Source organism: Rattus rattus, chromosome 8 (assembly GCF_011064425.1).
Source record: "Rattus rattus isolate New Zealand chromosome 8, Rrattus_CSIRO_v1, whole genome shotgun sequence".
In the NCBI taxonomy this organism is placed as follows: Eukaryota; Metazoa; Chordata; class Mammalia; order Rodentia; family Muridae; genus Rattus; species Rattus rattus.
In genome coordinates this window covers 38,810,109-38,864,170 of record NC_046161.1, presented here as the reverse complement: position 1 = coordinate 38,864,170, position 54,062 = coordinate 38,810,109, and the positions used below count along the sequence as shown (strand labels likewise).

General features: G+C 49.8%; 3 protein-coding genes across 5 annotated transcripts in view; all 3 read left to right on the top strand.

The window, feature by feature from the left end:
• The first annotated feature begins 765 nt into the window (after nucleotides 1-765).
• Hinfp (histone H4 transcription factor) lies at nucleotides 766-10,379 on the top strand. Its single transcript, XM_032910053.1, is given in 11 exon segments — nucleotides 766-821; nucleotides 3,606-3,932; nucleotides 6,570-6,799; nucleotides 7,053-7,164; nucleotides 7,346-7,498; nucleotides 7,948-8,025; nucleotides 8,110-8,230; nucleotides 8,315-8,453; nucleotides 8,530-8,654; nucleotides 9,482-9,830; nucleotides 9,833-10,379. Coding segments are annotated over 10 exon segments (1,584 nt in total). The 5' UTR covers nucleotides 766-821; nucleotides 3,606-3,763; the 3' UTR covers nucleotides 9,941-10,379.
• Nucleotides 10,380-18,080: 7,701 nt separating this feature from the next.
• Abcg4 (ATP binding cassette subfamily G member 4) lies at nucleotides 18,081-33,545 on the top strand. 3 transcript variants are annotated; one of them, XM_032910014.1, is made up of 15 exons: nucleotides 18,081-18,771; nucleotides 19,333-19,582; nucleotides 24,260-24,377; nucleotides 24,489-24,621; nucleotides 24,737-24,787; nucleotides 24,922-25,067; nucleotides 26,442-26,565; nucleotides 26,679-26,793; nucleotides 26,990-27,132; nucleotides 27,949-28,047; nucleotides 28,285-28,453; nucleotides 28,538-28,638; nucleotides 31,456-31,614; nucleotides 31,730-31,848; nucleotides 32,014-33,545. In XM_032910014.1, exons 2-15 carry the CDS (start codon nucleotides 19,345-19,347, stop codon nucleotides 32,237-32,239), a joined length of 1,941 nt encoding a protein of 646 aa, XP_032765905.1. In that variant the 5' UTR covers nucleotides 18,081-18,771; nucleotides 19,333-19,344; the 3' UTR covers nucleotides 32,240-33,545. The 3 variants fall into 3 exon arrangements, with proteins under 3 accessions (XP_032765905.1, XP_032765906.1, XP_032765907.1); XM_032910015.1 differs by lacking the exon at nucleotides 18,081-18,771 and adding an exon at nucleotides 18,899-19,030; XM_032910016.1 differs by lacking the exon at nucleotides 18,081-18,771 and adding an exon at nucleotides 19,179-19,195.
• A 7,339-nt stretch (nucleotides 33,546-40,884) lies between these two features.
• Nucleotides 40,885-54,062, top strand: part of Nlrx1 (NLR family member X1) — a 13,616-nt gene continuing 438 nt past the window's right edge. Inside the window, exons 1-9 of the mRNA XM_032910411.1 lie at nucleotides 40,885-41,226; nucleotides 41,719-41,782; nucleotides 42,148-42,236; nucleotides 42,972-43,591; nucleotides 44,084-44,905; nucleotides 50,202-50,797; nucleotides 51,598-51,684; nucleotides 52,969-53,220; nucleotides 53,666-54,062. The exon at nucleotides 53,666-54,062 is cut by the window's right edge and continues 438 nt beyond it. Of these exons, the coding sequence (XP_032766302.1) occupies nucleotides 41,157-41,226; nucleotides 41,719-41,782; nucleotides 42,148-42,236; nucleotides 42,972-43,591; nucleotides 44,084-44,905; nucleotides 50,202-50,797; nucleotides 51,598-51,684; nucleotides 52,969-53,220; nucleotides 53,666-53,987 (2,922 nt within the window). The 5' untranslated portion in view covers nucleotides 40,885-41,156 and the 3' untranslated portion in view covers nucleotides 53,988-54,062. The remainder of the gene's footprint in view (nucleotides 41,227-41,718; nucleotides 41,783-42,147; nucleotides 42,237-42,971; nucleotides 43,592-44,083; nucleotides 44,906-50,201; nucleotides 50,798-51,597; nucleotides 51,685-52,968; nucleotides 53,221-53,665) is intronic.

The window sequence follows — 54,062 nt, the reverse complement described above, 5'->3', positions numbered from 1 at the left end:
CCATTTGGTTTGGGGCCATTATACCGAAGGCAACAGAATGCCTCTGGATATTTTACACAGGGTGCTGACTTGATCAGGCCTGTTTTTGCTCAAGATCAGTTTGCTGAGCTCTGTGAAGGATGTCCTGTAAACAAACTGAGCACTGGGACATGTTAAATGACTGTGGAATTCTGAGATGGGCGTCGTTCTCCAATAGAATGGAAGTGATCATGTGTTTAAGAAAGCAGAATCCTGGGCTGGGGTTGTGTGGCTGTTGGTAGAGTGCTCCATTGAATGAATGCCCCACTATCATTTAAACTTGATGAAGGGCCATATTGGGCAGCAAATACAGATGGGTCTCTGTGAGTTCAAGGTCAATCTGGGGTACATAAAACAGAGAAGACCAAGAAAATCAAAGAAGGTGGGATCCCAGTGCGAACAATCCAGCTAACTGCACCACAGATGCTGTGAAGACTGACCCAGCCAATCTAAGCGCATGCCCAGTAGGTGGTTGGCGCGGAGTTTGCGCAGTAGTGGGAATTCAAGCCTCAAAGCTTCCCGCCTGCGCACAGTCAGGAGCAGGCCCAACCCACTTTTGAAGGTGACGCTAACATTATCCACATCCGGTCGAACCTCACTGTACCCCTTGGGACTGGACGCTCTCTCCGGAACGGTTCCCGCCTCTTCCGTGTTTTGGTGCGCATGGTTCTGTCAGACGCAGCGGCCATTGGCTGTCGGTCGACTCGAGAGCAGCGATTGGCTGTCGCTTGTCGTCGCTCAAACGCCTCAGGGTATATGGTGTGAGGTGGGTGGGGCGCTGGGCAGCCCAGCGGCGCTGGCAGGTGAGTAAGGGCTTGCATCTCTGGTACCCTGGTGGTTACAACCGCTCTCTGGAGCCTGCGGAAGACCTGGCTTCCTGGAGCGCTCGGTGTAATGTCCGAGCCGGCTCTTAGCCTCGGCGCCCTCGGTCTGGCGGCCGCTACGGCTGGACTCGGTTGGCGCCACGCTTGACGCTGCTGATTCCGGGAAGCCCTTCGGTCTGGGCTCACGGAGCTGGGCTACTTCCTCCTCCGAGTTTTAGCTATCCTCGGAAGCTTGTCCCGGGCCTCAGAGCCCAGGTAAGCTTGCCCACGGGCCTTTTTGTGTCCTGATCGCCCTCGTCGTGCGCTTTGTTTTGGTTGCCGTGTTCAGCCGTCAGAACCTGCCCTGTGAGTCCTTGTTTAGGACCTGGGCCTTCTGGATTATGGCTAGGAGTTCATTGGTGCCTAGCGATACAGTATACTCTTAATATTTGTTGATGGGATGATTTTTGTACTTTGACTATTGATGAAATGTCAGGTAGGGAGCCTGTGGGTTGGATGCTCCCCAACCCCCGAATTAGCTCTCAGAAACAAGGATACGTGAAGCTAACCCTTATTGAGCCTCAGTAGTGCTCTTAAGCCCACATGGGCTAAGTAATTTAAGATCACAAAACTAAGGAGTTTCATTTTATTTTTCTTCTTCATCCATCTGATCTCTTCAGACAGATACACCTTTACACATAATGTAATGTATGTGATGGCTTTTTTTTTTTTTTTTGAAGGCCATCTTAATTTTGTAGCTCTGGCTGACCTGAAATTCTCAAGAGATCTTGTCTCAAAGGCTGGCATCACCACCCTTACCCCACTTACCCCACCACTCTATTTTAAAAATTAGTGGTGTGAGCATGTGTGAGTGAATGCTGGGGGAGGGGTTCGGGGGAAGGCACATGCACACCAAGGTGTGCAGGTGGAAGGGCTGGTACAACTTTGTAGAGTGGATTCTTTTCCCCTTGATGATTAGATTATATTCTTAAAAATATTAGTGGGGCTGGGGATTTGGCTCAGTGGGGCTGGGGATTTAGCTCAGTGGTAGAGCGCTTACCTAGGAAGCGCAAGGTCCTGGGTTCGGTCCCCAGCTCCGAAAAAAAGAACCAAAAAAAAAAAAATATTAGTAAAGCATAGACATAGAAGATAGAGCATAAACAGGGTTCCTTCAGTCAAATAGAATCTACATTTTAACATGAAAGGTGTAAAGCATTGGGTAGACAAAGACAAATTATGGCATTGAAAGCCTGGTGAGAGACTTAACAACATAATTCAGTAAGGAGTAGAGTGCTTCTGGTCATATGTAGGCTATATGGAGTAAGGATATGGACTTTGGGCTCAGCTTCAGGTTATGAGGTCTAAATGGTGCCTGCCTCAGTTTTACCAATTACACAATGCAAATAAAATGCTTAATATGAGACTAGAGGAGGCTCAGGCAGTAAAGTGCTTGTTTCACAAACATCAGGAGGCCCTCAGTTTGATTGCCAGAGCCCACATTAAAAAAACTCCAATGGCTGGGAGCTGTGACACAGGCATTTAATCCTCTCATCTGGGAAACAGAGATGGGCGGGTCAAGGCCAGCTTGGTCTGCATAGACAAGACAACCAGAGAGACCCTATCTTGTAAAAAGGCCAGGGAGTGCTTGTAATCCTGTTGTTGGGAAGTAGAGACAGGAGGATCCTTGCTGCTCCCTGGTAGGTCAGCTTCAGGGCAAGGAGAAACTACCAAAAGCAAACAAAGCCCTCAGGTGGTTGATTCTTGAGGAACCACAGAGCCCTCCCTACTGACTTCCAAACACACACACACACACACACACACACACACACACACACACACTTCTTGCCATGGCTTAGTGTGTTGGCACAAACCTGTAATCCCGGCTACTTGGGTGTCTGAGGCAGGAGGATTGTAGCACACTACAGTGTGAGTTTAAGACCCACCTGTGCCACTTAGGGAAACCCTGTCCCAGACACTATGTATAGGTTGCTTCCTTAGTACCAAAAATAATATTTTTGTGAGGGCTTTTCAAAAAAACTTGATCATTTTGTTCTTTCCTACGCAATGGTGTTTTTCTTTTGCTTTGTTTTATCTTTTTTTTTTTTTTCTTTTTTTCAGAGCTGGGGATTGAACCCAGGTCCTTGCGCTTGCTAGGCAAGTGCTCTACCACTGAGCTAAATCCCCAACCCCTTGCAATGGTGTTTTTCATGAGAGTATTGGATCCCCTGGAATTGGAATTACAGACAGTTGTAAGCCACCATGTGGTTGCTGGGAATTGAACACAGGTCTTCTGGAAGAGCAGCCAGTGCTCTTAACCACTGAGTCATCTCTCCAGTCCCTTGAGATTTATTTTTACTTTAATGTGCATGGGTGTTTTACCTGCATGAATGTCTGCATCACATGCCTGCAATGCCCTCAGAGCAGAAGAGGGTGTTGCATCCCCTGAAACTGACATTATAGATGGTTGTGAGCAGCCATATGGTTGTTGGGACTTTCACCTAGGTCCCCTGGAACAGTAGTCTGGGCTCCTAACCAGAGTCATGTCTAGCTCCATTCAACAGAATAGTATTGTATCTGACATATTCCAGACAAAAGTTTTGTTATCCCCATTTTGGCCAAGACTGCACATGTAGTAGGTGGTAGGCAGTGGAATCTGGGTTTTGACTTTGTTGCCTCTCTTTGAAACTGAGCATTGTTCTGTCTCCCATGGGAATATGCTCTGAAGCTATATGAGAAAATGTCTGTTAAAGTCCTTAGCTTCTCAGTATTATTCTTTCTTCCCAGGAAACCAGACAGACTCTTGAGAAAGTGCTGGTCCATCTCTACTGAAAAAAGCCATGAGATACTGAAAAGTACCTGCTGGCTCTCAGTGGGCTGCTCGCCTGCACTGGAGCACAGTCTTACAGCTCTGCATTTCTTCCTCTTCTTCTGAGCCAAAGGCCATGTCGCCTCCTGGAAAAGTTCCCCGGAAGGAAAACCTGGGGCTCCAGTGCGAGTGGGGGTCCTGCTCCTTTGTGTGCTCAGCCATGGAGGAGTTCTTCGACCATGTCACTCAGCACCTGCAGCAGCACATACAGGGTTCTAAGGAGGAGGAAGAAGAGGATCCGCTAGGTAAGGGACAGGAAAGGGCTCAAGGCAATGTGTTCTGAAAGAGCAAAAGGACAGTTGAGAAAACTGTCTTTCTCCTCCCCCTCCCCTCCCTCCTCCCCCTTTTTTTTTTTTCAAGACAGGATTTCTCTGCGTAGCTCTAGTTGTCCTGGAATTCATTTTGTAGACCAGGCTAGCCTCTGAGGTCCACTTGCCTCTGCCTCTCAGTGCTAGGATTGAAGGCATGCACACCACACCTGGCTTTTTTTTTTTTTTTTTTTTTTTTTTAACTTAGATGAATACACCGCAGCTGTCTGCAGACACACCAGAAGATGGCATCAGATCTCATTACAGATGGTTGTGAGCCACCATGTGGTTGCTGGGAATTGAACTCAGAATCTCTGGAAGAGCAGTCAGTGCTCTTAACCACTGAGCCATCTCTCCAGCCCAACTAATTTATTTTTTATTTCATGTGCAGTGGCGTTTTGCCTGCATTTATGTCTGTGTAAGGGTGTTAGATCTCCAGGAGCTGGAGTTAACAGAAGGTAGTGAGCTGCTAGGAATGGAACCCAGGTCCGCTGGAAGAGCAGCCATCTTAACCACTCAGCCATCTCTTGCCTTCTGAGGCTTATTTTCTTAATTATACTTTCTTCGTTCATAATATTGTATAGTCATCTCTAGAGAATTCAGTCAACGAGGATGTAAAGAATGATTACCAGGAGAAGGAATTTGATTTTGTGTGTGGGGCGGCACATGCCATGGATCAAGGGTGGCGATCACAGGACCACTTGTGGGACGAGGCTCCATGTCATTGGGCTTGGTACAAGTGCCTTTACCTGCTAAATCATCTTGCTGGACCTCTTCCCTTAAACCTTCTTTATGGGGGTGGGAACACACATCTACATATTTGTGTGTATGGTGTGTGAGCTCACCATAGTGCGTGTGTAGAGGTCAGGACAACTGTGGGAGTCCATCCTTTTCTTCCACTATGTGGGTTCTGGGGATCAAAACTCAGATTATTAGGCTTGGCAGTAAGTGCCTCCCCTTGCTGAGCCATCTCTCTCTCACCCACCTACCCATTTTTATTTCTCTTTTTTGAGACAGGACTCACTTTGAATTCTCAGGTGGCCTAGAGTTCACTCTGTAGAGCATGCTTGCCTTGAATTCATAGAGAACTGAGGGAATTAAAGGTGTCTGCCTGCCTGTGCCTCCAAGTACTGGTAGTAAAGGCTTAAGTCACCAGGCACAGCTGCCCCTTTCCCTTTGTATTAACTTATTTACATTTTTTGTTTAGATTTATTTATTTTTTAGTTTTTTTTTTTTTTTTTTTTTTCCGGAGCTGGGGATCGAACTCAGGGCCTTGTGCTTGCTAGGCAAGCGCCTACCACTGAGCTAAATCCCAACCCCTATTTTTAGTTTTATATTTTGCTTTTTTTTTTTACATGTCTTGTCTGTATGTGCACCATGAATGTCTGGTGCCTACAGAGACCAGGGAAGGATGTTGTATTCCCTTGAACTGGAGTTATGAATTGTTATAAGCCATCATGTGGGAACCAAACTCAGGTCCTCTGCAAGAGCAGTAAGTAGTCAGACAGCTAAGCCGTCTCCTGTCCCCATTTACTTCTGAGGCAGATCTCACTAATCCAGGCTAGCCTCATACCCACCTGAAGTCCTCCTGCTTTAGTCTCCCAAATGCTGGAATTACTAGCATGAGCCAACACATGGTTTGGAGCACATTTATATCATAACTACTCATCCTAGCTAGGAAGATAGTTGAACAGTTTTATTCAGGCTAGTCAGAAGTGCTCCTCTTTCAGTTACTCCTTTCCCTTTCTCTGACAGAGTCTCCTGTAGCCCTGACTGACTTTAAACTTATTATGTAGCTAAGGTTGAACTTAGGCTGGATCCTTCTGAGGATGCTGAGACTATACTTACATACCACACCTGTTCGCAAAGTCAATACACAAAAATGAAATTAAAGAATGGTTTTATTTTCTGAAGTTTTCAGCTTTTTAAAATATGCAAATTCCTGCTCAATGTAGCGTTAGTGTTGGGAGGCCCTGTCTTCCTCATGGACCATGAGAAACTGAGGAGAGGTGTGTTTGCCAAAGATACCCTAACTCCTCCCTGGATCCCTGTCTCAGGCCTTATACACGCTGTTAACCTCAGCTTAGACTACTGCCCTCTTTACATTGACTCCTAACAGAGGGACTCTTTAACTTCAGTCAGCATCAAGTTACTTCTGTTTAACAGTTTGTAGCAGGGTCTTTACTCTGTAGTCCAGGGTGGCCAGGAAATCATGGCAGTTTGCCAGCCTAACCGTCTTGAGTCCTGGTATTATGGCTAAGAGCCAGCATACCTAGCTCTGGGTAATGTTTACCTGGTGCCCCACACCTTACCCCATATTCCTTGCCACTAGCTACTGTTATGTAGATGTGGTTACTTAACCTTCTCTGACTGAAAGCCCTGTGAAGACAAGGGCTGGGACTCCTGCCTCCCCATTATGTCCACAATACCCAACTCAGTTGAAAGTCATTAAATAAGGTCACGTGGTGGATGAACTCCTGGTTCCTCCCCGGTTAGAGTCCTACTTAATGTCTCAAATGGAAAGCTAACTGAGCTTGGAAAGTGTCAGACCATTTCTTCTAAACCTTTCTGCAGAGGAAGAATTCTCCTGCTTGTGGCAGGAGTGTGGCTTTTGCTCTCTGGACAGTTCTGCCGACCTCATCCGCCATGTCTACTTCCACTGCTACCACACCAAGCTGAAACAGTGGGGGCTGCAAGCCTTACAAAGCCAGGCTGACCTCAGCCCCTGCATCCTGGACTTCCAGAGCCGGAACGTCATCCCTGACACCCCTGACCATTTCCTGTGCCTGTGGGAGCATTGCGAGGTCAGCAGACAGTGACAGACATAGGGGTTGGAAGGAAGCTGGGGCTCTTGACTCAAGATACCTTAACTTTCTGGGGTACCTTATATTTCTGAGACTCATGCTAGTATATCCCAGTTATTCTTTTGTAACTGCTTTGTCTTAAAACTTTCCTGTCCCCTCAAGTTAATTTGGGGGAGAACAAGAAGCCCCCCTTTGGACATGGGTGAGAGTCCCTGTAACCACTCAGTCCTCACCCCGAGTTGCCCTGGCACAGAGTGTCTTCGACAATCCTGAGTGGTTCTATCGGCACGTGGATGCGCACAGCCTGTGCTGTGAATACCAAGCTGTCAGCAAGGACAACCATGTGGTGCTGTGTGGCTGGAAAGGTAGGGCCACCCCTCTGCTCTGGCTTCTGCTTAAAACTCTGGAGGTGTAAAGGCCTAGAGGAGCCAGGGATGGGACCAGTTCCTGCAAGACTAAGCAGGCTACTGGCTGGAGAAACTTGGTACCAGAGCCAGGTGGGGAAGGGTGTTTAAGGATGGAACATGATCGGATCTTCCTTCCCAGGCTGTACCTGTACCTTCAAGGACCGGTGTAAGCTTCGAGAACACCTCCGCAGCCACACCCAGGAGAAGGTGGTGGCCTGTCCCACTTGTGGGGGCATGTTTGCCAACAACACCAAGTTCCTAGATCACATCCGTCGGCAGACCTCATTGGATCGTAAGAGGCTGGAGAGGAGAGGGAGAGTGTGGGCTTGAAGTGAGGACGAGGGTATTTTCCCAGGGGAGGTGGCTGCTACTGAGATCTGTACCCTGGCTCTCTTCCTCTTTTGGGATCAGGCACCTCCTAGACTTCACTTAGACAATGTTCAGCACTTACTGTTTTCAGCATCAGTTATCTCAGGAATCCTCACAACAGCCCCATGAGGTAGGCTTCTTATTCCCCTTTTTACAGATGAGGAAACTGAGGCTCAGAGAGCTTAAGTCACTTACCTGAGATCATACAGCTAGTAAGTGGTAAAGCTGGGGCTTTAACTCAGGTCTGGACTCCAGATCCCATCTGTAGCTTCCCTTTGCTCCTTGGGTGGCTCCCTTGTGTTTGGGATGGTCCCCCTCTCCTCTGTCCTTCACTGTTCTCTTCAGTCCCCTTTGTTCTGCCTCCCACCCCAGAGCAGCGTTTCCAGTGCTCCCACTGTTCCAAGAGATTTGCCACAGAGAGGCTCTTGCGTGATCACATGCGGAACCATGGTGAGTAACCTGCGCCCAAGCCTCCTTGCTTTCCTTTCCAGGTCCCATGAGTCCATTGCTCAGAGCCTTTTCTCTGCTTCTCAGTGAATCACTATAAATGCCCTTTGTGTGACATGACCTGCCCACTGCCTTCTTCCCTCCGGAATCACATGCGCTTTCGACACAGTGAAGACCGGCCCTTTAAATGTGACTGTTGTGACTACAGGTAAGGGGATCCTGGGGTACAGAATTCAGGGCTCAAGTTTCAGGGTTTCCTATGCCCCCAACCCCTCCTGATCTCTCTTTGCAGCTGTAAGAATCTGATTGACCTCCGGAAGCACCTGGACACCCACAGCAAGGAGTCAGCCTACAGGTGTGACTTTGAGAACTGCAGTTTCAGTGCCCGATCGCTCAGCTCCGTCAAGTCCCATCACCGCAAAGTGCATGAAGTGAGTGGCTGGTGGGGAAGGGCTGGCAGGAGTATGAGTGAGGAGCTGACCCCATTTCCTCCTCCCTTCTTGTCAGGGAGACTCAGAGCCAAGGTACAAATGTCATGTCTGTGACAAATGCTTCACTCGTGGCAACAACCTCACTGTGCACCTTCGCAAGAAGCACCAGTTCAAGTGGCCCTCAGGACACCCTCGTTTTCGGTGAGTTTAAAAATCGTTCCACACAGATTTCTACACTTCCTTGTTTGTTTATTATTGTATGAATGGTGGTGGCGGGAGGCAGGGGTGCTCCTGTAGCAGTCAGGGCACAGCTTGGTTATCTTTATATGGTTCATATATCGAACTCAGATCATCAGGCAGGCATGGCAAGCATTTTACACCCTGAGCCATCTCACCAGCCAGCCAGACTTTAACAAGGGAGAAAAAAACCACCAAATTTTATGGTATTTTGATACCTACCATCTATGTGTGGTCTCAACCTTAAAAATAGTGTTGGAGCAAAGATTTTTTTTTGGGGGGAGGGGGTTGCTGTTGTTTGGAGACAGCCCTGGCTGGCCTATTTGTTATGTAGACCAGTCTGGCCTTGAACTCACAGAGGTCCACCTGGCTCTCTGTTTCGGATGAGATGAAAGGTGTGCACCTCTGTGTAGTGCACTCTGTGCAGGGCTGAGACCTCCACTGCAAAGCTTAACCTCAGACTCAGCAAGTAGTGCCTGAGTTCCTGAGCTGCAGCCAGCGCTAAAGAGCGAGCGAGGCTCTGCCCTCAGCCCCACGGCATTCTCCTAAACGGTGGACACGGCCTTGTTAGAGAGCTGATCAGTCTCTGTACTGTGTGGGTGTCAGCATTAGTTTTTCCATTTGGAGTCCTCTCCTCTGAACCTTATTCTACAGATTCCATTAGAAACCTTTTCTTAACCTTCAGTTCTATCACACAGAATCCTAAGATTCTTCCCCATAGCATATTCGTATATTCACCTTCAGTCTCCAGGCAGTTTCGTCATCCTCTGCTGGTCTACTGTCTCCTCCAGGTACAAGGAGCATGAGGATGGCTACATGCGGCTACAGCTAGTTCGGTATGAGAGTGTGGAGCTGACACAGCAGTTGCTGCAGCAGCTACAAGAAGGATCAGATCCAGGATTGGCACTGAATGAGAGCAGCCTACAGGGCATTGTTCTAGAAACAGTGCTAGGGGGGCCAGGACCTGAGGAAGAGACAGAAGAAGAAGGTAGGGTTGTTGAGGGGACAGCCCTCTCAGCTTCTCAGGACAACCCCAGTTCTGCCCTCCATATGGTCAGTCAGACAGATGCCCAAGGCCAGCGAGACCTTGTCTACTATGTGCTGTCCGAAGCCCCAGGAGAGCCCCCGCCAGTCTCTGAAGCACCCTCAAGAGAGATGGAAAAGCTTCAAGGGATACCCAAGGAGCCAGACGTCCAGATGGGCTGAGGCTGCAGAGCCTGACCAGTCCTACTCCAGATCTTGGAGTTTGAACCAGGCAGGAAGCAGTGCCCAGTGGGCAGCCTTTGTTCTTGGATGCCTTTAGAAGTGGTGCTGAGAACAGTGTGTTTCCCCTCTGACTCAGGAGACATCATTCTGTAGACTCTGGGGAGTTTGGATTCACTGAGGAAATCCTACATGTATGTTCTCAGGAGCTGTTACCAGGTTTAAGCATACTCCCTTGGCATGCTAGACAGTGAGTAAATATTTAGTCCACATCCATTCCAATCTCCCATCGACCCAGGGATGAGGGACTGTTCCTTATGAGGGCCGTTTCCTCACTGTAAGTTAAGCATTGAGAACCAGGTGCCATTTCTCTCAAGGTTTCCCTTTACATTCCAGGGACACTTGTTATCTTCAGGGACAGGATTGGGATACTGTGTGTGTGTGACAGTTATTTTTTTGGTAATAAAAGAAACACTTGGGGTGTTACTTATTTCTCAAGTTTGATGGCAGTTAACTAAGTAACGGATGTAGCTGCCTAGAAGTAGAGCTGGATAATCAGGCCCCTCCCTTTCATAACCAGAACGGCTTCTTTAACTGTCGTGTGCCCATTTAGAGGAGGAGGTCCCTTCCTCTAGGGCAACTTCCACCTCTGTGGAGGGAAGCTCCATGTATTTGGCCATGAGCGAATGCTGCAGTGTTACAGAATGGATACAAATGGCAGCTGTACTGCACCCTCAGTTCTAATTAGAGCCCTGTGCCTCTAGGGTAGGCTGCATTGGAATCTGGAATGGAGTTGGTTCGGGAAGTCACCCCAGTATGGCAAGTACTCAAGACCAGGAATCAAGCTAGAAAATTGTGTGTCTATACAGTTTCCTGAGTGGATCTATTTTAATAAGATTATATCACATGTATATTCACTTGTTTTTCTGTGTATGTAAGAATACTACAGTCAAGCAGTGTCCATGCAGGTAAAAAGAGGGTGACCAATCTTCTGGAACTGAAGTTACAGACAGGTGGGTGCTAGAAACAGTGTGGATCTTTGCAAGAACAACAAGTGCTCTTAACTGCTTAGTTATCTCACCAGCCCCTTTCATTGTGAGCTTGAAGTTGAAATTACTCAAAAGAAGAACCATACCTTTAATTCTAACACTTAGGAGGCAGAGGCAGGCATTGGATTGCTGAGGTTAAAGCCAGTCTGGTCTACAGAATGAGTTCTAGAACAGCCAGAGCTACATGGAGAAACCCTGTCTCAAAAACTTAAAAAAAGTGTAGTATATGTTTCAGTGTGTCTGTGTCCGCAGGAACGTGGTATGTGCAAACTGGCTGGCCAGGGAGCTTAGGAATTTGCTTTTCTCTGCCCCTGCCCAGCACTAGGTTACTTTGATGTAAGTGTTGGGTGTCTGGACTCAGATCCTTGTGCTTGTAGAGCAAGCACTGACCAAGCCATCCCCATAACCCCTGTTCAGCTATTCCCGAGCACATTCCCTCTCGTTGGCTCTGTCAGTCCGTGAATAAAGGGAATGGGTGCTCTCAGGGACTTTAGATGGCTGCCAGAGAAGGGTTTCTGAACTTCAGCCTCTTCCAGGATGAAGCCTTCCTAAACTATCCAGGTGACTATGTCTAGCTCCATCTATGCTCAGCAGGATCTTCCTGAACTACTCCTTCTGTCTTGTCCTTGGTAAACAAGGCCCTGACTTTCATTCCCAGCTTTGCTAAAACTATTAAAAAAAAAAAAAAAAAAAAAAAAAAAAAGCTTGGATGGTGGTGGTGCAGGCCTTTAATCCCAGCATTTAAAGACTGCTCAAACAAATGGGGCTTTTAAAAGCTGGGTCTCGGGGTTGGGGATTTAGCTCAGTGGTAGAGCATTTGCCTAGGGAAGCGCAAGGCCCTGGGTTCGGTCCCCAGCTCCAAAAAAAAAAACAAAAAAAAAAAAAAAAGCTGGGTCTCTGTGAGTTTGAGGATAGCCTGGTCTATAGAGAGAGTTCCAGGACAGCCAGGACTACACAGAAATCCTGTGTTGGAGTGGGAGTTGGGGATAATGAGGACTATTTTTTTCTTTTAAGTGTTGCTTTGAGAGGCACAGCTTCAGATATTTTGGTTGTCTTCCTGCCCTGCTTCCTGGGTGCTGGGATTACAAGTATGTACTGCCATACTTAGCTCCCGGTTTCTCACTGTGAAAACTGCCTGTTACAGAGATGTAGTCATACACACCTTAATACCAGCATCCAGGAGAGTCTAGCAGATCTCTCTCTCTTTTTTTTTTTTTAAGAATTATTTATTTGGGGTTGGGGATTTAGCTCAGTGGTAGAGCGCTTGCCTAGCAAGCGCAAGGCCCTGGGTTCGGTCCCCAGCTCCGAAAAAAAAGAAAAAAGAAAAAAAAAAGAATTATTTATTTATTTCAGGTATAGGATACATTGTAGCTGTCTTCAGACACAGCAGAAGAGGGGCATGGAACCCCATTATAGATGGTTGTGAGCCACCATGTGGTTGCTGGGAATTGAACTCAGGACCTCTGGAAGAGCAGCCAGTGCTCTTAACCGCTGAGCCATCTCTCCAGCCCTCCAGCAGATCTCTTGAAGTAGTCAAGTAGGTCAGGCTGGTCTAAGTTCCAGGCAGCCAGGGCTATGCAGAGAAAGACTGTCTCAAACAGATAATACAGGTAAAATTAGTAAAAAAAAAAAAAAAAAAAAAAAAAAAAAAGATTTTGCTCTTGCTTCTGATCTGTATGCTCTTCCTCCTCCCTCCTCATTTCCCTCCCCCATCTCTCACATGCTCTCATGGCCAGCCTCAACTCCTCTATTCTCTCTCTCCCTGACTTTTCTTTATCTTTACTCTCAACTCCCCTCCCCATGTCCTGAATAAACTATATTCTAGACTTAAAAAAAAAAAAAAAATCTACCAATTCCTATTGAGTCTTTGCTATAGCTTAGGCAGATTACTAAAAACACAAAGATATGAACTTGGGACTTTGCTGCTGAAGGGCCTTGCAAGCAGGACAAGAGTGACAGAGAGCCAGAGTCAGAAGAGAGGCTTGGGTGGAGCCCAGGAAGATCCTGCTTAGCATGGAAGATGACGGTGGAGATGGTTAGTTAGACATAGTTACATGTAGAAGTTAGGAAAGACGATCCAGGAAGAGGCTTCCTCATAACCAATAACAGAAGACACCTTAGAAGGATTGCAGTGCAGTGCCTTGTTTTCTCATGTGCATAACAAATTGAAAATACTGAGCCTTAACTCATGCAGTGTTTGAAGGGTTTGGTGCGATGGGGATACAGGGACCCAGGAGTTAGGAACTAGCGAGGCTGCTTCTGTGGGACAAGTCCACACCCTCAGAAGAGTGCCTGAATATTAAATGAATGAGTAAACTGCTCAGGACTGTAATAAATGAAGAGCATGATCCTTCCGTGTGTTGTAGCAGGAAGAGGTGGAAAAAAAAAATCATCCCCAGGGCTGGAGAGATGGCCCAGTGGTTAAGAGCACCCGACTGCTCTTCCAGAGGTCCTGAGTTCAATTCCCAGCAACCACATGGTGGCTCACAACCATCTGTAAAGAGATCCGATGCCCTCTTCTGGTGTGTCTGAAGACAGCTACAGTGTACTTATATATAATAACTGAATAAATCTTTAAAAAAAAAAATAAAAAAATCATCCCCAGACCATGCTGGGAATTGAACTCTGGTCCTTTAGAGGCAAAAAGGATGAGCCAGCGGGTGTTACAAGACTTCAAGTTCTACTGAGGGAGGGAGCTAAAGAAACAGCCTTTGGTTAAGGTCATGACCTTGGAGTATTTACCTAGCAATGCATAAATTCAGTTTCCAGTGGTGATAGTTAATTGTCAGAGAGTCTCAGAGGGACTCTGGATCGGGCTGACCCCTTGTGGGCATGTCTGTGGGATTAGCTTGATTATGTTGAGGTAAGAAGACCCACCCACTGTGGGTGGCACCATTTCCTGGGCAGGCAGATCTGTAACGGAGAAACAGCTGAACACTGGTAGGCATGTGTACGTTTGTTCAACTGTGATGTGTGTCACGTTCCTGACCCCTTGACTCCCCTATAGTCTGTAACTTGGAATTATGAGCCTTATAAACCCTTTGTCCCTTAATCCCTTAAAGTACTTTGAGCAGGATATTCGTCACAGCAGTAACATATACATGGACTGGAGCGGTGGCTCAGTGGTTAAGGGCACTTGCTGTTCTTCTAGAGGATTTAGGGGCAATTCTGAGCACCCAGTTCCAGGAGATCTGATGCCCTCTACTGGCCTATGTGAGCATGAAACATGCATGTGGTATGCAGACATACATGCAGGGAAAACACTCATACACATACAAAAAAATCCTAAAAGAAAGACTTTTGTAGAGAACATGACATTCTGCAGTTTTAGAGAACCCCTCACTTCCTATCAAAGGAAGTATCACATAGCAGGAGAGAAAAAGGTGGTGCTTCAGGGGCTATGAGTGTAGCTCAGCGGTAGAATAATGGTTTAAATGCTTGAGTTAAACTTATGTCATACCTGGGTGTGATGGTGCCTTTAATCCTGGTAGAGCTCTGACTGGTCTACACAATAAGTTCCAGGACAGTCAGGGCTACACAGAAATACCCTCTCAAAAAGCTAATGTTGCTATTTTATATTGTATGTTAGTCTCTGTTGCTATAACAAAAAAAAAAAAAAACCAAACCTATGGGTTATACAAGGCAAAACAGATTTGTTTTGGCTCATTTTTTAGGGGTCTCAGGTCATGCCTGCAGTCGTTTCTGGGCCTATGGTGAGAAATCATGGTGCAGAGAGAATGTGGGGGAGGGGACTGCTCAGCTGTGGGGGCCCGGGAGCAGGAAGACAGGGACAGGATACTCTCTTTAAAAGCAAGACTGTCTCTGAAGATCATCATGCCGGAGTTCAAGAAAGGTCACCATTTACATGCCTGTGTTCAGGAGCCAAGGAAGAGAGGATGAACTTTGCTGCTGTACTATGGAAGGGAGGAAGCTCTCCTTTTTGGTCACCTCCTCTCTGTTCTGAACAGCATCTCCCCAATTGTTCAGCAGAGAATCTTATTCTTGACAAATTTAAAATCTTGAATTGAGCCAGCTGGTGGGCAAGAGAGATCACAGTGGACAAAGAATCAGAGTTCTGGAAACAACTGGGCCAGATCCTGAGTCTCCAGTCTAAGTCCTTTCTGGATCCCACAGAACTCCACCACACTCCTTCTCCCCCCCCCCCATAAAGCTTACCAACTGTTCACACAAATCCTTGTCTAGAGCAGCCTGTTGCTTAGATTAACGCTTAGCACTAAGCTGAGATGAGAATTATCAACCACTGCTGTGTCTGGTCATAAAAAATCTGCTTCGATGGGGACAGTGGGAAGGGCTGGGTAAGAATGGGAGGATTCTCTCAGGAAAAAAAGCATACATCTTAGGAAATAGGGAGAATTGGACATTAAGAAAAGTCTCAGGATGGCTTTATTCTAAGGAAGATGGGGTATCTGTATTAAAGTAAAGACCCACTGTAGATACTAAGTCAGAACCTTGGGAGTGCAACCCAGCACGAGTCTTTAACCCTCCGAAGGATTTGGAGTGAACACTAAAGTCTGACAACCACTCTTGGTAAATTATGAGGTCTAAGTGTGCAATAAATGTGACTTCTCCTTTGCCAAGAAGTGGGGTATTGTTATAGAGAAAGAAGATGATCCTGAGTCCTGAATAGCATGCCCCCTTTCCCCTGCAACACATCCCCACCCCTACCCGACCCCCGACCCCCTAGTACTATATGGTTTCTGAGAATCAGAAGGCTATCCTTGAGCTCAGCATCATCCTCACTCAGTGCCAGGACTAGGACACGCGCCTCCATGCCTGGCCAGTTATGCTGTGTTTACCATCTTTATGATCCTGATGAGGTTTAGAGATGAGGAATCTGCTGAGGAGAAGATCCAGTCAATGGGGTGGGGGTGGAGAAAGATGGTCAACAGACACAGTGTGCCTGTAAAAGCTTCTGTATGAAGTGCTGGGGGTTGAGCCACTGAATTGTACCCTCAGCCCTGGGAAAACAATTTCTGATGTGTTGTATAACAGTGGGCTAACTGTGGGTGCCAGTAATTGGATACTTCCAAAAAGCTAGCAGGTTGTATATATCCAACAAAAAGAAGTGGTAAATCTGTAAGGAGATAAGATAATATACCATTATTCCAGTGTGTGGGTTTCAATAAGAATGGCCCCCATAGGTTCATATATTTGAATGCTTAGGAAGTGGCACTGTTTAAGAAAGATTAGGAGGTGTGACCTTGTTGGAAGAAGTGTGTCACTGTGGGTGGGCTTGGAAGTTTCAAAAGGCTCATACCAGGTCCAGAGTGGCTGGCTCCCTCCACCTCTGGTTATGGATCAGGATGTATAACTCAGCTACTTCTCCAACACCATACCTGCCTGCCTCCCCCTGCCCTTCTCCCCCATCCCCACCCCATGCTCTCTGCCATGATGATAATGGCCTAGGCCTCTGAAACTGTAAGGAAGTCCCCAATTAAATGCTTTCTTTTATAAGTGTTGCCTTGGTCATGGTGTCTCTTCACAACAATAGAGGAGTGACTAATAAATCTGGTAATATCAGTATACGTACAAGTGCGTTAGAATACTGGGCTGGTGAGCTGTGTAAGCTTGGTAGCCTGAATATCTGATCCGATCCTTGGAACCACAGTGGAGAAAAGTGACTCCTAAAAATTGTCCTCTGACCTCCACGTGAGCTTCCCAGCACAGGAACATGCTTACACTCCCATAATAAAATTAAAAATTTGAATATGGCAAGTATTATGTATTCACTAAATTTGGGCTTTGTGGAACTCCGAAGTCCATTAGTGAATAAGGTTCTGAAATGAGTTAGCAGAGTGGGTAAAAACTAGGGACTTTGGATTTGCTATGCCTGACCTTTGGCATAGTGTTTAATCTTCCTATTTCTCAGGTTCTTTTCTCCAAAAGAAGGTTCTAAAACTTACACCATAGGCAGATCTCTAGAAGTTTGAGGCCAGCCTGGTCTACTTAATCAAATTCCAGGCCAGCCAAAGCTACATAATGACACACTGTCTCAACAAAGTAAAGCAGAAACCTTGCCTCCTGGAGATATAAGATTAACTGAGAAGGTCAGTTTATAGTAGTTCAGTAAATACTTATGTTAGACAGGCCTGGTGACATATGTCTGTGATCACTGCACCCAAGAGATGGTAGCAGGACTGGGCAGTCAAGTCAGACTCAGCAACAGTCTGAGTGAGTGAGACCCTATCACATACGTGCATGTGTAAGTACGTGAGCACACACACACTGTAATCCTTGGGTATTGTCTGTCATGAGGTATTGGAGATTAACTTGAAGAAGAGAGGGTCTATCTGGAAAATGGGAAGGTTGGTCCTGAGGAATGGCCATCGATGGGACAGGGATGAAGGGAAGTTGGGAAAGATTGGCTCCCAAACCTCCATGAACCTTAGTCTCGGGGTGGGCTGTTGACATACCCTGCAGGGGTCGCTAATTTCCCAGGCTGCAGAGAGGTTTAGGCTAGGGTGGGGGGCTGGCGTTTGATTATTGGCATCTTCTGCACCGCAGTAGAAGCCTCAGTACTGGAAGCAGTACCAGCAATCTAAGTGTACCTCCTGTCTGTGTGACAGGTGGGAAGTGAAAAGCTCAAGTCAAGTGTCTTGGCTGGCTAACTTACTGACCCCTTAAAGAGATAGAGGATAGGTCAGGCAGGGGTCAAGAGTAATTGAGAAAGGGCTAAAGAAAGTGTGTGTGTGTGTGTGTGTGTGTGTGTGTGTGTGTGTGTGTGTGTGTGTGTGTGTGAGAGAGAGAGAGAGAGAGAGAGAGAGAGATGGGGCGGTGTAAGCAGTCTCTGAGGCCTCAGCCCACGCTTGTACATGTCTATGAAAAGATGTCCAAGACAGAATCTGAAGAGCCTTATGTATGTATGTATGTCCTGCAGCCTCCTGGATCAGCCTACACTGGCTTGGAGACCTGTATCTGGCTGGTAAAAAAAAAATAAATAAAGACTTTTATGGCCAAAGCAGGCTGTGACTGGGTCCAGGTTAACTTTGGAGCTGCCTGCAGGCTTTGCCATCTCCTCATAACTAGTGCCTTCTTGAGCCCTTAGAGAGGGGAGATGTGAAGAGGTGTGAGAGGCTGTCTCAAAGTCCCAAGAATTATACCCTCAGAATTATACATACAAGTCCTTTGTACTTTAGGGCTGGGTGGGGCTGCGTTTCGAAGCTGAACTGGAGGAGATAAGCAATGAGTGGTTTGTGTTTGCAGATAGACTGACAGCTTCCCAACCCCCTGGGCACCTAGTGCTCAAGGAGCAGCCTCTCTGAGTAACTTCAAGTCTCCCTCCCTTAGCGATCTCTGGGTTGACCTTTTGCAGCTAGCCTAGGTCCACAAAAGCGCCCCTTCGGGGCCCCCACGCCGCAGGCGTTGCTCTCGACACCTCCATCCTTGCCACTCTCGGAGTGAGGGACTGTACGGGCCCTTTAAGAGCAGCAGGACCAGGGAGCAGAAGCTTGGAAGAGAACACTGCTGCCCGACTAGCTTTAGAGGACAGGCGCTGGGGACCAGACTACGAAAACCCGGCGGGTTCATCCAAGCAGGGTCGCAGCGAGATCTCAACCATCCATCCCTCCACAACCGTGTCATCCTTTCTGACCGGAGCCCTGCCTTCCTCTATTGCCCGCCCTGGCCTAGCCCCGCCCCGGCCCGGGCTACCGGGACAGGGAGCCGGGGCGCCGGTGCCGCAGCCAGAGGCAGGTGAAGAGAGCCGGGAGTGTCCTCCTGCGCCGCAACGCTGAGCATCTGGGTCGAACATCCTGGTTGAGCATCTCTGCTGAGCATCCTTGCGTCGCGGCGGCCGGAGACGCGTCAAGGTGACCAGGCGAGCTGGGGACAAGAGGGTTGGCCTAGAGGGTCTGGGGTCTGCCGCTGTCTTTGGGGGGACAGTCCGGAGGCGCATGGCCATCTAAGCAGGATGGGGAGGCCGGCGGAGGAGCGGTGCCAGTCCGTGCAGAGAGGGGCTCGGAGCCGTGGTCAGAGCCTCCTCTGGCCCACCCTGCGCCTCCTAGTTTCCCCGACCTCCGAGCGGGTGGCTACCCTCGCCCGGGCCCCCAGGGACCGCCGGCCTGTGGGGTAAGGAGATTAAGGCCGCGGCGGGGAGGGAGGAGCGGGCGCGGCTTCGACCAGCCGGGCGAGCAAGGCCAGGCTGGGACTGCCTAGGAACGAGGAGAGGTTGCAACTGAGTGTCACTGCACCGAGAGTGTGCTGCCCGGTGCAGAAGACCCGGCGGGAAAGGGGGTGCGGACAGTTGGGGAGCTGCCCTGAGAAGGAGGCAGGGGTGGGGGGAGTGGAGGCGGGGCAGCATCAGAAAGCCATGGCGCCTTGAGTAAGGGCTGGAGGGTCTTCCCGGAGCTAAGCAGGCTCTCTCCCTGCAGGCCAGCTGCGTGATGGCGGAGAAGGCACTGGAGGCTGTGGGCTGTGGACTGGGCCCTGGGGCTGTGGCCATGGCCGTGGCGCTGGAGGACGGGGCAGAGCCCCCTGTGCTGACCACGCACCTAAAGAAGGTGGAGAACCATATCACAGAAGCACAGCGGTTCTCTCACCTGCCCAAGCGCTCTGCTGTGGACATCGAGTTCGTGGAACTATCCTATTCCGTGCGGGAGGGGCCCTGCTGGCGCAAACGGGGTAGGTGACAGCCCAATGGGGTTCTCACTGAGTTGCCTCTCCAGGAGCATAAGTCCTGGGAGTACCCCACTCTGCGAGCTTTGTAGGCCCTAACCCTCACTGCACAACTGTAGCTGGGATACGAGATCCCTGCTCCCGCATCTGCTAGCACTGACTGTGGGAGTTCAATTGGCTATTGAAGCTTTTTCTCCTAAATAGACCCTATGACCTCTGGTCCTTGAGTTAGTCTCTCAGCTCAGTCTCTCTCTCTCTCTCTCTCTCTCTCTCTCTCTCTCTCTCTCTCTCTCTCTCTCTCTCTCTCTCTCTCTCCCCCTCCTCCTCCCTTTCCCTCCCTCCTCCTTTTTCCTGCCTGTGAAGGTTGGTTGGGGAAGGGGCCCAACCTATCTGTGGAGTCTGGTTTTTTTCAAGGTTCAACAGTTTCCTTACACCTATTTTTAAAGATGTTCTCATTCCAGCCGTCTTACTCCATTCTTGTATTGCCACAGTCCTTGGAACCGGGAGGGGTGGAGATCAGACAGAAGGGATGTCATCCTTGTGCTACCAATGAGGAAACTGAGACTCAGGGAAGTTGAATAACCTGACCAATGTCCCCCTGCTAGTAAGAGGCAGAGCAGAGCCCAAAGCTGGAAACACAGGAGTTCCCCCATCCTCCCCCACTCCCCTCCCGATCAGGACAGGTTTCCTAGAGTCCCAACAGCTGGGCTGGGAACCTAGAGGTTGGGCTGGGTTTGCTTCCCAGAGCTGGGTGTGGGCTAGGGGTGGGGCTGAGACAGTGTCCTCTGTGGCTTAAGAAATAGCTTTGGGGTGCTTCAAAACAAGGCTCAGTATCAGCTGTCCCTACACGTTTTCTCATTCCATAGGCAACCAAAGGGCACGTGTGTGTGTGTGTGTGTGTGTGTGTGTGTGTGTGTGTGTGTGTGTGTGTGTTTGACCCAGTAGACCTGAGGCATCTGGGCTCCTTATCCAATACCCTAGCCCTAAACTGTCTCTTTCAGTTCTCAGAGTAGCTCTGGGCGGAATGATGAGGTTCTCGTTATTTTCTTGGCCTTTGGAACTTTATGCTATAAAGAAGTGTGGCTAGATTAGGCACATCCTTATCAGTTGGTGGGTGCCCTGGCTAGGGACTCCTCCTTTTTGACCTTGCCAGCCTCATCTACCCTCTTTTTCATTTTGCCATCTTCTGACCCTGGCCTTTTTCTGCCCTCTGCCCTCCTCTGCCTGGCTTCTCTGTTCTTTGGCTCCTTCTCCCCTCTGGAGAGGACAGAACAAAGCTAAGGGTGGCAGAGAGGGGAAGTGTAAGGGATCTGTGGGGAGACCTCTGCCTCCCTTGGGTGAGGATCTGTCAGCAGTCTCCTTGAACTGTATATGACACTTATTTTTCCAAACACACTCAATTAATTATTACTGATCCCACTTAATAACATAATAACCCTATTAAGTCGTTGGGAGGGAATAATACTGTCTTTTTTAATGGTGTTGGGGATGGAAGCCAGGACCTCCGCTATGCTAGACAAGCACTCTACCACTGAACTACATCCCAGCCAATTACTCTTTTATCGATGAGGATTCACAGACCCTAATGATTTAGCGACTTGCCAGTCATAATGGCACACACCTGTGATCTCAGCACTGTGAAGGCTGAGGCAGGATGATTTTGAGTTCAAGACCAGCCTGGAGTACATAGAAAGACCTCATCCCATAAAAACCTAAATAAATAAATTAAGAGATTTGGTGATCTGACAAAATGACAGAGCTCGTGACTGAAACAAGACTAGAACATGGGTGTCTTTCTAGAGGGAGGTCTGCAGGTCCCTCACGGGCTGAGTAGCTGTGATACAGGGAGAGTTAAGAGACAAGTGTTTTCAAGCCAAGGGAAGCCATGTAGCCTTTCGCAGACTGAATGCCCTCTTTTGGCCTGACTTTCCTCCTGGGTTTCTTGGGAGCTCAGCTGAGTTGGTACCTTTGAGAAAGGCAAGCAAGTGTAAGGTGATATCTGTGGCAGGCCTGGGGTTTGACTGGCATCATCAGGCTCTGGCATCAGATTGTGATGAAATGAGGGGAAGGTTCATGCTTGCAGTTTCCTTCCTCATACAAGAAGTCACTTGGGTGAGTGCTCTGCAGAGGGAGCACCTTTCTGGATAACCATGAGGAGCTTGGCCAGAGGGCTGAGACCCAAAACTTTCCTCTTTCAGGAAAGACCTGGCTGTGTGGCCTCCAGTGGATTGATGGTGGTGAGCTCCAGTTACCTCATCTCTGCTGGAGGAACAGCTGAGGGTGAATAGTCTCTGAAGGGGCAGTGGGCGTGGTCAGGCCTTGGGCAGCATGGTTAGGGCTGGGGCAGCATGGTTAGGCCTGGAGCAGCGTGGGCAGCAGGTTACATAAAGTAAACTTTCATTGTCTTTATTAAGGGGTGCACTTTGGAGTAGGTGAGGGATGAGGGCCAGAGTCCTCACCAAGGCAGGTCTGTGAGCTCAGCAGGCAAGGCCTTGCCCGGTCCTTGGCTTCATCCTGTCTCTGCCTCCCAGGTCATCAGTTGACTATGCACAGTCTCTGTCCCCTGGGTTATGCTACAGCAGTGTTTTCTTGCCTAAAGCCTGGGACTTCTGTTGTTCCTCGGGAGCTCCAGTGCCACCTCTTCCAGGAAGCCACTCGTGATTTCCACCTTACTGTCCATCCTTAGAGGGCAGTTCCATCTCTACGGTTTACTTTTCTCTCTAACCCTGGCTTTTAGTTTCATTCTCACCATATTTTCTCGACCATTTCCCTTACCTAACCTGCGGCTTTCTGGAACGCAGAAACCGTGTCCCTCCTTAGTTTATTTTCTGTCTAGCGTCTGGTACCTAGCTGAATCCATAGTAGATCTCAATCAGCATTTGTCAAGTAGAATTTTATCATACAATACGCCTTGTGAAGTGCACTGTATGTGCCAAGCACTGAGCCATATGCTTTCCTTGTGTTAGCTCATTGATGCTTGACAACAATCCTGAGAGGCAGACACCATCATCCTTATTTAACAGAGCTCAGAGAGGTTAAGCAACCTGCCCCAGGTCACACAGCTGGTAATGTGGATCCAGAGTTTGAACCAGCTCCACATGACTCTGTACTGGTGTGCTTTATACACTTGCTGCTTCCCACTGAGGGAAAGACAGGTGAAATTTTATTGGCCATGTTTGGGGCTAGGGAGACAAGCTTGGGGGGCAGCCAAGACATAAAGAAGGGATTCTTTTTGGTTTTCCCCAGTACGGAGCAATAAAAGAAAAAAAAGCTCTGAGAAAACATGCTTATGGAGCATCTATTGCATGCCAGGCAGACAAGGAAGATGAGTAAGGCACAGACCCTTCCCACAAGATGTTCCCTGACTAAGAGGCTGGGGGAGGGGCGTGAGCCCAGGCACATGGAGTGACAAATGTGCTGGCATCTGAAAAGTGCTGTGGGAACATAGGACAGGCAGCCAGCTTGGGCTGCTCAGCAGGAGTGTCCTCGGAGTGTGTAAGACAGCAGCTACTCTGACAGAGAGAAGAGAGTCTTGATCTTCTAGGATCTCAGCATCCTCACTACAGCCATTCAGTAAAGGCATCAGCTTCCCCACAGCCTTCAACCCACCCTATCCCACCCTGGCTGGACTCTAACACTAGTGGCGGTCATTTCTAGGGGGTTAGGAGGAGAGGGTGGAAGCTACTGTGTAAGAACTGCTTGCCCATTGTAACTTTACTCTACTCAACCATGGCTAGTTCACCTATGACTAAGCCTCTTCTAAGATTCTCATTCTCTGTCTCTCTCTGTCTCTCTCTGTCTTTCTCTCTCTGTCTTTCTCTCTCTGTCTCTCTCTGTCTCTGTCTCTGTCTCTCTCATACATGCATGTGCACGTGCTTATGCATGAATGTGGGAACCAGAAGTCAACCTCAGATATCATTCCCCAGTAGCCACCTGTCCATGTGTCCATCCGTCCATCCACCTTGCTCTTTGAGATAGGGTCACTGGCTGGCCAGTGAGGTCCCGGGAATCATGCTGCCTTGGCCTTTTCAGCACAACCCCAGCTTCTTTGTATTGTTGTCAGAGATTCTTTTTTTTTTTTTTTTTTTTTTTTTGTTCTTTTTTTGGAGCTGGGGACCGAACCCAGGGCCTTGCGCTTCCTAGGCAAGCGCTCTACCACTGAGCTAAATCCCCAACCCCCAGAGATTCATTTTTATTTAAAAATGTGTGTGTGGTGGGGGTGAGCGGTGCTAATTGGTGAATGCTGGTGCTTGCAGACTCCAGAAGACTGCCTTCAGGTCCTGGGAGCTAGAGTTACAGGTAGTTGTGAGTCCCTGAGAGTGGGTGCTGGATCTTCTACCTGAGTAGCATCCAGCTCTTAACTGCTAGGCCATCTCTCTTGCCCTTTTGGTTTGTTTTGTTTTAGGCGGGGTTTCAGATTCTGTAGCCCAGACTGGCTTGGAACTCAGAGCAATTTCCCTGTTTTAGCTTCCTAAATTGGGATTACAGCCAACTTATACACTGGTTAAGCCGGGCAGTTTAAGTGGGGTCTGGAGGTGGAGACTACAGTTCTTTCTTGTGCTTATATGGTAAGGTTTTACTGACCGACCGAGCCAAGCCATCTCCCCAGGACCCATCTTTAAGAGTTAGGAGATGTCTCTGATCCATTAGCCCTCACCAGTGACTCTCCCGTCCTTGCTGCAGGTTATAAGACCCTCCTCAAGTGCCTGTCTGGTAAGTTCTGCCGCCGAGAGCTGATTGGCATTATGGGCCCCTCTGGGGCTGGCAAATCCACGTTCATGAACATCTTGGCAGGGTACAGGTGAGCATGAAGAATGGGAGAGGGCAGGAGTCAGGAGAGGGGCCTCTTGGGAGAGCGCAGAAGGTGTTCTAATATGGCTTTGGTGCTCACTGCCAACCAATCTCCCTGCAGGGAGTCGGGGATGAAGGGGCAGATCCTGGTTAATGGGAGGCCACGCGATCTGAGGACCTTTCGCAAGATGTCCTGCTACATCATGCAGGATGACATGCTTCTGCCTCACCTCACGGTGCTAGAGGCCATGATGGTGAGGAGAGGGTGGCCTTCTCCTCCAAGCATCCCTTCCATCCCCAGTCCCCAGCTGAAGGGGCTGGGCAGGGCCTGGCACACATGTCTGTTTTACTTGTTTGTCACTTTTTTAGGTCTCTGCCAACCTGAAGCTGAGTGAGAAGCAAGAGGTGAAGAAGGAACTGGTGAGCGGGTCAGGGGTCAGGGGTCAGGGGGTTGGATGGGGAACACAGGCTTAAAGGGCAAGGGTAATGCTGTATGAAATTGTTGTGGTGCTTGGTGACAGAACCTGACTGGGGCTGGGTGGGGGTGCCTGCAGGTGACAGAGATCCTGACAGCCCTGGGACTGATGTCCTGCTCTCACACAAGGACAGCCCTGCTCTCTGGAGGGCAGAGGAAGCGCCTGGCCATTGCTCTGGAACTGGTCAACAACCCGCCTGTCATGTTCTTTGATGAGCCTACCAGGTAGCTCCCTGCTTCTCCTGACCTGGGTTTTCCCCTTTCTCAGCCCTGAGCCAGGGCTGGATGTGGAGTCTGGTGAATGACTCCATGACTGGAGACCAGCTCCTCTGTGTGCAGCCTTCTGGGGACCCCATCCTTGCTAAGCCAGTCAGAGCCAGGTGTCTTTCATCCAGATGTCGATCTGGACACCCCGCTCCACCCTCCTGATTGACATCTCCCTCTCCTCTCCCCCGCAGCCAGCCGTTAGTCATCATCCTCCTTTGGGTAGCTCTCAGATTCGCCCAGTCCCGTCCCTAATGCTTGAGCTCAGGACATCATCAAGACTCACTTCCCTGCCTTCAGTCCCCCAAGCACCTTTCTCCAACCTGTAGCCAGACGGACTTTCTAGGCGACAAGTCTGGCAAGCGCAACTCTCCCACTTCAGATCACACAATGAGTTCCGTTTGCCCTCAAAATAGTCAGTGGCATCTTTTCTGGTCTTTCATATTTTATGCTCTAATAACGCTGAGCTGCTATTCCCATTGAAGTCTATGTTTTAAGCCCCTCAGCTTGACCCCTGCTATGTCCTCTGTGAGGAATACCCTTCATCGCCACACCTTCTGCTGTCTCTTCACCAGCTAACTCACCAGCTAGACTCCACCCCCTTGCTACAGCACAGTATGGCTGACCCTGGCCAGTCTTTCAGTTTGTGTTGCTATTACACTTTTCACATCTCCTCAAGTCAGCCACAAGCTTGTCTGACTCTCTCTAGACCAATCTAGCCCGAGCCCTTTTCACCCCAGTGCTTGGCATATGGTTTTTAAACTGAGCAATGCTCTAGGCTTGCAAACATCTGAACCATACAAGGTGTGCAGGATTTGGGGTCTTGTCTGTTTGCTTTCTATGGCTGTAATGAAGGCCATGGCCAAAAGCGATGTGGGGAGGGAGGAAAAGGTTTATTTGGCTTACACGTTCAGATCACAGTCGGTCCTTAAGCAAAATGAGGGCAGGAACTCAAGCAGGAACGAGGCAGGGACCATGGAGGGATGCTGTTCACCGGCTTGCTCTCTTAGGCTCAGTCAGCTTGCTTTTTATACAGCTCAGAAGCACCTAACAGGGAGTGGCACCACCCACAGTGGGCTATGCCCTCCCACATCAATCATTAATCAGGAAAATGGCCTCCCAGGCTACTCTGATGGAAGCATCTTCTCAATTAATGTCCCCTCTTCCCAGATGACTCTAGTTTGTGTCAAGTTGACAAAGACTAACCAGCTCAGGGGTGGCCAGAGGGGGTGCCTTCCCACTAGTTCCATCCCGTTCACAGAAGCTGCCCCGCCTCACTCACGCCTTCTTAGCCACATCCACCTCACTGGTCCCTGGTGACCTCTCTCTGGACAGCGGTCTAGACAGCGCTTCTTGTTTCCAAGTGGTGTCCCTCATGAAGTCCCTGGCCCATGGGGGCCGCACCGTCATCTGCACCATCCACCAGCCCAGTGCCAAGCTCTTTGAGATGTTTGACAAGGTGAGTATCCCTGGGTCACTAAGAAGGCTGGTCTGTGCGATAGAGAGAGCTGTGTCAGTGGGGTCTCCCAGTCTACAGGTCGTGTTTTCCTCATGTATGCCTTTCTGCCTCAGCTCTACATCCTGAGCCAGGGACAGTGCATCTTCAAGGGCGTGGTTACCAACCTGATTCCCTATTTGAAGGGGCTTGGCTTGCACTGCCCCACCTACCACAACCCCGCTGACTTCAGTAAGTGGGGGCTCCCGGGAGGATTGGAGTGAGAGTAGAGGGCCAAACATTGGTTTTGGATTGTTGAGGTCTCTAGGGGACAGAGAGCTCATTGTCACCTGCCTTCCCCATATACCAAAGAAGGGCTGCCCTGCCCTTGGGAATTGGGGGCGGGGGTGTGAAGCCTAGCTGAGCACTCTGCTCTATGTCCCCCTAGTCATTGAGGTGGCCTCTGGAGAGTACGGAGACCTGAACCCCATGCTGTTCAGGGCTGTGCAGAATGGGCTTTGCACCATGGCCGAGAAGAAGAGCAGCCCCGAGAAGAATGAGGTCCCTGCCCACTGCCCCACTTGCCCTCCGGTGAGTGGGGTGGAGAGGGCAGAGTGGGGAAGGGGAGATGGGACTATAGACAAAGACCCTGCCAAAGAACTGTCCCCAGAGGCATTGCTGCTACTGTGTAGCGGGAAGCCTGGTACTTGGGACAGACCTACTGTTAGCAGCAGTGCGAGCTCCTGCAGTGCGAGCTCCTGGGCTTTGGACTTCTCCTCCACCTGTTCCTCCAGAGCTGCTATAGCCTCTTTGCTGCACTGCCCTCAGTGCCTGCTCAGGGCCCATCTAGAAAGTGGGGCCAGTGCAGTGGAGCCAGAGTGGTCTGCTGTCATCTCTAACCCAGAGGTGACCATGCTAGCTTCTCAAAAGAGGTGGGAAGACTAAGCTGCCAAATCACACAGGCTCTTAGCAGGCCATAGGGGCAGCCAGGATCCACCTAGGGTCAGATCCCTTCCTTTGAGGAGATGCCATCACTCCTGAAAGCCAGAGGCTTGGCTCTTGTCATTATCAGTCATTGTCATCCTTGTTGCTCATTCGTACAATTAGTCAGTGGTAATAAAGTGAAGAAGAAGGGGCAGTCAGATGAGCCAGAAGGGGTCCTGACTCCTCCCTGTCTCCTATCACCCCAGTATCTTTATGTGCTCTCTCTCCCTTTTTCTTTCCCTCCCACCCTCAAGCTCCCTGAAGTTCTTACCCCTAAATCCAGAGCAGCTGAGAGGCAAAGGCTCCTCCTTCTGCAGGCCTGGGTGCTGTCCTGAGAAGAGCTTGGGACTCTCCCATCTACTGAGTTGGATAGACAGTGGGTGGGTTAGGGTACACTCATTTGGTCCCCTTTCTTCTCCCTAGGAACTGGATCCCATTGAAAGTCACACGTTTGCCACCAGCACCCTCACCCAGTTCTGCATCCTCTTCAGGAGGACTTTCTTGTCCATCCTCAGGGACACGGTGAGATGTCAAGCTGAGGGGTAGGAGGGGTAGGCTGGACCTCTTGGGCTACAGACTCTCTGTAGCTGAGATCTCTGTTACTAGGAGCACTATTCTTCCCTGTAATGGCTCTATAAGCCTGCAGGGCATCCCTGACTGACTTCCCATTCTAGCATGGCCTTCCTTGTGTCCCCCACCCCCATTCCCACTCCCTTGGCCTGAAACACATACTTCTTCTTTTGATGATCTGGGCCATAGGTCCTGACCCACTTGCGGTTCATGTCACATGTGTTGATCGGCGTCCTCATTGGTCTCCTCTACCTGCACATCGGTGATGATGCCAGCAAGGTCTTCAACAACACCGGCTTCCTCTTCTTTTCCATGCTCTTCCTCATGTTTGCAGCCCTCATGCCGACTGTGCTCACCTGTGAGCTGATCTGCCTGGCGAATAGGGCTAGGGCGGGGGTGGCCAAGGCTTAGGCTGTGAAGCCTGACCTTCCTGTACCCTCAGTTCCCCTAGAGATGGCGGTCTTCATGAGGGAGCACCTGAACTACTGGTACAGTCTCAAAGCATATTACCTGGCCAAGACGATGGCTGATGTGCCCTTCCAGGTGAGTCTCATGGAATGTGTGGGAAAGCTGACAAAACCCGGGAAGTTGTAATCACAGCCACGTGTAGTGGCTCACCTCATCCCAACACTTGGGGTTGGGGGTGGGAGTGTGCGGGTGTGTGTGTGCTGAGATAGGAGGACTGCCATGAATCCAAGTCCAGCCAGAGCTACAGTGTGACTATCTATCCCAACAAATAAAGAGGTGACCATAATAGCAGAATAACAATGAGAGAGCTCATAGGTCCTAGCGCTTTACTCATTTGCAACCAGTTTGTCTTAGCTTCGGTGTCCCCACATGGAAAATGGAATGGCAACAGCGTCCTTCTCAGAGTTGAGTTAAATGTGAATGCATAGAAAGCTTAGTTTCTAAATTTAATTTCTGATTTTTTTTGAGACGGGGTCTCTGCATAGCCCTGGCTGTCTTGGAACTCTCTCTATAGACCAGGTTTTCCTTGAACTCAACAGAGCATATGGCGATGCTACCTGGCAGTATTTATATGTTTATTTATTTATCTTGTGTGTGTGAATACACATGGATGCCACGTTATATGTGGGGAGGTCAGAGGACAGAATGCAGAATTCGGTTCTCTCCCTCCAGCATGTGAATTCTAAGGTTTGAATGCCTCAGACTTGGCAAGCAAGCACCTTTATTACTATTATTATTATTTATTTATTTTTTTTTTTTGGTTCTTTTTTTCGGAGCTGGGGACCGAACCCAGGGCCTTGCGCTTCCTAGGCAAGCGCTCTACCACTGAGCTAAATCCCCAACCCCTATTTATTTATTTTTTAACCCGCCAAGCCAACTTGCTGGCTCCCTATAGGTTTTAGAAGAGATTTTGTTATAGAAATACCAGCTGGCATTTTGTTCAACACATTACCACCTTGCTAGAAGCTTCGGGCCACCAATAACCCTTTATGCAAAGCACAGAAAAGTGTTCCTTTATCTAGGTGTGGCCTGGCATACCAATAATACCCACACTTGGAAGGTGAAGCAGGATGATTAGAAATTTAAGGTCACCCCTGGCTACCTGGAGAGTTTGAGACCAGAATGGGCTATGAGAGACACCTGGCTCAAGCAAACAGACAAACACCAAAAGGGGGGGAGGGTGCTGCTCTGTTGGGAGCTGTGAGCCTACAGGTGGTCTTCAGTACCACTGTAGTTAGTGAGCCAAGTCCCTGTTTCCCATGAGCTTGTCTCTCTCTCTCTCTCTCTCTCTCTCTCTCTCTCTCTCTCTCTCTCTCTCTCTCTGTCTCTCTCTCTCTCTCTCTCTCTCTCTCTCTCTGTCTCTCTCTCTCTCTCTCTCTGTATTTATTTATTTAGGTTATTTCTGGAACTGTACTGGAACTGGCTAGACCAGGCTGACCTTGAACTTGTAGCAATCCCCCTGCCTCAGCTTCTCAAGTGCTAAGGAATTATCACTTAACATAAATTATAACTTTAATAAGGTTTAAAATTGATGTTAAGGGTTAGTAAGCAAAATGAAGCAAATTAACAACCTGTCATCTTATTTTGTTATAAAAGCATCTAAGATATGCTTATTTAACAAAAAAATACAGATATACTGTGACTTTAGTAATTAGAGTCTCCCTGGTGTGCTTTAGACCTCTAGATTTGCCCAGTCCACATGTCTGCTTCTTTGTGTCCAAAAGGTGGCAGCCTCAAGGGGAAACAGCTCTCTCCTAGGGAGAGTTAATTCTTTAATGGCATATGGAGCCTGGAGAAAAGGCTCATCTATAAAAGATTAAAAATGCTTGCTGCTCTTCCAGAGGACTAGAGTTTAGTGTCCCCCCCCCCCTCCAACACACACACATCAGGTGGCTCACACTGCTTATAACTCCAGCTCCAGGGGATACGACACCCTCTTCTGGGCTTCATGGGCACTTGCACATAGGTGACAGTCACATTCAGAGAGGTGTACACATAAATAAAAACAAGTCTCAAATAAATATACTATATTATGTATATGTGTATGTATATATATATGCTTGGAGAGATGGCTCAGTGGTTAGAAGTGTTTGTTGCTTTTGCAGAAGGCCTGAATTCAGTTATCAGCATCCATATCAGACAGCTTACAAATATCTGTAATTCTACCTCTAGGGGTCCAACATCCTTTTCTGGCTTCTGTGTGCACTTACATAAATGAGCACATACACACATACAGACACACATACATACACACACACAGACACAGTAAACACATAGACACACACACCACATGCACCATACATGCAGACACAGTAAACACACACAGGCATGAATACTACAAATACTGCACACACAGACATACACACCACACACACAGACACACATACACAAACACTGCACACATAGACACACAGACACAGTAAACACACAGACACATTCATACTAAACACACATGCTAGAAATACCACGCACACAGAGACATACACACACCATACCACACACATGCATACCATACACACAGACACACTAAATACACACATACTATAAACACTGCACACACAGAGACACACACACATACACCACACACTCAGACACACTAAAGACACACAGACACACACAGACACTACCTTGGAATGATGAGAAGGCCTCTGTATACTCAGAGATGGGAGGAGTCACCATGCCTCAACCTGTCAGAGCGACAGAACAAAGCTATGCAAGATGTAATCGGGGAGGAGGGGACGTGTGTCAGTCTAAAAGGCAGCGTGAACAAGAGCGGAGGCTGGAGAGGGTGGAGGAGCCCTGGGAACACTCGTTTCCCAGTAAAGTGATAGTGTGACCTAGGTCACCTGCCCTTGACTTGAAGATCCCTGACAGACTCTGGCTGCTCCCCAGGTTGTGTGCCCAGTGGTGTACTGCAGCATTGTGTACTGGATGACTGGCCAGCCGGCTGAGACCAGCCGCTTCCTGCTCTTCTCAGCCTTGTCCATAGCTACCGCCTTAGTTGCCCAGTCTTTGGGACTCTTGATTGGCGCTGCTTCTACCTCCTTGCAGGTGAGAAAGTTGGCACCCAGGTGGGGGCCTCGTGGGAGACATCAAGAGATGCCATGGGGTGGATGGAACTGTGGTCTCCCCTGTGACAGCCAAACTCCATTCTCCTCTCCTTCAGGTGGCCACCTTTGTGGGCCCAGTTACTGCCATCCCTGTCCTCTTGTTCTCTGGCTTCTTTGTCAGTTTCAAGACCATCCCCACTTACCTGCAATGGAGCTCCTACCTTTCCTATGTCAGGTGGGTATGGTTCCCTCCCCCACAGGCAGTCCTACCAGCTTTAAAGGGGCTGTGCCATGTCTGATGCTTGCCCCTGCCCCTGGTGACCTGGCTGGGATCTGGTGATTTTCGGAGGGACAGGGATCTTGTGCCCCATGGTTCACTCCGATGCTCCTGTTTATCTAGGTACGGCTTTGAGGGTCTGATCCTGACCATCTATGGCATGGAGAGAGGACATCTGACCTGCTTAGAGGATCACTGCCCATTCCGGGACCCACAGGTCATCTTGCATGAGCTGGATGTGGAGGAGGCCAAACTCTACATGGACTTCCTGGTCCTGGGCATTTTCTTCCTTGCCCTGCGGCTGCTTGCATACCTTGTGCTCCGGTACCGGGTCAAGTCTGAGAGATAGAGCCTGGCTCCTACCTCTTCTGGGCAGGACGCCCCCAGTTCCAGCCCTTTGGGACTGTTTTAAACTTGTAGACTTGGGTGTCGGTTGCTGGTGCGGCTGCCCTCCTCTCCCTCAGCTGCTTCACAGGCCGGCTGGCTGGCTGTGGGCCGTGGCTCCCAGCCTCAGCCCCAGAGGTAGGGCTCCAGCCCTCCCATCAAGGCCAGGAGTCTTCCCAAGTTGAAGCAGTTTGTAGCTTCCTCCCTACTGTCTCCAACACCTGCATGCAAAGACTGCTGGGAGGCTGCCGCCCTCCTCTGCCGAAAGCACCCTCCTCTGTTGATTACTTGGGAGCTCCATGTTCTCTAAGCCTTGACTTACAAGCAAGCAATCAGATTGACCCCCTCTGGGGTCCCCGCCACACTAGTGTTGGTAAACTGCTATCATGTTGGAGTCCCAGGGCTGGGCCCTGATGGGGTCCCCAGGGAGTCCCATCACGGACATTGGATGGAGTAAGGAGGGACTCTGGAAGCTTCCTCCTCCTCCCCTTTTCTCCCCACACCCACTTTGGCTAATTTGGACCATCTGTTGAGACAGAAGCCGGGCTTTCTGTCTGGCCCACCACTCCCAATCCTGGAGATTGGAGAGAGCATGGGATGTCCCGGCCCCTTCCCTAAGCCTTTGGTCAAGGTAGATCTCAATGTCACCTCTGCAATAATGTCTGTGTCACTCTCCCATCTACCACAGGAACTAGAGAATGCACTTTATTCTGGGGAGGAAGGTGAGCCGGGGAAGCCCCCACCCTCCTTCTTTGCTGCTCCTGAGGCTCAGTTCCACAGGCTCCTTTCCTCTCCAGAGTCACATCACAGGCACACAAAGGCCACCAGGCGATCTCAGCCCTACACAGGCACCACCCCTTATGGCTCAGAGGAAGAGTGACCATGGCAGGGAGCTGATGGTGGTGGCGGGAGGGCAGTCCCAATGTCCTCCTGCAGAATCCCACTTTGGAGGCTAAGAACGAGGCTGGTGTGACCCAGTGTGGCTCCAGGCTCAGCAGGTGTCTATCTCCCAGTCTTCCCTCCCTCTCGAGCCAGGGGTGGCACTGGCCTCCTGGAGGTCAGAACCCAACAAGCACAAGAATGGGCATAGCTGGCTTCAGCCACTGCTCCCCCATGGCCCTCCTTTTGTGCCCCATGCTGACACTCGCTCTCCTGCCCCTTCTCCAGCTGCCTGCTGCTCACTCAAACTTCTGTTCACATATATTCATCTTCCAGTCAGCAGCTGGGTCCTGGACATCAGAGCGGCGGGGCCTGGATGCCAGGAGGCAGACCGGGATCATCCTATAGCTGGTTTCTTCTCCTCCAGGACTCTTCCCCAGTCCCTGTGCTCACTCCTCTGTATCTGCCCCAGGTTATTCTCATTACACAGAGACCAGTTGTATTTGTGGGATTTCACCCATTATTAATAAAACCTATATTTATACAGTATACAGGGCGTGAATGTAGATCTGCCACCTATACCATGAGTTATATGAGGAGGTCTTCAAAGCACTCGGCAAGATGTCTGCCAGCTTTGGGGATCCTGTGGCAGGGACGTTATGTCTTAGGCATCTGTCAAATTCATGAGTGTATATCCTATGAAATATTTGTGTCATACTTCCCGCCTGACCAAAACTTCAGTGCCAAGCCACACTGTCTTGTCATCATCCCCGCTTTTCAGGTGAGAAAGGTGACGTTGGTCCTTAAGTAGTAGAAATGGAACCTTGAGTGCTGGGCCTGTAGCTCAGCTGGCTGAGTGCTTGCTTAGCATGCATGATGGCTAGGTTCAGTCCCCAGCTCTGTGTAACCCAGATGTGGTGGCAATGCACGCGTTATTCCAGAAGTGGGGAGGTGGGCACAGAGGACTGGAAGCTCAAAGTCATCCTTAGTTACGAAGGGAGTTCAAGGCCAGCCTGGGCAACATGAGACCCCACTTAAAGGCTTAAAGACAGGCAAGGTGGGAAATGGAATATAGAGACCAAATCTTCGGCTACCAGACTCTCTTCTCAGCACCAGTCAGGGCTCTTGGTCACTGCTGGGTCTGCAAGCTGTGGATGAGCACTTGTGTCTGATGCATATTACCAAAGTGTCCATGACTCTGTCCGGGGCTCATGGAGCCCTGATAGTGCCTAGAGGGAAGGGAGAGTGCCAGTCGGTGGTTTTCAGAAAGGGCAATGGGAAACAGAAAAGTCTCTAGAGCTATGGTTCTCAGCCTTCCTAACGCTGTGGCCCTTTAATACAGTTCCTCAGGTTGTGCTGACTCCCAACCATAAAGTTATTTCATTGCTACTTCATAACTGCAGTTTCGCTACTGTTGTGAATCGTAATGTAAACACCTGATATTTGACTCCTGTGTGGTCTCGACCCATAGGTTGAGAACCACAGCCGTATCTGTCTCCAGGGTGGGCGTGGCAGGGATCTCATTGGCTTTACTTTAATTTTCTCTTCTCCTTTCCTTTTTTTTTTTTTTTTTCTTCTTTTGGGCCATCTATACCAGGTCTGAACCATCATTAATCAGCACGGCACATTAGAGGTTTGTAGTGGGCAAGTGTTCTGAGGGTCTGAGGGTCAGAGACCTGATGGCAGATGGCCCAAAAAGCTGTGTATTGTCTCATCTTTTCTCTTAGGCCTGAGGGTTGGGGGATTGAAAGAACCTATTGAAACCAGCCCTGTCGGGGTTGGGGATTTAGTTCAGCGGTAGAGCGCTTGCCTAGCGAGCGCAAGGCCCTGGGTTCGGTCCCCAGCTCTGGAAAAAAAAAAAAAAAAAAAAAAGAAACCAGCCCTGTCAGCTGTCTGGGACACCACAGTTGTGCCCTAGGTCAAGGAAGTGTTCTGGATGGGACTAGGGTACTCAACTGTAGACAGATTAACTTCATTTCTTACAAAGACTTGGAGAGAAGGGGAGAAGTTGGGAGAATCCGAATCCTAGGTTGTTTTAGGGGACATTCAGGGTCTTCTTTCTGGAGCGATGGTAATAAAAGGCTCATCAAAAGTTAAAGGTTTCTTCATCACCTACTTTTCCTCCCTCCCTCTCCCTCTTTCCTTCTTTTTTTTTTTTTTTTTTTTCTATTCTTTTTTTTCGGAGCTGGGGACCAAACCCAGGGCCTTGCGCTTGCTAGGCAAGTACTCTACCACTGAGCCAAATCCCCAACCCCCCTTCTTTTTTCTTTTCTTTTTTCTTTTTGCTTGTTTCTTTGTGACAGGGTCTCATTATGTAAACCTGGCTGGCCTGAAGCTCACTATGTAGGCCAGGCTAGCCTGCCTACCTCAGCCACCTGAGTGTTAGGATTAAGGGTCATCACACACAGATGCTTTTATTTTTCTCTAATATTAGTTTTTATTATTTATTTATCTGGGGGGGATCTTATTTATTCTTATACAGGTTCTCATATAGTGCAGGCTGGCCTTAACTTACTGTGTCACCACAGAGCTGTCCTAGCATTTGATTCTCTTTCGTCTACCTACCAAACACTACCCTTTCAGGCAGGTACATCTGGTTTATGCATTGAATTGCAAATTAAACTCAGGGTTTTCTGTATAGAAGGCAAGGACTTTACCAACTGGGCTACATCTCCAGTTGGCTCCTTCCTGACCATGTAGCCCAGGTTTTCCTTGAATTCAAAGCAATCCTGTAAGTGCTGGTATTACAGGAACGAGCAGCCACCATGAACTAGTTTTTCCTTTAGATTATTCGTTTACTGTTTCATTTTGTATTTGCTTGTTTATTTGGCCGAAAGTTGAACTTAAGACCTTGCACATTCCCAGGCCTCTTTAAGTTGTTTCACCCTTTTAGACAAATTGGCTGTCATTGCCTGGGTTGCCTTTGAGCTCCACCTATAACTTAGGCAGGCCTTGGATTTATAACTATCTGTCCTCGGCCTCCTAAACAGGGGGGATTACAGTCCTCGACATTCAGGTCCTTTGGTTGGTTCTCTTTCAAAATGCAAACCCATCTTCAACCCATACTAAACACACTTTACACTGAGCTGCACTCTAAGCCCCAAATGAAATAGGTCTGAAATAATCAAACACCTTTGATTTGAAGTTTCACAGAGACTAGAGAGGCAAACGGCCCTTTTGAAGCCAGGAATCACCTTCAGGCACAGAGAATACTTGGACAACAGCTTACAGATTCACAGAGAGAGCTTTTGATTCCCACAGCAACCCCAAGATGGGGCTAAGAGCAGCGCTACCATCATCTCCTTTCACAGGGAAGGAACCTAAGGTGGGTGGAGGAAGCAAGCGAGCTCTCCAGACATGGCTCTCACCATGGCTTTGCTGCCTCCCCCCACTTCCAGCAACCTGCCCTTCCAGGGATGTTTGGAAATGGATGCTCTCTCTCGTGCCCACCTGTCAGGCTTCAGCCACCATGTTCTCAACCGGCTGCCTCTCTGGGTCAGGGCTTGTGCAAAGTGCTGGAGGGCAGAGCTGATCAAGATGGTTTTCTGTGCCATGACTCTCAGAGCACCTGGTGGCCCACACTGAGGCCAGACAACAGAGGACATGCTCACGGCATGACTCACACAGCCCTTCTGTCTGCAGAGGCTAGTCAAATTATATGTTAATATAATCACCCACACAGTTGTGATACTCACAGGAGGAAGGGAATGGTTTTGCTGTGAACAATGAATAATAATTGTAGCCAGGTGACAGTTGACTTCCCATGGCAAGGTAAGTAGAGAAACTACTGGACTCTACTGTCACCCCTGAGACTACATCCATAGAGATACTCATATCATTCAACTCCTCTTGAAGAACCTTATTTATTTATCCATTCATTCATTCATCCACTTGTTTGTTTGTTTGTTTGTTTGTTTGTTTAAAGACAGGGTTTCTCTGTATATCCTTGGCTATCCTGGAACTTGCTCTGTAGACCAGGCTGACCTTGAACTCAGAGATCCACCTGCCTCTGCCTTTTTTTTTTTTTTTTTTTTTTTTTTTTTTCCAGAGCTGGGGACCAAACCCAGGGCCTTGCGCTTGCTAGGCAAGCACTCTACCACTGAGCTAATTCCCCATCCCCTGCCTCTGCCTTCTTGTGCTGGGATTACAGGCATGTGCCACCTCCTTCCTTTTGTTTTTAATAGTAAAAAACAAAATTATGTGTATGGGTGTTTTCTTGCGTGTTTATTTGTACACCATATACACACAGGGCCTGAAGAGGCCAAGAGAGGGCATCAGATCCACTGAGAATGGAGTTAAAGCTAGTTGTGAGCTGCTGTGTAAATGCTGGGAATGGAACCCAGGTCCTCTGGAAGAGCAGCCAGTGCTTTTTTTTTTTTTTTTTGGTTCTTTTTTTCCGGAGCTGGGGACCGAACCCAGGGCCTTGAGCTTCCTAGGCAAGCGCTCTACCACTGAGCTAAATCCCCAACCCCAGCAGCCAGTGCTCTTAACTGCTGAGCCATCTCTCCAATCTTAGAACATCTTTTAAAATGTAAATATGCCCTTTTCCATGCTGCCCAGTATGCCCTTCTGACTTCTTAACAGCCAGTTCAAATGTCACTGTCTCTGCTAGAAGCAGGCAGTAATTTTCCTAATAGTTTGCCTCAGCCTCTGAAGAAATTCATTGTCAGCATGGTGACTCTGTTTGGCAGCCCAGGGTGAGTGTTCAGTACTGGTCTAACACCACACGTGAACGAATGGATAATCGCCTAGATGAAATTATGACCATTCTTTCCTGTTCCAACGGAGGGGAGACCACAAAAACCTCTTCTCAGCGCTGTCCTGAGGAGCCTGTCTCTTGAGTTCTCTATTTCATGTCTGTTCTCTGCACATTGCACACCCATGTTTGCATGTGGAGGCGTTCCTTGGCTGAAGGTTACTCTGCCAGCTTGGTTACAAGGAACCCTGGGTGTTCCTTGAATGAAAGGGATGAGGGTTGGGGTTTTTAAAACACGGAAGTCCCAAGACTAAACCATGATGGGATGTCAGACAGGAAGAACAGGTTGGAGAAGGACGTGTCTACTAGGACCCATTTTTCTTTCCTCGCAAAGTGATCAGAGGCCCCCCCTAGAGTCTTGGAACTGAATGACACAGAAGAGCTCTGTCTTCTGCCTGGAGGTGAGCTACGGTTGTGACAAGGAAGGAAGGTCAGGATGCCCTGGGGATGAGAAAAGCCTAGAAAAGCTTTTGTTCTGACTTATCTACTTCCAACAGGGAAGGCCTGCGCGAGTCATTTACTCTTCCGTGCTTCCTCGTCTTCATCTGTAAAATGGGCTTTATCAACAAGTCCAGACTTGGAGGTGCATATGAGGTCATAGACTGGGCCTGACGCTTGGGAACCTGCAGGGGGCAGTACGGGAACTTGGGCCCTAGGAGGACCGGGTGGGGCCGGAGTCTCCGCCCCGCGCCAGCACCCACGATCCTCCTTCTGCAGGTCTCCGCTCAGTGCGCTCCGGCGTCCAGGCTGGGCGGGGTGCCAGAGTGGGCCGGACTGCGCGCTAGCTGGCGGGCGGAGGCGGCTTAGACGCGCGCTGCCGAACGAGCCAGGGAAGCTGGGAGCCAGCGGGAGACGCCGGCTTCCTTTCCTCCGGGCCGCGGCGACAAGCACCAGGGCCTAGGCAGCCTGGGTAAAGGCCTAACTGGGTCGATCGCTTCTCCGCCCGCCCTGGCTGGACGGCTGCGCTGGGCCCCGGAAGCAAGGGCCGGATAGCTGGGTCGCGGGAGTGGGCAAGTGGCATTGGGAGTTCTGCTGGAGCTTGGGCGCTGAATACGGGCCTACTGACAGCTTCACTTTGCTCCCCGAAGCCAAGTGGAAGTGGGAAAGCTGTATGGGACCCAGTCTGGTGGGGAGCTCCGCACCTTCTTCTTGGACCCTTTCTTTTGATTAGTGCCATGACAACTGCTTGATTAGCGAATTATCCTAGACCCTGAGGGTCTTATCTTGACTCGGCGAACTTGGAGCTGATTTATGTCAATCCTGCGATTTGCCAGGTTTTCTTGACCTTTCTCCAGCCCCCAGGACTCCTGTTTCCAGCCCACTCAACACCTCTGCCAGGACTCTGGCTAGCTATGCTAAAGCAGGTTCCTCAGTGCAGCCTCTTCCCAAGTTTGCCCTCCCTTCAGCCCCAGCGTCAGTGAGGGAGGCCACACCAGCATAGGGGCACGTCCATGTCAAAGAGCTCAGGGAGCCAGAAGAGACTCCTTGGGAAAGAGTACCTTGAGCAGTACCTTCGAAGAGTGCCTGAGGTTCTGATAAAGGAGATGCTAACCAAAGTATAGGGGCTAGGTTAGGAAGGTGAGAGCAAGGATCCAGTAGCAGTCCTGGAGCATGAGGCGTGGGCTGGGGGCAAACCTGGAAAAATAACTTGTGTGGGCCTGGGTTTCATGGCCGTCAGTAGCTTAGGAGTTCAGGGAACTGATTTCTGCAGGGAATGAGGGAGGGGAACAGGCCCACCGTGGGGGCGCAGAGGACTCGAGGAAATGGGGTTTTGTAGGGTCTGGAAGGATCTCTTAGTTCTGAGATGATGAAAGAGGCTGGCAAAAAGCAGTAGGGAGAGGACTGCCACCGCTGCCTCTAGGGGAAGGATTTGGATAAAGAGCCAGGGAATAGCGTGTGAATCCAGGGCTTGGGGGAGCTCATCTGCAAAGTAACCAGGGGGTGGAGTGGGCTGAAGTGTAAGGCAGAGGCGGCAGAGCATCCTTGTGTCAAGCAGGAATTCATTCACTCCCGCATCCATCTATCACTTGTGCCAGTCTTACATACAAGTCAGAGAGACAGCAAAGTGATACAACCATTAGAACTCCGCTAAGAGGATCTGATGGCTGTGTCGCAAAGGCAGAAGGAAATGAGTAAGGATGAGTGGGGGGAAAACCCAGGCTTAGAGAAGGCCCGCCAGTCAGCACAGGGCTCCTCTCTGAGCTTGCTAGCAGTCGAGCAAAATAAAATCTAAAAGCCGATGATTGGGCTGGAACTCAGGGCTGAGGCAGCTGTGAAACCTCCGTGCCAGGCAGGAGCTGGTAGGAGATGAATCACTTGGAATCATTCGGGTTAGGATTATCCTTGCTGAGGAGAGCTAGAGGTCAGGCCAGGGCTTCAAAGGCTTCTTTTATACATATAAGGAAGGGCTAAGCCTCCCTTGGGAGATGGCCCCTTCTTAGATACTAGGGGTAAGGATGGAGGGAGGGATGGGAGAGAGAGAGAGAGAGAGAGAGAGAGAGAGAGAGAGAGAGAGAGAGAGAGAGGTGTGTGTCTGTGTATGTGTGTGAGAAAGAGATGTGTGTATGTGTTTGTATGTGTGTATATTTGTGTGTATGTGTGTGCTCATGTCTGCCATGTGTATATGTGTGTGTCTATATATATGTGCGTGTGTCTGTGTATGTATGTGTGTGTATATGTGTGTATGTGTGTGCCTGTGTGTGTGTATATGTGTGTATCTGTATGTGTGTGTCTGTGTGTGTATATATGTGCGTGTGTCTGTGTATGCATGTGTGTGTATATGTGTATGTCTGTGTGTGTCTGTGTGTCTGTATGTGTATGTGTGTGTGCATGTGTGTGTATATGTGTGTCTGTCTGTATGTGTATGTGTATGTGTCTGTGTGTGTGTCTGTCTGTATGTGTATGTGTCTGTGTGTGTGTGTGTTTGTGTGTGTGTGTGATGCAGCCATACCTTCACAGCACTTTTTTTTTAAATTTACCTTATTGTTGTTTTGCTTGTTCTTAAGTTTTTCTCATACATATTTATTTATTTGTTTATGGTGGGTGTGGGTTTGGGTGCAACGGCCCAAAGACAACTTTTGGGAGCAGTTTTACTCTGTAGGTTCCTGGAATTTAATTCAGGTCCTCAGGCTTGGTAGCAGGAGTGTTTACTCCTTGAACCATTTGCCAATCCCTTTCACACTTCTCTTTTTGCAGGGCAGCAGGAGAGAACGTGGTTCTAAGTGTTCCAGGCTCCAGTTTTCCGAGGATGAGGTGGGGCTGCCATTTGCCCAGGACCTCTTGGGGCTCTGGCCAGGGAAGAACAGCCCCGCTCCCAGGTAAGCAGGAAGTTGAGGTTTCTCTTCTGACCTCCTTTCTGCTTCAGGGTCCAGATGCTTCTCAAACAGCAGGGATCCAGATGTTCCGGGCACAATAGTTCCAGCTGTGTGGTACCATAGCTGGTGTCCTTCCACATGTCACCTCACCTTCATCTTAGACAAGGGGAGCCGAGCTGGGCCCCTTCTACTGTTTCAATCTAATTCTTATCCAAGACGTTAGCTGCACGTTGGCTCTGTACCAGACTGGGTTAGGTTTTTGGTATATAATTGTGAACAAAACCAGATGTGAGCCCTGCTCTCATGGAGGGGGAAATGGATGATAATCAAATAATCATATGGCTAAATAGAGGATTATGTAATAATTACTATTTAGGATAGCACATGCTACTATAAGAGCAAATAGGAGGGGGATTGATGTGAGTGTCAGGGTGTGCACTGGAGGGGGGAGCTGTGGATGGGTCTGCAGATGCTGTCTCTTCCTTCTCTCCACAGATGAGCTCCGGATCCAGTCGAGCTGGCCCTTTAAAGGGGTGCATCATCCCCTTAGGCCCCCTAGGTGAGACCTGGGAGTGTCACACACAGCTAGACACAGCTCAGGAGATAGGAGGGGTCAGGATCTCCTGGGAGAGAAAGAAGGCTGGGATTCTTGGGGTGGCAAGGCTACAGGGCAACTTCCAAGGATGTAGAGGAAGTTAGCTTAGAGCACGCAGGTACATAATAATGAGGAATGAGATAAATCTGGCAGAGGCCGGTCTGAGTCTCAAGCAGACAGCAATTAGGGTCCGAGGGGCCGGATCTCAGTCCTTGGGAAGGGCAAAAGGCTGGGCCTCATCTTAGAAAGTACAGACTGGACTGGACTGAGCCCACACCAAGGCTCTCCCCAGTTCTAAACCTCAGACCATCCCTTGTCTTTGCTCTCAGGGCCTTTCTCCGTCACCATGGAAACTCGGCAGACAGTGCTCCCCCACCAGGGAGGCATGGGCAGCTGTTCAGGAGCATCTCTGCCACTGGTAAAGGATGGGTGTGGAGGGAAAAGGGCCTAGGAGGATGAGGGCAGGCACAGAGCATCCACCACTGTCAACTCCTGGTGGCCTCTCCCTCCCTCCCTCCCGTCATCTGAGCATCGCTCATGCTGTGCACAGGGACCACATACAAAGCACTGTCAGAGTCGTTCTCTCCCAACCATGAGACTACTTTGGGTCCAGTAGCCAGGTGTCAGGAAGCGCAGTCAGCCCAGGCTCAGCATAATTTGTTCAAAGAATCCATATTGTCTGTCATAGGGCTCTAAACCTTTTGAGTAATCTATTGGTTAAGGAAGTTAGTTCTGTGTGCTCACACTGCACTGGGTTCCTGCTTCTCTGAGTTCTCTTTTTTTTTTTTTTTTAAAGATTTATTTATGGGGTTAGGGATTTAGCTCAGTGGTAGAGCGCTTGCCTAGGAAGCGCAAGGCCCTGGGTTGGTCCCCAGCTCCGAAAAAAAAAAAAAAAAGGAAAAAAAAAAGATTTATTTATTATACATATTACACTGTAGCTGTCTTCAGTCACACCAGAAGAGGGCATCAGATCTCATTACATGATGGTTGTGAGCCACCATGTGATTGATGGGATTTGAACTCAGGACCTCCAGTCCTATCTCTGAGTTCTCTTTGTTGACTCCCTACCCTGACCTATAGCCACCCTCCTAGCCTGAAGAGCCAGCACCTCCAGTTCCTTGCCTAGACCAGTGTCCTTTGCTTTCTCATCCAGAAGCTATCCAAAGGCATCGTCGGAACCTCACTGAGTGGTTTAGCCGGCTGCCCAGAGAGGAGCGCCAGTTTGGACCAACCTTTGCTCTAGACACAGTTCACGTTGACCCCGTGATCCGAGAGAGCACCCCAGATGACCTGCTTCGTCCATCCACGGAGCTGGCCACAGGGCATCAGCGAACCCAGGCAGAGCTCCCCCCACTGGCCCTGTCTCAGCTCTTTGACCCAGATGCCTGTGGGCGCCGCGTGCAGACAGTGGTATTGTATGGGACCGTGGGTACTGGCAAGAGCACATTGGTGCGCAAGATGGTCTTAGACTGGTGTTATGGGAGACTGCCTGCTTTTGAGCTGCTCATCCCCTTCTCCTGTGAGGACCTGTCATCCCTGGGCTCCACCCCAGCTTCCTTGTGCCAACTTGTGACCCAGCGTTACACACCCCTGAAGGAGGTGTTGCCCCTGATGAATGCTGCCGGATCCCGCCTGCTCTTTGTGCTCCATGGCTTGGAACGCCTCAACCTTGACTTCCGGATGGCAGGCACAGGGCTTTGCAGTGACCCAGAGGAACCTGGGGCACCAGCTGCCATCATGGTCAACCTGCTGCGCAAATACATGCTTCCTGAGGTGGGTTGACCCTTGCCGTGTCCTGCCACTTGCTGTCCCTTAACCTGCCCCATAGGGAATTTTTAGCCTACGTGGTTGCTGTGTAGGACAACAGTGCCTGGGTTAGTTCACCTTGGCCCTTCCTAAATGCGTGACCCTGAGCAAGTCACTCTCCCACCCAAACTTGTGTGTCCTCTCCTTGTTCTATACAGGTTACGTGAGATACCACATATCAAGTGCTTAGCTGGGTCTTAGCCCTGGGCCATAGTAGATAATCAGTAATTGATACTGTTAAGTGTTTTGGACAATTTCTCACTGGCCCGGAGCTCACAGAGATCTACCTGTCTCTGCCTCTCAAGAGCTGGGATGCCATCATGCCCAGCATTGTTAGTTATAATGTCAATAACTGTGGCCCTCTTCATTCTTGGACCCTCCATCTTTAGGGGCTTGAGACAATCAGGTTTCTTGAGACACAGATGTTTCTTTCTTAACCCTTAACCATATCCTTCCCAGGCCAGCATTCTGGTAACCACCCGGCCCTCCACCATTGGCCGTATCCCTAGCAAGTACGTGGGCCGCTATGGTGAAATCTGTGGCTTCTCGGATACCAACCTGCAGAAGCTCTACTTCCAGCTCCGCCTTAACCAGCCTGACTGTGGGTATGGTGCTGGGGGTGCAGGTGTCTCAGTTACACCAGCTCAGCGGGACAATCTCATTCAAATGCTGTCCCGAAACCTGGAGGGGCACCACCAGATCGCCGCTGCCTGCTTTCTGCCCTCCTACTGCTGGCTTGTCTGTGCTACCTTGCACTTCCTGCATGCTCCCACACCTGCTGGTCAGACTCTCACAAGCATCTATACCAGCTTTCTACGTCTGAACTTCAATGGGGAAACACTGGACAGCACCGACCCCTCCAACTTATCCCTGATGTCCTATGCAGCCCGGACTATGGGTAAGTTGGCCTATGAGGGGGTGTCATCCCGAAAGACCTACTTCTCTGAAGAGGATGTCCGTGGCTGCCTGGAAGCTGGCATCAAGACAGAGGAGGAGTTTCAGCTGCTCCAGATCTTCCGCCGGGATGCCCTGAGGTTTTTCCTGGCCCCGTGTGTGGAACCAGGGCACCTGGGTACCTTCGTATTCACCGTACCCGCCATGCAGGAGTATCTGGCTGCCCTCTACATCGTGCTTGGTTTGCGCAAGACAGCCCTGCAGCGGGTGGGCAAAGAAGTGTTTGAATTTGTGGGCCGTGTTGGGGAAGATGTCAGCCTGGTATTGGGCATTGTGGCCAAACTGTTGCCCCTGCGGATTCTGCCTCTGCTATTCAACTTGCTTAAGGTAATGATTCCTGCCATCAACACACACACACACACATATACACTCACACATACACACACACACACACATACACACACTCACACATGTACCTGATACTACCCAACACTATCCAACATACACACACACACACATATACACACACACACACACACACACATACACACACTCACACACACACACATGTACCTGATACTACCCAACACTATCCAACACACACACACACACACACACACACACACACACACACACACACACACACCTTGCTATTTCTCCCAAGATCCCATGAGTCTGTGTGCACTCCTTGCTCTTCTCCCAATTGGTGGAGGCTGCCTCTTGCATAGATGAAAACCTTCTGGGAATTTGGCTTTTAGTGTGATGGAGGCCTAAGGAATAGGGAGAAAGATTCAGCAGGAAGGCTTGGGGGCTAAGAAGGGAATTGAGGTTATGGGGACTTTTGAAGCAATCTCACGAAGATTCCTAACAAGGATTTTCTCCCCCAACTTTTGCTGCTGGGAAGCACAGGAAGTCAGTGCAGTCTCATTCGCAGGCCTAGAAACTCCCCACCCCCTGCCCCATTATTTGGTGTTAGAGATCGAGCCCAGGGCCTTACACATGATAGGCAACTATTCTACCACCGAGCTCCATGCTCAGTAACCCCACGCTCAGAAACTCACTCGCGCCTGCTCCTTCAGAGGTGGTCAGGGCCCAGGAGCGATGACTCATCCTAACTCAATCGCCGGAGACAGGGTTCCAAAGCAGATACCATTTATTCATCTGTACCGGCAGGATGAATGACATGGGTAATTGGTTTAGGATGGTCCTTCCTGGGTGCAGCTCCACTCCAGAAAGCAGCCAGCAGGCCTGAGGGTGATGCTGTGAGCAGGCGGATACGGAATGCTCCGGAGCGATGGGAGCTGTCAGGCTCTGCTGACGGCTACCAGGCTAGACGCTTCGTCCTTTGTTTGCAAATCGGTCCTGGCAATCTGGAGATTCCTTTTATAACTCAAAGAAATAGGGCTGGAGAGATGGTTCAATGGCTAAGATGCTTGCATCACAAGCATGAGGATCTCCAGAACCCAGGAAAACCCATAGTGCCCCCTGGAAGGCTGACACAGGATCCCTAGAACAAGCTCTTGGTCTGATTCAGGGACCCTGCCCCAAAGAATACAGGGAAAGAGTGATTGAGGATGATTCCTGGGATCAATCTCGGGCACGCATGTGCACATGCACCCCCATACCTATGCCCACACACCTGGAAACATGCATATACACACACAGGAAAAAATAGTGAGTTGAGTAAACTTAGATACATGAACTTGTCTAATAGGCCGATAGCAAGAAGAACCACTAGGGTTTGAGCTCAGGGTTTGCGACTCTTTTGAGCTGTCTCCTTCCTCAGTTAACCTCTGTGTCAGGAACTGGTCTTGAGAAGGCAGAACACTGGCTAGTGCTACAGAACTAAATCTGACCTTTACCTCAGAAATGTAGTAACCCAGAGATCTGAGTTCCAGTCCGAAGCTCTGTCACCCACTGTGTAGCCTTGTTACTTAAGCCTTGCCTTAGATGTCTGTTAAATGGGGCAGTAGCAGGATTTATTCATTGACACCATTTAAAGCTCAAATTAATCCTTGGGGTCTGGCACGCAGTAAGTGCAGTTTAATTGTTTGTAAAACATAAAAACATGGACTGGCAGAATGTCTCAGTGAGCAAAGAAGCTTGCCTTTCAATCCTAGTGGCCTGGGTTTGACCCCCAGAATCCATGTAAAAGGGGGAGGAGGGGACCAGGTCTAATGGAGCACACCTTTAATCCAGACCCTCAAGAGGCAGAGGCAGGCTGATCCCTGAGTTCCAGGCTAGTCTGGTCTATTCTACATAGTGAGTTATAGGCCAGCCAGGGCTACATAGTGAGACTTTTCTCCCCAAAATAAGTTTTTTTTGTTTTTGAAGTAAGGGACCAACTAACTTCTCAGAGTTGTCCTCTGACATCTATATATGTATGCGTATTCATGTGCGTGTCGTGCGTACTCGCACATGTGTGCATGTGCACACACAGACACACATACAAAGTAACGATTATAAAAAATATAAAGCAAACGTATATGGCCTGACCCTCATACCATCACCTCAGACAGAAAGGCCATGGCCACTGCTGCGTCCTGGCAACCTTCGAGAATCAGCGAAGAGTCTGCTCCCCTGTGGGACTGAGGGCTCTCCAGTTATCCTGAAATCATTCTCAAGCCTTCTTAGAGGGAGATAACCCTTGTAGAGTGTTAGGTTCGTGAACCTAACGTTTCCTTCCTATTGGGCCCTACATAAGCCAGGCTAATGCTTTACCACTGAGCTACCCCCTCAGCCCTCTTCATGATGGTCCTATTGACTCATTTTCACAAGGCGACAGTTTTCCAGTCTTGTCCCCAGATCAGTGTTGAGTACTACCATTCCCAAGGCAAGAGCCTCACGTTTGAAACCTGAACAAGAACGGAGAGCAGAGGGGGGTCGTTTCTCTGTGAGGATGAGAGGGGACATGGCTAACCTCTGCAGGTGTAACCCATTTCAGTCCCTGCTGTGTGGTGGGTAATGTGTTAGGTTTGTGGGGAAATCAGGTAATAACTGCAGATTCCTGCCTTTTCTGATTTCATAAACAAACACGAAAGTCAGCATGCTGTGAAAAGTGATAAATGCCCGTGGGAGAAGTTCTGATATTCTGAGAGAGATAGATGACTCTGGTTTGAGTGGTCAGGAAAGCCTTCTGGAAGAGCATTTAAACTTAGTTTTCATAGGACTAGCCAAGAGGACAATGGGGGTGGCAGGCACTCTAGCAAGCAGCATCATGGAGGCTCTGAAAAAGGGGGAAACTCCAGCACTGTGAGGAGAGCAAGAAGAGTTGGGAGGAAGGGAGCACAGGGAACAGGGTGGCGCCTTTGATGAGGACACTGAGATTGGCAGGGGCTATACCGCAGGGGACTGTGACGTGGCAGGAGCCACATCATCATGGTCACTTTGATGATCAGGACGTTGGAAGTGTGGAGATATTTATAACACAGGGCTGGTCTCCATCTGAAGGCCCGAGAGTCAGCCCTTATCTCTGTCGTTCCATCTCTGCGCATCCGTCCTTCAGCAGATGGCAAGTACGGGAACCAGATGTGGCAGTGTGTGTTTGTAATCCCAGCACTTGGGAGGCGGAGGCAGGAGGATTAGGATTCAGTCATCCTCAGCTCCATAATGATTACTGGGTCATGCCTGGGACACAAGACCTTGTCTCAAGAGAGGACAAGATGAGGAGAAGGAGGAAAAGAAGAAGGAGGGGGAGGAGGAGGAGGAAGAAGAGGAAGAGGAGGGGAGGAGGAGGGGAGGAGAGGAGGGGGAGGAGGAGGAGGAAGAAGAGGAAGAGGAGGGAAGGAGAGGAGGAGGGGGAGGGGGGAGGAGGGGGACAGAAACAAGAAAATATTTGACTGTTAAGGCCTAGAGGCAACTGCCTGCAATACCAGTACTCTGGAAGCTAAACCAGGGGTACCTTGAGGTCCTGGAACTCTTTCTGTAGACCAGGCTGACCTCAAACTCAAAGATCTGCCTGCCTCTGCCTCCCAAGTGCTGGGATTAAAGGCATGTACCGCCATCTGCTGGAAAGAGCTGTTTTAAAAAAACAAAACAAAACAAAAAAACAAAAAGCAAAACAAAACCAAAAACTCAATAGAGGAAAAAATTTGAAAAAAAAGATTTCAGAGAGCTAGGGAGATGGCTCAGGCATTAAGGGATCCTTTTGCCTCTGTAGAGGACCTGAGGTCAGTTGCCAGCACCAATGTTAAGTGGCTCACAACCACCTGCAACTCCAGCCTTGGTGAGGCCCAATTCCTCTGGCCTCCTCGGGCACCTGCAGTCATATGCAAATACCTACACACACACACACATATATATAATTAAAAAAAAATCCTTAAATGCAAGGAGCCAGAGGGATGGATGGCTCAGTGGTTAAGAGCATGTGTTCTTGCAGAGGCCCTGGTCTCTGTTCCCAGTCTCCATGTGGTGGCTCACAACCATCCCTAATTCTAGTCCCAGAGGATCCAATGTACCCTTCACCAGACACACACATGGTATACATACATACACTTACAGGCAAAACATCGTGGACATAGTATTAAAAATAAAAATAAAGTAATTAAAACAAAAGCAAATGTAGAGGGAGTGGGGTATAGTTCCGTGATTGAGCATGTGCTTAACACGCGTGAAGGCTTGGGCTCAATCCTCAACTGCCTCCACAAAAAGTACCTGTATTAAACATGCGCAGGTCCTTTTCAACACCATAGAGTGCTGTTCATCTAGCCCAAATAGCTGCACACAGCCATTCTTTTTTTTTTTTTTTTTTTTTTTTTCAGAGCTGGGGACTGAACCCAGGGCCTTGCGCTTGCTAGGCAAGTGCTCTACCACTGAGCTAAATCCCCAACCCCATGTGAATACACTGTCGCTGTCTTCAGACACACCAGAAAAGGGCATCAGATCCCATTACAGATGGTTGTGAGCCACCATGTGGTTGCTGGGAATTGAACTCAGGACCTCTGGAAGAGCAGTCAGTGCTCTTAACCACTGAGCCATCTCTCCAGCCCTCAGTCACACAACCATTCTACACTTAGCATTCACATTGTATTAAGTGTTTCAAGTGGTCCAGAGATTGATTAATATACAGTAGGGAGTGCATAAACTATATGCAGAAATACTGACTTATTTTACATTAGGGACTTGAGCACCCAGGCATATGTGATCTCTATGAAGGATCCAGAACCAACTCTCTGTGGAAGGACAACTGTGTGTATTCCTCTCCACCTCCTGGACTGGGAAATTAATTGGCACTTGAGCAAAAGGAAGAGACCCCTAACATCTGGAATACATGAGACAAGCGTTTGAGAAGAGATGGCCCTAGAAAAGTCAGTTTGGAGCCAGATTATGAAAAGTTTCATGTTCCAGGCTAAATGATTGGAGTTTGCCTCACAGGTAACAGGAAGCCATAGAGGGTGTCCCAACAAGGGGAAGTAGCCGGATCTTGCAAATGGTACTGTGAGCTCAACGGGAGACCCCAAGGTTAGAGCAGTCGGAGGGTGTATCTGTCTTTTTTTTTGGTTCTTTTTTTTTTTTTTTTTTTTTCCTCGGTGCTGGGGACCGAACCCACGGCCTTGCGCTTCCTAGGCAAGCGCTCTACCACTGAGCTAAATCCCCAACCCCGGGTGTATCTGTCTTGAACTGAACCTTGGAGGCCTGATTGGTTGTTTGGAAGGCCACACCCCCTCCCATGCTTCTTTTCCAGGTGGTTCCACGAGTGTTTGGGCGCATGGTGAGTAAGAGTCGCGAGGCGGTGGCTCAGGCCATGGTGCTGGAGATGTTCCGGGAGGAAGACTATTACAATGACGATGTTCTGGATCAGATGGGTGCCAGCATCCTGGGTGTGGAGGGCCCCCGGCGCCACCCAGATGAACCCCCTGAGGATGAAGTCTTTGAGCTCTTCCCCATGTTCATGAGTGGACTTCTCTCTGCCCACAATCGGGCGGTGTTGGCTCAGCTTGGCTGTCCCATTAAGAACCTGGATGCCCTGGAGAATGCCCAGGCGATCAAGAAGAAACTGGGGAAGATGGGTCGGCAGGTACTGCCCCCCTCGGAGCTTCTTGACCACCTCTTCTTTCACTATGAGTTCCAGAACCAGCGCTTCTCAGCTGAGGTGCTGGGCTCCCTACGACAGCTCAATTTAGCAGGTGTGCGAATGACACCCCTCAAGTGCACGGTGGTAGCGTCTGTACTGGGAAGTGGACGGCACCCCCTGGATGAGGTGAACTTGGCCTCCTGCCAGCTGGACCCCGCTGGACTACACACTCTCATGCCTGTTCTCCTGCGGGCCCGGAAACTGGGGTGAGCACTAATCCCTATGCAGAGGCACGAACTGAGGAAAGGGTTGGAGGGGCAGCAGGAGAGAAGGCGCTAGGCAGGCCAGAGGAATGAAGAACCGGGGGACATACATGAGTCGGCTTTCTGTTGCTATAGCAATACCCAAGGCTAGCTACTTTCTAAAGAAAAGAGATCTGCCAGGCAACACAGGCGGTAATCCCAGCATTCACAAAACAAGCAGAAGCAGTGCTGTGCCTTTGAGCCCAGCATGAGCTACACAGTGAATTCCGGGCCAGCCTGGGCTGGATAAGGCCTTGACTCAAGAAAAAGGAAGGGGAGAGACGAGTTTACAGTTTGGGAAGCTAAAAGGTTACGCATGGGTTTGTCTTCTGGTAAAGCTCTCTGAGGCTGTATTGCAACAAGGCAGAAGATGAGAGATGGAGACAGCTGTGTGTAGAGAAGGCCCTGAAGGCTCACAGAGAGGCCTTGCTCTACACAACCAACTGTGTTGGGAACCAAAGCCCTCCAAGTCTAGTTAATGCTCTCTGAGCACGGATCTCTACCTACCTGATCCTCAAACCAGGGTCCATCTCTCAAAGTCCCCTCCACCCCTTACAACTACAAACCTCTGACCGACCCACCTATGTCTCTTGACATAGCAGATCACAGCAGGGCAGAGATGACCTGAGCAACAGGAGGCAAGGAGTGTGTGGATGGCAGGAAGCAGCAGGCTGGCCAGGAGGAGGCATACTCCATGGGAAGACCCCATGCTGACCTGCTTTCTGGGTCTCTTGCCTCCCCTCTCTGGCCACCTTCTACTCCAGGTTGCAACTCAACAATCTGGGCCCTGAGGCCTGCAGAGACCTCCGAGACCTGCTGTTACATGACCAATGCCAGATCACCACTCTCCGGTGAGTGTCCTATAGCAGGGGCCTGGTGGGAGGCTCAGGCTCTTCCCATGGCTTCAGACATGGTCTGCGGTGCAGCTGCCTTGGCTCTGGTAAAGAGGTTGTTTGGGCCCTGGCTGGCTCCCTGCCCAGGGCTATCACAAGCATCTGAAAGGAGCAAGGCGGTGGCACACCACCTTAACCCCAGCACTGGAGAGGCACAGAGAAGCAGATCTCTGAGTTCAAAGCCAGCCTGGTCTACAGAGCTAGTTTCAGTACAGCCAGGGCTACAGGAGAAACTCTGTCACAGACAGACAGACAGAAATATAAAGGAACAAGGAAGACACTCAGAATGGGTGCTAAGAAAGCCTTTTTCCTGGCTAATATCAGCCTGGGGGACAGGAAGGCTGCAGTAATTCCTGGGCCGGTTGCCTGGCAACAGAACCGCTGTTCCCTGCAGACTCACCAGAATGCTGGCTACTCTTTAGTTGCTCCCAAGGTGTTGGCCGATTTCCTAGGAACCCAGATGCCTGGGGGCCCCTGTTTCTAATGAGAATCAGGAGAGGTGAATGAAGAAGAAGGAAGGGGGCTGAAGGGGACCCCTGACAACATGGCTCAGAAGGTGACAGTGGCTGGTGCCAAGCCTGAAAAACTGAGTTTAATCCCCTGGATTCACATATTGGTTGGAAGGAAAGAACCGGTTCCCACGGTTCCCACGAGTGTCCCCTGACCTTCGCAGCCCCTCCCCTCCCCCACCTCACTCCCACAGGCACACATGCACAGAATAAGTAAATGTTTTGTTTTGTTTTAATGAAAGTGGGTGGGGGAGTGTGAAAGATGGAACCGAAGAGGAGGGAGGACCAAAGGCCGAGGAGGGAGGACCAAAGCCGAGGAGGGAGGACCAAAGGCCGAGGAGGGAGGATCAAAGGCCGAGGAGGGAGGACCAAAGGCCGAGGAGGGAGGACCAATGGCCGAGGAGGGAGGACCAATGGCCGAGGAGGGAGGACCAATGGCCGGGAGGCTGTAAGAGGAGGTGTAAGAGGACTAATAGAACAGAAGAATGATGGGGGAAGGAAGGTCAGGAAGCTAAAGAAATATAAAGGAGGGAGAAGAGGCCACCTGCTTTCTCCAACTTTTCCCCCTGGGCACTCACCTCCTCCTCATTTCACTGTCCCTTTGCCTGGGCCCCATTTCTGTGTTCAGACCGGCCTCCAACCCAGATGTGCCCCCTTTGGCCAACGTCCTAACACCCAGCTTGGGTATCTACAATGCCCCGACCCCCATCCTTGCCTTGCCTGTGGTCCTTAGGCTGTCCAACAACCCACTGACAGCAGCAGGGGTGGGCGTGCTGATGGACGGGCTGGCAGGAAACACTTCGGTGACACACCTGTCCCTGCTGCACACTGACCTTGGAGATGAGGGACTGGAGTTGCTGGCTGCCCAGCTGGACCGCAACAAACAACTACAGGAACTGAACGTGGCCTACAATGGTGCTGGGGACACGGTGGCTCTGGCCTTGGCTAAGGCTGCTCGGAAGCACCCGTCCCTGGAGCTGCTGCAGTAAGTCCTGCTCCTGGTCTCGTGCCTCCAGGCCCCAACCCCACTTATGACCTCTCCTTCCTACGTTCTTCCTACCCCGGGGGTGCTGTGGACCTGAACCTGCTCTCTGTATTCCCTTTCTGATCCTGGTTTGCAGAGTGCTGAGTTAACCTAAGTCCTCTGTGACTGTCCCTTATCCTACCACCATTTCTCCCAGGGACTACTGTCTCTGGTCACACTAAATGTTTCCATTGGCTTCTACCTCTGCCTCTGGCTTATGACAGAGTCTTTTTGTGATGCTAGGGAGGCGAACCCAGGGCTCTGTGCCTGCAAAGCGCTCTAACATCTGAGCCTTATCCTTGGATCTTACTACACATGCTTGCCCTCTGGCTCTCTGTCTGTCCACCTTGGGCCTTTCTTCTCAAAACCCTGATGAATGACATCCTCCCATCTCTTTCTCCCCCAGCCTCTACTTCAATGAGCTGAGTTCAGAGGGTCGCCAGGTCCTGAGGGATTTGGGTGGCTCTGGCGAAGGTGGTGCCCGGGTTGTAGCCTCGCTGACAGAGGGGACAGCGGTGTCTGAGTACTGGTCAGTGATCCTTAGTGAAGTCCAACGCAACCTCAACAGCTGGGACCCTGTCCGGGTCCAGAGCCATCTCAAGCTGCTGCTCCGAGACTTGGAGGACAGCAGAGGCGCCACCCTTAATCCTTGGCGCAAGGCTCAGCTTCTGCGTGTGGAGAGCGAGGTCAAGACTCTTCTGGAGCAGCTGGGAGGCTCTGGACACTGAGACAATGACTGCTGGGACAGAGCTGTGGGACCACTGGCTCTCTGTATGGCTTCCTGGCTTGTACAACTTCCAGAA

What these genes read in the sequence shown, in the direction of transcription:
- Abcg4 (XM_032910014.1), top strand. Translation starts at nt 19,345, where the DNA reads ATGGCGGAGAAGGCACTGGAGGCTGTGGGCTGTGGACTGGGCCCTGGG. An exon ending in CGGTGCTAGAGGCCATGATG is followed by an intron (nt 24,622 to 24,736) that starts GTGAGGAGAGGG and finishes TCACTTTTTTAG; the next exon opens with GTCTCTGCCAACCTGAAGCT. An exon ending in CTGCTTCTACCTCCTTGCAG is followed by an intron (nt 31,615 to 31,729) that starts GTGAGAAAGTTG and finishes CCTCTCCTTCAG; the next exon opens with GTGGCCACCTTTGTGGGCCC.